Genomic DNA, 69,906 nt, shown 5'->3' with positions numbered 1-69,906 from the left:
GAGGGAGAGAAAGAGAGATGTAGACAGAGAGAGAGAGGAGAGACATGGATGCAGACCAGTGGTGTAAGGCGGTCACAACAGGCTCCAGTGGAAGCACATTCGAAGGGCCCTAGTGTACGCTAGCCACACACACACACACACACACACACACACACACACACACACACACACACATACATACACACAGGTGCGTGCATGCGCGTGTTTTTTCCCCCTCCAAAATTCATGACTGGCCACTTAAAAGTGGGCAACGAAGTGCAGTTGTCCAGCAGGCCGTAGTCTGGCCAGCCCTGCTTAAGTGAATCAAATGTCAGCCTTCTGTTGAAACACACTGCAGCAGCGCCTACCTTCAGATTGTGCCTAAATGTGTCGCTTATTTACAACTGCAAGTGTGTACCGACATGTAGAGTGCATCCTAGCCCAGGGGTGTCGACAGTGGGCGACAGGGTCATTTGTCCCAGGGGTTAAGTTAGGGTTAGCTTAACTAAGCCTATAAGGTTTAGTTAGTAAGCTTTAACCGCTTATTGAGCAGCAGTCATCTTTACAGGATGCGCAGGACGCATGTGCTGTAGGGGAGAGTGGGGTGAGTTGTGCCAGTTTCTACTTGAGGTGTCTTTAAAGTGAGGGCATGACAGTAATGCCTCCAACTAGAATATGTAAATATATTTAAGGATGTTGTGCACCACTGGGAACACTCGCTTTGGATCTTAAATAAACTGTTAAAAAAAAAGTCCTTAAAAAAAAAAAGTGGTCTCTTGGCACAACTTGCCCCCGGTGCGGGGTAAGTTGTGCCTTTGGAGAGAATACGTTGGGGTAAATTGTGCCATTGATTACTGAAGTAAAACAGAACATTTTCATCTCATATACTGTAATGCTATATCAAAGCAAGACAAAATCGACACCATACTGTACTATAACAGGGTTAAACAAGGCTAAACAGTAGCAGCAGTTGATCTTAAGTAGACCTACATATTTAACATTTTCAGAAATAAAAATTATGTTCAAAATGAACAAAAAAAACTATCACAGAGCCAGGCTACACTTGCCAATACTGCAATATTCTTCAAGAAGGTATTTAAACATTTAAGAACAAAATGAAATTAAAATGCACTAAATCAACTGCAACTGCACTGGCAAAACTTAACCCAGGCCTTTTGGCACAAATCACCCCATCCCCACCATTTTAACAAACTTGTATCATATAGCTGGTTTGGAGCTAACATCATGCTAACAGTATAGCCTCATATTGTAGCTTACTAAAACACTAACACACGTGTGAAATGTTTTCAAGCTTGTCTATAATTGTTCAGACACAACAATCAATAAACCTTGATCATAAAAAATTTACTTTGAGAGCCAAAAAACAGTTTTTTGAACTTAAATGTGCTTAGCTCTTGTGCCATCTGCCTCCCTTCTTTGCAGAGTGAGTAAAATGGTTGCCGCTTCAAAAATGTGTGGTCACATGACCAATTTCTTCTATGGTTTTCTAGATACAAGGGGTGGCACAACTTCCCCCCTGGCACAACTCACCCCACTCAGCGCAAACAAGGAAGTAAGTTTGTTTATTGTTAGTTTGTTTATTCTTTGTTTAGGTCTCAGTGTGTGGATTTACTACGAAAATAATAAATAAATACGTTTAACATAACTTTGGATTATTATTTCATCACGTGGTGAGTACACCAGTCACAACATGTAGGCCTACATGAGTTTGAGTTGTGTTTATTTGCACAGAAACCAGATAAAAACACAATAATGACAACTTGTACAGTATGGAAAATAATATACAGTGCAGGAAGAGGCCAAAAGAGCCGAAGGCCGCGTGGCACCCGTGCCCCAGCAACACCTCCTCCAGCAGGCGAGAAGCCACGTCACGGGTCAGAACACCAGCGGCCTGGAGCAACAGGCGGAAGCAGTCCAGGTGGTTGAGTTCAGCACTGATGTAGAGAGGAGACCTCTTGAGGGTGTGATCGCTGTCTATGTCAACAGGGACAGCAGCACAGAACCTGATGAGTTCCTGCAGTATGTCCAGCCTTCCATGCCAGGCAGCCCAGCAGACCGGGGTGTATAAGCCATGTATGCTTCTGTTGGGGTCGGCCCCGGCTTCCAGGAGGATCCGGACACAGTCCAGGTAGAGAGGCATGTAGTCTACATCACCAGTTAGCTCTACCTGCCTGGGCTCCCTGGGTGATCAGGTAGTCCACACAGGCAGCATGACCCCTCCAGGCTGCGAGCTCCAGAGGGGTCCATCCATCCACCCACTCAACCCAATCACCCGCTCACACTAAACGAACAGTGCCCGTCCTCATTGATCCGCTTTCTGAAGCGGTCTTCCTGCAGCAGGCTGCTCAGTTTGTCCAGGTTTCCTGCCCAGGCGGCATCATGGAGCTGCCTGTCACCATGACCTGCTCAAACAGCCATTCCTTCAAAATCTGTAGACTTGTACACTGTGTCTAAGACAGAAGGCATTATGAAGGGACTGAATGTGGGTTGGACATTATGACATAACATTATTACGTGACATTGTAGCATAACATTATGGCTGATGACATCACTCACTGATGACATCACAATTGCATAGGTTGAGTCGATGTCATGTCACTGGGGTAGCTGGCTGGGGGCGTGGCCAGGGTGGGGTAAATCCCCCCGTTCTCCCCATTCAGCATAGTTAGCATGTAGCTGCTAGCCCAGCCCAGGCAGACACGATCAAGGATTTAACCACCGCAGTAAACGCACATCTGAACAGACGTCTATGTACCGGCTCTAGAATCCCCAATCCTGTAGTGTAGAGCCGCAGCACCGTCCTTTGGTGAGTCAGCCCATTGAGATATGTTTTTCTTTACTCTACCCGCACGCCAGCTGTAGTAACATTTTGTGGGCGTTCCCACACAGACAGACTGTATCTATTGCTCAAGTGACATCACTGAGGACATCACTCACTGAAGACATCACAATTGCTCGAGTGACATCATCTGTGATTTATTTGCGACATCATCGGCCACATCTGATTTAGACTCCATGTCTTGTTTTGGATGTGCGACAAGAGAGAGACAGACAACCCCACATCGTTTTTGTCTGTCCTGTATTAAAACAAAAGTAACTAGCCTGTTTTGAAAATGTAAGGAGTAGAAAGTACAGAAATATCTGTTAAAATGTAGGGAATAAAAGTAAAAAGTTGTCAAAATAAATACTCAGTAAAGTACAGATACCTCACAATCCTACTTAAGTACAGTAACAAAGTATTTGTACTTAGTTACTTCCCATCTCTGTTTATCAATCAGGTATTCTCACTGAAATGGAGATCTCTCTCTTTCAAGAGAGACCTGAGAACAAAAAACAAACAACAAAATGACAAAGAAAATGCACAACACAATGATTAGTCAGTAACATACAGACACACTCTAAAATGCAGTTAAAAAAATAATACAACCATATAAGCTAAGAAATATATAAAGTAACATTTAATGAGTGGAATAATGAGTTATGAAATATCTACATATTATGTATATAAAACATATCGGAATGAAAACTCATTTGTGATATGCTTATTATATGATGAGATATGATATGAGATTAAAGTACTGTAGTAATCAGCAAAGAAAGGCAACATAAATAATAATAGAGAAATATGTTAGCCTATATGTAAAGATATTCATTTGACAATTTCAATATTAAGTAGATGAATGAAAGTGTGCAGTGTATCAGGAGTCAGGACCTACAGTACCATGTATGTCTCCCTCTAGTGGCCATAAGTGGAACTAGCTAGGATGCTTCTTTTAAATCTAATTTCTGTTAAAGAAAGAAGTTAAGGCCAAACTGCGCTGAGCTGACAGATTTGTTTTATTTATTTATTTATTTTTTGCTCGAATGTCTCAGCTTTGTTCTTACATACATAATACATACACATACATACATACATACATACATACATACATACATACATACATACATACATTATGTCAAGACTTTTGGGACATTTAGTATAATTATTGATCTGCTGCAGCCACTTTTCCCCTGATAACAGAGACAAATGCTATTTAAATTGTGTGGTCAAGGCTTTCTGGACCTAAATTCATTTGATTTATATCTCGGGGATTCTTTAAGGCGTTAATTGTGGGTGAGTGCGGCTGCTGTAGGTGCTCTTTAATGTTGTGCAGCAGCGGCTCATTTGTGATCAGACCGTTGACAGGAGCGCACAGACCGTTGGTATGTATAAGCTGCTAGTTGTAAAATAGCCTGCTGTCAATGGTTCAATCATAAATAACTTTGTGTGTCACGTTTACCACATTATCCCGATGTGCTTTAGTTAAATTTATAATTTGGGGATTATAAACGTTCAGTCTAATGTGAGATTAACGTAGCGCCCTCAGCTAGTTCTCGGCTAGCTGAGTAGCATTCTCAGTCCAATATTAGCCGAGACATTAGCGTCAATTAAAATGCTTCGTCGGCTGACGGAAATGATAGCGTGGTGAACGTTGACTGTAACTCCATAATCCGTTGCTGTTTGATCCGCTGCATTAACGTGTCATGTTGAATGTCATGGTGTTGTGTCTTGCCGGCAACATGTTTAGTGGCTAGACACGGACTGTTTGGTAAGATCGCATGCCGGCTAGGTACTGCTTTGCGCATGCGCCTAGGGCGCTAAGCTTTCTGGGAAGTGGAGTCACTGTAGTTATTTGGGGTCTGCTGTGTACAATCTATGGCTGTGGTATGTGTTGGACTACATTACTGGTATATGTACAATGTTGCTTGTGTATATTTAGAGAATATATTACTTACATTTATGTGGGTTTAAAGAGATGTAGAATGATAATTAATAATGGAAGAAATAATTGACAATCTTAAGGAAATCTATGTTCTGTGTATTGAAAAATGAAGACAGCTCTTAGGAGTTGCAGTTTATTGAACATACATACATGTAACATTTGCTTCTTTGTATCTGATTATTTCAGGTTTATGACCTGTGGTCATTTTGGAACTAAAAATAAACAAACCAAAAGACAAACACGAGTCATATCTTCAAGTGTGCTGCCTGCCAAGCTTATTCGGAGGGCTAAACTTTGAAAGATCCGAACAGTCATAAACCAAGGCCCCGGTTCTGGAGAAAACTAGGCCGGACAACCCTGAAGGAAGGACAAATAAAGAATAATAATTAAAGGACTGTTTTAACCAATCTGACTGTGAGCTAACAGCCCATCCATAAACGCTGTCTGCTCATCTGCTAACCTGCTAGCCGAGGAATAAAGAAGCTAAAGCCAAGAAAAAGGGACAGTCTACAAACCCAATAGAGGAAAACGACTATTGAGCCCAGGTGGCATTGAAAGCTGAAACCATCGGTAAACGCAAGACAAAGTAGCAAGATGGCAACAACAAAGGATGAGCTGGAGAAGCTTAAGCAGAAGCGTTCAGCAGTCCAGACATCGTTCACCAGAAAAGCCAACCATCTCGCCTCCAGGGCTAACGCACTTGGAGAAAGTGAAATGAGAGACGATTGGATGAACTTTAAAATGGAGCACACCAGAGTCAGAGATGCTGGCTTTGAGTATGCCACGGCCCTGAGAGAAGCAGATGATGAACAGGCAGAAGAGAATGCGGAGCATATCGATCAGAAAACAGCGGATTGCGACTGCAAGTTTGATGAGACTGAACAGATCATCCAAAAGAGCTTCTGGACCAGGTTCGCTGAGGAGGCAATTAGCACCCTCGGAGATGAGGCTGAATCAGCCATGGACCAGGCTGAGAAAACTGACTACCGGCAGATGACCGGGAAGCAGCGCGAGCTGATGAATAGGAGCCTGGAACGGGAGGTCTTCGAGCTTGACAGAGGGTTAACTGCGTGGTTAAACTTGATTCCTAGACCCAAGATAACGGAGTCAAGAGACCGGATTAGGAAGCTGAGGAAACGACGAGAGAAACTGTGGGATGAGTGGTCGTGGCAAGGCAGTGCTCAAGGCTGGGATGGTGGCAAAGAGGAGGAGACTGATGAACCAGTAGAGCAAAACCAAGATGAACAGCAGAGCAAAACTGGTGAGGAGGCAGAGCCTGTTCAACCTGACTCTGACCTGTTCGACCCTGGGAGCTTACAACCCCCCTTAGGCGGCGTCCAGCCTAGTTTGCCCAGCGTGCCCCCCAATCTCAGCTATGGTGTACTTCCAAATGCCGCAAGCACGCCACGTGGGACCTTCAACGCACTGCAAGGTGGTTCCGGCATGAACTCCGGGACCTACAATGTCAGGCCCCTGATCAGTCTGGAGCGGGCACGCCTGCCCATATTTTCCGGTGACATGAGGGAGTACTACCGGTGGAAAGCTGAGTGGGAAGACCTGCAGCGGCTGGGAAACCCACACGGATTGGAGAATGTGAAGAAATTCCACCTTCTAGGCAGCCTAGATGACAAAGTCAAGAGGGACTTCGTGCTATCCAGCTGTGGATCTGCAGACGACGTATTCAGGCTCCTGGACAATAAGTACGGAAACAAGCCAAGGATAGTGCTGCTAATCTCGAAGGAAGTGCAAGGACTTCCCCCCGTGAAGGGAAACCACCCTAGAAAGACAATCGAACTGATTCAGGCTGTGGAGAGAGCACTTCGTGATCTCCAAGTCCTGGGTGAGGAAGATGCTGTGAAAAATCGGGTGGTTGCACAGTCAATTGAGAGTAAGCTTCCTGACTCCCTAAAAGAAAAGTGGCTCACATACAAGAATGAACCTGCAAGCGGCTTTTCATCGCGCAACCACTTTGATTGTCTATTGCAGTACCTAAAAAAGCAAGAAGACATTCTTGAGGAGTTAGATCAGCTGCAGCTGCAGCCCAGCCAAGCGGACAAACCAGAGAGGTGGAAGGAAAAGAAGGCGTTCACCAGAGCCACATCGGGGAACACTCAAAAGAACTCTCAACCGAATTCATGCATCGCGTGTGGAGACGAGATGCACGCGGGCAGACTGTTTGCCTGCAAAGTCTTCAAGAAACTCAACCTGTCGAGTAAAAAGGCTCAGCTGAAGAAAGCAGGAGCATGCTTCAAGTGCTTGCGCCACCATGGCGAAGATGGCAGTTGCACCCAAAGATTTCTCTGCTCAAAGGAAGACTGTCGGAAAGGAGGGTCCTCAGACCACAACTACTTGCTCTGTCCGAAGCCACCGGTCAAGAAGAAGGATAAAACGAGCGGAGAGCAGAGCGATCCAAAAGTGGAGAAAAGAGGACTTGGACTGACCGACAAACAGGAGGACCTCCTTGCCAAACTCTCTCCAGAGCTGAAGGCAGAGTTCAAGGAAGCTTTCTCAAATAAAGTTTCAACAACAGTGTGCACCAGCACTGGAAATGAGCCGAAAGAGTACCCGGTCGTAATGATGCTACTGGAAGTGACGACAAACTCAGGCCAGCTAATCGGCGCTTTGATTGACCTTGCGTCAGATACAAATTACATCTCGAATGAAGCCGCCGAGCGTCTCAAGCTGAATGGTGAGAACATCAAGATGATTGTCCAAGGAGTTGGAGGGATGGAGAAGACAGTTGCTACTAGAAGGTATACCCTGAGGCTGAGGGTAAAGACCCCCAAGGGCACAGTAATGGAGCACAAACTCCTCTGTTACGGCTTGGAAAGCATCGCAAAGGTGAACCAAGCAGTCACACCACAGCAACTACTGAAGTTCTTCCCTGATGTTGCAGCCAAGGAGTTGGTCCGCCCCGAGATGATTGACCTGCTAATTAGTCACAGGGAAGGTCGCCTGGTCCCACAGCCAACCAAAGTTGTGGGAGACCTCGTCCTCTGGGACGGTCCCCTGGGTAAGACTGTCGGCGGAACTCATCCTGACCTCTTCGAAGTGGTAGACCTTGCAGTGCATAGGTCCGAAACTCACTTTGCGAGGTCAATGAGAACAACTTCAAAAGCGTACAGAGAGATCCTTGTGGACCCAGCAGGACCTAGCGAAGCTCAGGTGAGAAATGGAGAAACAATCACCCGGAGTACTGCGACTACTAACAAAGAAGTCTTCGAGTGGTTCAAGTGGGACAGTGTCGGCGCGGCCTGTGATCCTCAATGTGGTGGCTGCAAGTGCGGTAGGTGCCCTCCTGGAGGCAAAGAAATGACCCTAGGAGAAGAAAGGGACCTAGAAAAAATAAAAGAATGCCTCACCTACGTGCAATCAGACAAGCACAGCGAAACCCCTCACTGGGACGCAGCTTACCCATGGAAAGGAGACCCTGCGACGCTGCCAGACAATCGACGTGCAGTGGAGGCAACCTTCCTAAACACGGAGAAACGTCTCGAGAGGGAGCCAGAGTGGAAGGCTGCGTACAGAGAACAAATCCACGAAATGGTCTCAAGGGGAGCTGCTGCTAAACTCACTAAAGAGGAGATCGACGGTTGGAAGGGACCGAAGTGGTACATCAGTCATCTAGTTGCACCAAATCCTCACTCAACTACTACCCCTGTAAGAATTGTTTGGAATAGTAGCCAAGAGTTCCGGGGAGTAAGTCTGAACGACCTCCTGCACAAGGGTCCCGACGTACTCAATCAGATCAGAGGAGTCCTTTTGAGGTTCAGGAGTGGGTTGTACGCTGCTTTAGGCGATGTGAGGAAAATGTACAACTCCGTTTGGCTGAAAGACAAAGAAGTCCAGCTTCACCGCTTCCTCTGGAGGGACAACCCAGAGGATGAGATTGAAGTCTTCGTAGTCGTCAGGGTCAACATCGGCGATAAGCCTGCGGGCTGCATTGCTCAGGTCGCCATGAGGGAAACAGCAAACCTGCCCCAGTTCACTGCCATGGTTGAAGAGCGCCGGGTTCTGATAGAAGACAGCTATGTCGACGACATCTTGACATCTCACGATGACCTCGAGACACTGGAAAGCATCACCGAAGGGGTGGAAAAAATCTTAGAAGCTGGGGGCTTCTTCCTGAAGCCATGGGTCTTGTCTGGCCACAGTGGGAGGTCAAGAGCCACAGCCAGCTCCAGTACCAGTGAGACTGTTACGCCTGCACCCAAAACTCTGGTGTTACCCAACCAAATGCGGGACGAAGAGAGCAAGGCACTGGGAGTTGGCTATGAACCAGAGACCGACAAACTTCGTGTGTTGACGTCCATCAACTTCTCGAAGAAGCGAGGAAAAATGAGGACAGGACTGGACTTGCGCGAAGAGGAAGTGAGAAGCAACACTCCAAACCCCTTGACGCGTCGAGTACTGCTAAGCCAGGTTGCTGCATTCTACGACCCCAGTGGTCTAGCCACGCCTGCTAAGCAAAAAGGGGTGATGCTTGTGAGGGAATCCTACCAAGAAGCGGGGAAAGACAACCCGACCAAAGATACTTGGGATGACCCTCTCTCGCCAAAACTCCGGGAGGCATCCATAAGACTTTTCGAGGAGTATGTGAGACTTGGCCAGATCAGGTTCGAGAGAAGCCTCACGCCACCAGGAGCCATAGGCCGCCCAGTGGGAGTCTCGTTTTCAGATGGGAGTGAGGCTTCCTACGGCGCCGTGCTCTACCTCCGGTGGGAGACGCAGAACGGGGTCGTTGTGAGGTTGGTTGAGTCAAAGGCCAAACTTACTCCCCTTGACCAAAAAGGGGACGTGATTAAGGCAGAGTTGTGCGGCGCGGTCTTCGCAAGCCGACTGAAAAGGTACTTTGAGAAGCACTGCCGCATCGAGGTTGCGCACTGGATCCACTTCGTAGACAGCCAAACGATCCTGGGAGCAATCCAGAAGGATAGCTACGGCTATCAGACTTTCTTTGCAAACCGTATCGGAGAAATCCAGAAGGCTGGTCCAATAGAAGACTGGAGGTGGGTTGAGGGCAACCTCAACATATCAGACATCATTACAAGGGGAGCATCGCCTGAGGAGCTCGATGAAGAGTCGGAGTGGCAAAGAGGCCCTGGGTTCCTAAGATTGCCGGAAGGTGAGTGGCCGGTGAAGATGGCTAGCGACATCGTGACCACCGTTGCTGATGACGTGAAGAGGCTCAAGAGAAAAGCTTTCTCAGCTGCGGTCACCAGGGCTCAGTCGCAGAAAACATCTGGCCCCAGCAAAACTGACGTTGGCCTGGGCTTGGGAGACTCCACGGATGAAGAGGGTCGTCCCGCGCCGCAGCCACCGCCAAAAGGTCAGGGTCCAACTCCAGCAGCAGAGAGGCCAACCAGGAAACCCTGGGGTGGAGATCTAGTGCGCCTTGTCGAGACCAAGCGGTTCAGTACCTTGGCGAAACTGTGTGGGGCTGTCGCCTGGACTCGACGAGCTGCGGAATCCTGGCTGAATAGACAACAGCAAGGCGCGGGTCCAGCAAAGTGGGAGGCAAAGGGCTCTAAGCTGTCGGCAGAAGAAAGAACAACGGCCTTCCAAGACCTGGCCCTTGCGGCCCAAGACGGCGCAGAATTTCACAACACGACTTTGGACCGCCTGGTCGTAACCAAGGATGACAAAACAGGACTATTGCTGTGTGGCGGTAGAGTCCAATCTTGGAACGAAGACGGTACGGCTGTACCGTTGATCCCTTTCCAGTCGTGGCTGGGGACGTTGCTGGCAAGAGAAGCTCATGAGTCAAATCATGAAGGCGTTGCTGCCACATTGCTGCGCACAAGGAAAAAGGCCTGGGTGGTGCAAGGTCGGAGGATAGCCAAGAAAGTGATCAACGAGTGCATCACTTGCAAGAAGCAAAGAGCCAGACTGTGCCAGCAAGTGATGAGCGATCTTCCTCAGGAACGGACTAGCAGAGCAAACCCATTCGAATACACCACACTGGACCTCTGTGGCCCCTTCGAGGTGAGGGACGCTGTTAAGAAAAGGGTCAAGCAAAAGGTCTGGGGAGTAGTGTATTGCTGCATGGCTTCCAGAGCCGTCCACGCTGACCTCGTCGATGACCAGTCTTCTGAAAGCTTTCTTCAGGCCTACTCTCGATTCACTGCTCTGAGAGGGCATCCGAAGAAGCTATGGTCTGACAGAGGCTCAAACTTCGTGGGTGCTAGGCCTGCACTGAGAGAGCTACACAGACACCTGGCCTGTTTGCAGAAGGCATCGGTTGAGAACGTGGCTGCCAGGAATGGCACCGAGTGGCAGTGGGACTTCCATCCTGCGGACGCGCCCCACAGGAACGGAGCAGCCGAGGCAGCGGTTAAGCTCATTAAGAGAGCTCTTAACAGCCTCGGCGGAACAACCGGCTGCTACACCTGGGGGGAGTTCCAGACCCTTCTTTACTCGGCAGCTAACTTGACCAACGAGCGACCCATCGACGCCAAGGCACAGGAGCAAGAGGACGCAGTGGAGTACTTGACTCCAAACTCCCTTATCCTGGGGCGCACCGGACCGGGAGGAGACATGCACGGAATCGACGTGGAAACCCACTCGTGGCACAGGCTGAGGGCTGTCCAGGCTGGAGTGGACAGGTTCTGGTCAAAGTGGAGTGAGCTGGCCGGCCCAAACTTGTTCATACGGCACAAGTGGCACCGAGCGGGGAGGAGCGTCGAGGTTGGAGATGTGGTCTGGATCGCAGACCAAAATGCTCTGAGAGGGCAGTTCCGGCTCGGCCGGGTCATCGCTACATATCCCGACAAGAAAGGGGTGGTCCGGGATGCGGACGTTACAACCTGTGTGGGTCTTCCCGCCCCCCTTGTGTCCAGGGCCCAGAGAAAAGACTCTGACTTGCCCGCGACCATCGTCCTTCGCAGGGATGTGCGGAGGCTGGTAGTCTTGATTCCAGTTGAGGACCAACTGGAGTAAGATAAGTCCTCGCTAGGGGGACCCAAGAGACTCTGAGTGAACTCTGAATGCCTAGTTTAACCTTGAAGGACACTTTCATTTCGAAAGGCGCTTTAGTTTCCATTTTGAATACTTATAAATGCAGGACTTTTAAGTTTGTGATACCTACTGAGAGACTCAAGTGTTAATTGTGGCCTCCTTGGATCTTTGATCAGTCGGCAAGTGGGAGGTGTCAAGACTTTTGGGACATTTAGTATAATTATTGATCTGCTGCAGCCACTTTTCCCCTGATAACAGAGACAAATGCTATTTAAATTGTGTGGTCAAGGCTTTCTGGACCTAAATTCATTTGATTTATATCTCGGGGATTCTTTAAGGCGTTAATTGTGGGTGAGTGCGGCTGCTGTAGGTGCTCTTTAATGTTGTGCAGCAGCGGCTCATTTGTGATCAGACCGTTGACAGGAGCGCACAGACCGTTGGTATGTATAAGCTGCTAGTTGTAAAATAGCCTGCTGTCAATGGTTCAATCATAAATAACTTTGTGTGTCACGTTTACCACATTATCCCGATGTGCTTTAGTTAAATTTATAATTTGGGGATTATAAACGTTCAGTCTAATGTGAGATTAACGTAGCGCCCTCAGCTAGTTCTCGGCTAGCTGAGTAGCATTCTCAGTCCAATATTAGCCGAGACATTAGCGTCAATTAAAATGCTTCGTCGGCTGACGGAAATGATAGCGTGGTGAACGTTGACTGTAACTCCATAATCCGTTGCTGTTTGATCCGCTGCATTAACGTGTCATGTTGAATGTCATGGTGTTGTGTCTTGCCGGCAACATGTTTAGTGGCTAGACACGGACTGTTTGGTAAGATCGCATGCCGGCTAGGTACTGCTTTGCGCATGCGCCTAGGGCGCTAAGCTTTCTGGGAAGTGGAGTCACTGTAGTTATTTGGGGTCTGCTGTGTACAATCTATGGCTGTGGTATGTGTTGGACTACATTACTGGTATATGTACAATGTTGCTTGTGTATATTTAGAGAATATATTACTTACATTTATGTGGGTTTAAAGAGATGTAGAATGATAATTAATAATGGAAGAAATAATTGACAATCTTAAGGAAATCTATGTTCTGTGTATTGAAAAATGAAGACAGCTCTTAGGAGTTGCAGTTTATTGAACATACATACATGTAACATTTGCTTCTTTGTATCTGATTATTTCAGGTTTATGACCTGTGGTCATTTTGGAACTAAAAATAAACAAACCAAAAGACAAACACGAGTCATATCTTCAAGTGTGCTGCCTGCCAAGCTTATTCGGAGGGCTAAACTTTGAAAGATCCGAACACATTACATTACATTACATACATACATACATACATACATACATACATACATACATACATACATATTATGTATGTATAGACAAACCTCAGCCGCCGGGCTTGCTCCCTCCCAAAATCACATCATCAGTGATGTCTTCATAAAGGCAGACTAATGAAAATCCTATTCAAGATTCAAGATTTTTATTGTCACTCCATGGTACAAGTATCACGTGTGAAATTCTTGTGCTGTGGACTCCGTTTACGACATAGTACAAATATGACAAGGCATATGCGTGCAAAACCAATAAGCAACAAGGCAATAAGCAATAGGCAATAAGCAATAGGCAACAATAAGCAGTACTAAGCAGCAATAGGCAATAAGGCAGTATAGCGAGACAGTGGCATATTCATTGCACATAGGTGCACATGTCATGTGCATACGTTAGACGTGTTCAGACATTTTAAATTCGACGTATTTGACATACAGGTGCAAATAGCATGTACCTTATTAAACATACAATTAAACATTAGACATACATAATGGTAGCATCTACAGTGTGGTACAGTACAGCTACTACACTATTTGTGTATGTTAAGGAGTCTCGTGGCCTGCTTTCAGGAATGAGAACTTTCATCGTTCTCATTCATTCTCTCTCTCTCTCACCCCCCCCCCCCCCCCCCACACACACACACACACACACAAACACTTCCAAACCTCCCTCCCTCTCACTCACACACACACACACACACACACACACACACACACACACACACACACACACACACACACACACACACACACACACACACACACACACACACACACACACACACACACACACACACACACACTTCCAAACCTCACTCTCACTCACACACCCACCCACACGCTTTCGAGTTATTGTCCGAGCTGCAGATGCACAGAAATGATTTAAATGCTGAGACAGGAAAAAAATAAAAACTTAAAATCAAGAGGGTTTGTGATCCACTGGGGAGCTCTGGTGACCCCTAGTGGGGGTTGCGACTTCCAGGTTGGGAACCACTGGGGTATTCACCTAACTCTGTAATGTTACTTATGCTCTGTAATGTTACTTATGCTGGATAGAGTCATATTTAATCTGTATTATTTGTTATTTCTGCTTGTTTTCAGATCTGCCAGTGACACCTGGACTGCCCGTCACAGCCTCTCCACCTGCCTCTCATACAAAGTCCATCAAGACAGGAGGGCTTCTGTATGTCTTGGACCAGCAGGTGGACAGAGACTATGAAGGAAGTCATAGACAGCCTCCTATTAATCCATCAAGGATCAAATGATTTCCTGCAGCAGGTGGACAGAGGGCACACGTGCTCCACACCGCCCTGTCCCACCTGGAGGGGAAGGACACCTACGTAAGAATGCTGTTCGTGGACTACAGCTCAGCATTCAACACCATAGTACCCTCCAGGCTGGTACGCAAGCTCAAGGACCTGGGACTTAAAGGAGAATTTCGGTTTTTTTGAACCTGGATCCCTCTCCTGGCATTAATTATGATTTGGCCACTCACCAGGCGATCTCCGCGGCGTTTCTGGCCGTCCTAGCGTTGTTTTGACATCAGTAGCGTCCAAGTCAGTTGTAAAATGGAGCTGACTTGGGGCCAAGTGTGAGCCTGTCCTTCCTGCATCTAAATAGCTATTTTTATTCCCGTTTTCGCCAAATATTGTCATAATCTGATCCCTCAAGAACCACCACACTGATATTTCGCCAAAGGCTGTTTCCTGGAGTCACACAGGGATCAAATTACCTGAAACGTGATCTCGGTCACCAAGTCTCGTGAAGTCCCGCGATACTTTCCTGCCGACTGGCCAAGTACAGGAGGACGCTTTGCGGTGGTGGTTTTAGCGCAACCTATGTGGGGTTTGGCGTAACCTATGTGGGATTCGAAATAACGAAGGTTATGCCAAACCCCACATAGGTTGCGCTAAAACCACCACCGCAAAGCGTCCTCCTGTACTTGGCCAGTCGGCAGGAAAGTATCGCGGGTCAAAACAACGCTAGGACGGCCAGAAACACCGCGGAGATCGCCTGGTGAGTGGCCAAATCATAATTAATGCCAGGAGATGGATCCAGGTTAAAAAAAAACGAAATTCTCCTTTAACACAGCAATGTGCGACTGGATCCTGGATTTCCTGACAGACCGCCGCCAGGTGGTGAGGGTGGGCAACCTCACCTCCTCCCCACTGACCATCAGCATAGGAGCGCCCCAGGGGTGCGTCTCCAGCCCCTTCTGGTACGACCTCTACACCCACGACTGCGTGGCGACTCAAGCTTCTAACACCATGGTGAAGTTTGCAGACGACACAGCAGTCGTGGGGCTGATCTCGGGGAGCGACGAGACGGCCTACAGAGAGGAGGTGAGGGCCCTGGAACAATGGTGCCAGGACAACCACCTCTCTCTGAACGTCTCCAAGACCAAGGAGATCATTGTGGACTACAGGAGGGGGGGGCACACCCCCCCCAATCGCCATCAACGGCACAGTGGTGGAAAGGGTGGACAGCTTCAAGTACCTGGGAGTCAACATCCACCAGGACCTGACCTGGGCCGGTCACACCGCCACTGTTGTCAAAAAGGCCCAACAGCGACTACACGGACTCAAGCGCCTGAAGAAATTTGGGCTAAGGAAAGAAATCCTTAGGGACTTCTACAGAGGCACCATTGAAAGCCTGCTGACTGGCTGCTTCACCACCTGGTATGGGAACTGTACCACCATGGGCCGCAGGGCGCTACGGAGGGTGAGGCGCGCGGCCCAGCACGTAACAGGATGTGAGTTGCCAGAACTGCATGAACTGTATAACCAGCGGTGCCTCAGGAGGTCCCTGAAGATCATCAAAGACACAAACCATCCCCACAACAGCCTGTTCTCCCTGTTACCCTCAGGGAGGAGATACAGGGTTCCAAAAGCACGCACAAATCGCTTGAGGAACAGTTTCTTCCCGCAGGCCACGAGACTCCTTAACATACACAAATAGCGTAGTAGCCGTACCGTACCGTACTGCAGCTGCTACCATTACGTATGTCTAACGTTTAATTGTATGTCTAATAAGGTACATGCTATTTGCACCTGTATGATAAGGTACATGCTATTTGCACCTGTATGACAAATACGTTGAATTTAAAATGTTTAAACACGTCTAATGTATGCACATGACATGTGCACCTAGGTGCAGTGAATAGGCCACTGTCTCGGACTTGTCTTATCACTATACTGCCTTATTGCTTATTGTTACTTATTGCTATTGCTTATTGCCTATTGCCTTATTGCTTGTTGTTCTTGCACTCATATGCCTTGCTATATTTGTACTATGTTGTAAACGGAGTCCACAGCACAAGAATTTCACACGTGATACTTGTACCATGGAGTGACAATAAAAATCTTGAATCTTGAATCTTGAATCTATGCTGACTTGATGCAGGCTGCTTCCTGTCATCCCAATAGCTTGAGATTTAAAGTGAGCTATTACAACAAACAAACTTTGTGAAGGGAGTTGACTCATAGTCATGTAGACATCACAGTCTCAATAAACATATGCACCAATGCCTCATGCTTGTTTTGTTGACAAATTTGACCAAATTAACTAAAACTGAAACTGCATATTTTAATTTTAGTTTGTTTCATACATACACAATATAATTTCAGTTAGTTTTTTCTAATGTCTAGTTTTGTTTTGTTTTGATGTCAGTTAACTACCCCCCCCCCGCCCCCCCCCCCCCCACACACACACACACATAGTTTGAGGTTTTAGTTTAAGTGAACTATAATAACCTTGTTGCCTCCTACAGTATTTATATGACTTCACTGACAGAGATCCAAAACAGTCCAAGACCGCCAATCACAGTTTCATGAAGCATGACATCATCCATATCAACACGGTCAACCCCGCCCTTTCAGTTAGCTTAAGAGTTCTCCTCGATCCTTAGTCAAAGTTGTTCTCAGCAGCTTTGTGAGTAGGTTAGAGGAAAGCTAGGAACTTTTAGTGATATTTAGCAGTCCCCCTAGTGGTAAGATGAAATACTTTGTCAATATGGGCCCAGGGGCATAATGGTTAATGGATGGTAAACACAAGTAATTTACCCACCACTTTGAAATGATGCAGTTTACTCACCTATTTTCAGATCAACTGTATAACTCAATGGGGTGATCACAACAAGGTGGATACTCACGTTGTATAGTTTACCCACCTCTGTAGGCTTTTTACCACTACACACCTGTCTCAGTTATAATCTCATTTATTTCACATTTTCTCAAGCAGTACACTTCCTGGAATTAATATAGAAGAAATACTTGATTGATTCTTGGAATGAAAAACTTTATTGATCTTTACAAACATTCACTTTGGCTACACATCACATGCTATTACCTGCTAAAAGACACTGGTTCAATCTTTCTATGCATTAACAGTAGTCACTTCATCCACTCAATCAATTTGTGAAACCAGCATGTCAGATACTGTGGAGGAAAACAATGTGCATTACATTTGTGGTTCACTTTTCTTAACAAAGTTACAAAGTGTCAGGAACCAAATCAACATATTAACAACTATTCCGCCACAGTCAAGACGTTGTGCTGGCTCCATTAAGACCCATGCAGTGAAGAGAAACAGCACAGCAACAATACAAATAGCCAGAGATGGAAAAGTACACACATTCTTTACTTAAGTAGAAGTACAGTTACTTGTGTCAAAAAAAAAAAAAGTAAAAAAAAGTACTGATTCAACTTGTTTACTCAAGTCCAAAAAGAAAGTACAGGCTCTGAAATGTAGCCTATTCAAAGTATAAAAGTAAGAAGTATTTTGACAAGCTGTTTCTGCAAAGCTCGGCTACCTGAACCTCACATCATATTAATATAATCCTGAGACTATTTGAATATCCCCTCCAAACACATGTGAAGATGTAGGCAGTGTTGGGGAAGCTACTTTGAAAGCATAGCTTAGGAAGCTACCAACTACTTCACCATGGACATAGTTGAAACTACAGCAAAGCTACCCTGGCAGAAATGTAGTTTAGGAAACTACAAGCTATAAAGTAGTTCAAACTACTTTGTAAAAAAACAACATTAAATTGACAATGTAGCCTATACATGTGTGCTATATGCAATAAAATATAACAACCTACAAAAAAGCATAATTCCAGCAGAAATGTGCCTCTCAATTCAGCTATTGCAATAGTTGACACCCAATACATCCAAAGTTATGTTTTTGTTGTAAACAAATGTGGGTTCTTCTGGGTTTTGTTTTATCAGACAAATATTAAATATACAATAAAGACTTGACTAGGATCACTTAAGGTTATAGGGTAAGAATCTCGGGGCAAGCCAATCAGAGGCAGTGTAGGCTCGGGGTGTGTATCTTGTCAAGAAATACAGTAATGTTATAGGATCCTGGCTGACTTCACGGTCTAGGTGCCTTCAAAGCGATCAGGACGAAAGAAAAAGGGGCAGTCCTGTCAAAGGGGGTTCTGGTTCATCAGTAATGGTAAAATAAAATAAATGTATAGGCTATACATTCCTTTCATTTTATTGCTCAAATTTATAGTTGGTAGTTTGAGTAGTTAAACTACACAAAAATGACCAAAAAGCAGTTTAATTAGGCTATTTGACTGACTCACTACGCAAATATAAATGTAGTTGAACTACCAGCAAGCTACTGCAAAATGTAGTTAAACTATTTAGTTCCCCTACACTGGATGTAGGCCTATAAAAAAAACTTTACTTTGATTCATAATTTGTGTCTGATATAATTGTCCACAAAAAAGTTCAATTAGGCGATAATTTAAAAATAAATGCTTAAAATAACATCTACTCCGTCTCCCTCATTACATTGCATCGTTGATGATGATGATGTGACATGATGTTACAGGTTTAGCCTGTTATTTTCACTTTGGCAGTTTATATAATTCAATCACACATCAAATGTGTTTTACTTTGAAAGTCATAACAGGAAGTGGTGTTGTTCACGTTGGTTAGCTTAACCAAAGAACATGACTTCAGCACGCAGCAGCAGCCTCCGCCATTTTGGCCCCTAAGGAGACTAGTGAAACCTGCCTGGCTGTCTATGGTAAAAACAGCATCCAGTAGGCTAAAAACCACCCGCCTACAAATGCCATATAGCTTATTTTTCAACTTTAAATTCTCCTTCCCGGTCAAAATGCATTGTGCTGCTGCTGCTGTCGTTTTAGAGGCCAAGATGGCGGCGGCGCCTCTAGCGGCTGTTTCTAATAATGCAACACAGCTCTGTGCAACACACTCTTAACTTCCACCCTCTTTGGCTTGATACAGAAGGGGGACGCACGCGGATGTTTTTGGCACTAGCGGGAAAGCTGGGAGAGCGCGAGACAGAGTGAGTGAGACAAACAAACGTTACATGTTTTTGTCTGTTGTGCTTTAAAACTGAAGTAACGAGCCTGCTTTGAAAATGTGAGTAGAAAGTAGATATGTGTTAAAATGTAGGGAGGAAAAGTCAAATGTCAGAAAAATAAATACTCTACAGTCACCTGGGAACATGTGGGATGTCAGGACAGTCAGTCATATCTGACTTAAAAAGATTAGATTTGTCTTCTATTCCAGCTCTTGTAAATAAAATGGACAGACTTAAATACTATAGACCAATTATACGCCTACGTCACAATGACAACAAAGCGAGCTGCGCGCGCAACGTGTAGGCAGAAAACCCTCAGCCCAGCATTCACAGACAGCGAAAAAGCCCCGCTGTCAGGACTGCTCTATGCCCATCTGCAACACACAGTTATATTTTAGTTTTAAAATGCAGTTCTCGGCTTACTACCACAGCTTATCGCCTAGTGATAAGCAATGTTTGCATCGAAATTAACGTTGTTTAATGGGATATGTCTTACAGACCCATACGCACTGGCGCTGTCAATTGGCCAAGCCTAGTCATACATATCGTGCATTCCTTTATAACTGGGGATAGCGTAGATAATTATTCTGTAACTTGCAAAGATATATTGTTATGTTGATAATGCACACAACTCAATAATGACATTATGTAACGTTACTTGGTCGTTAACTAACCGAGCGATGTGGCTGAGCAGCCTACAGTTTCAGGCAGCTTACCTGATTATGAAGAGCACTGCAAAGTCGGGCATTTTTAACGATTTCCTCTTTCGGCTTGCAACCAAAGACACCTACGGTTAGCATTAAAAGCAAGGACTAAAGTTTTACCGAATCCCGTCAACTCATACTGCTTTTATGCTAACCGTAGGTGTCTTTGGTTGCAAGCCGAAAGAGGAAATCGTTAAAAATGCCCGACTTTGCAGTGCTCGCTCATTTCATATCAGGTAAACTGTAGTAGGCTGCTAGTAGCTAACAGCCACATCGCTCGGTTAGTTAACAACCAAGTAACGTTAAATAATGTCATTATTGAGTTGAACTGATTGGAACGAGGACATCATTAAAAATGCCCAACTTTGTAGTGCTCTTCATAATCAGGTAAGCTGCCTGTAGCTGTAGGCTGCTCAGCCACATCGCTCGGTTAGTTAACGACCAAGTAACGTTACATAATGTCATTATTGAGTTGTGTGCATTATGAACATAACAATATATCTTTGCAAGTTACAGAATAATTATCTACGCTATCCCCAGTTATAAAGGAATGCACGATATGTATGACTAGGCTTGGCCAATTGACAGCGCCAGTGCGTATGGGTCTGTAAGACATATCCCATTAAACAACGTTAATTTCGATGCATAACATTGCTTATCACTAGGCGATAAGCTGTGGTAGTAAGCCGAGAACTGCATTTTAAAACTAAAATATAACTGTGTGTTGCAGATGGGCATAGAGCAGTCCTGACAGCGGGGCTTTTTTACTGTCTGTGAATGCTGGGCTGAGGGTTTTCTGCCTACACGTTGCGCGCGCAGCTCAATGTTGACAAGCTGTATAAGGGGTCTATAGTCTAATTATTTAATACCATCTGCTCTGCTTAGAACACTGCAGCTCAAACTAAGGACTTTAAAGCCTGTACTGTATTATTATCATCACTCCTTTATCTATTAGAATACAGTATCAGCATTGATTACTTGACATTATTATATGAGAGCTGTGTGTGTGATCCTGTACAGAGTGAAGCATCATGTCAGCAGCTGTCACAGTGTGTTTCTCTCTCACTCTATCTGACACAGAGACAAACCAGACCAGACACTAAACCCAGGGTATAGAGGTTCAGTGAATGATGTTTGGAAAGTGTACAGGTGCGTCAGTGTGTCAGAGGAAACTGTGTAGAAGGACAGAGAGCCAGCATGCCAGTCGAGAAACACTGCGACTCTGTTAGAGCGAGAGGAGGAGGGGAGAGGTATGTTTGTGGAGCTGTTATTGTGCATGGCAGTGTAAAAATCATCAGTGCAGTCCAGAATCCAGGACTTTTCATTACTTCCAAGCACACAGTCAGCAGGGTCTCCTCTCCTGCTGATTCCTCTGTAAGTCACTCCTATAGAAACCCCTCCTTCCCTCTCCATCTCCCAGTAACAGCGATCAGTGAGACCATCTCTACACAGCAGCTGAGGAGGCAGGGTGTCAAATCTCTCTGGGTGATCAGGATATGGCTGCTCCTCCTCCACCCATGTCACCTTTCTGTTGTCTTCAGACAGGAGGAGGCGTCTGTCTGCTGTGTTTGTGTCCAGTGTGAGCTCACAGGCATCTGGTGAGACAACAAGACTCAATACAGCAGCAGCTTATCATCTAATACACCTGCTGTGTTTATTATTTTATTAATGATGTCACTGTTAATTATTCAACAGTTTACTGTTTGTTAATACTTTATATTCATTTATTGATATAAATTACAAGACAAGACAACAAACCTCTGATGTGTCTTACATGAGCAATGAGCATGAAAATATGATGAAAAGAGACGAATGATAACAGGGATTTAAACACACACACACGCACACACACAGACACGCACACACACAGGCACACACACGCACGCACGCACACACACACACACACACACACACACACACACACACACACACACACACACAGCACAGGAAACTTGCTGACCAATGCATGTGTTGTAAATCATCACACGTGATTCTACTCAGCCAATCAAATGTGTGAGTGGGGGCTGCCTGTCTGCACTGTGAGAGACACACACAGGAGGAGAGATGAGGATGAGGCTGCAGTCAGAGGAATATGTAAGCATACACATAATTAAAAAGAGAAATATTTAACAGCACCAACATCTTATCCTAATGATTGTCGACCATCCAAAGGAAAACTCTAAAGCAGAATAATGTGATGAAATCATGTGAAATATGTGAGCCAGAGAGGAGTTATTTCACATGGTGTGCTCTAAAAAGAGGACAGTACAGCAGACAGTGAAAACACTGTTTTTAATCCAGACTGGACAGACTCTTACATGTTGATTCTTCCCACGGAGTCCAGTTCAAAACCACTGTCTCATTGTTAATCGTGATGCGAATTTGAAGCGCCATTCTGAGATGAAGCACACACACACACGCACGCACACACACGCACATACACATGCTCACACGCACGCACGCACGCACGCACACACACACACACCTACACACCTACACACGCACATACACACACACGCACAGTGTTGGGCAAGTTACTTTCAAAATGTAATATACTACATATTACTAGTTACTTTCATTTGAAAGTAATAAGTTACTTTACAATATTACCGTCTGTGTAGAGTAACTCATTACTTATTACACTACTTTTGCATTACTTTGACCAAAACAACAGCAGCAGCAGAATGACATCGCCGCCCCGGAACCATCCCGAAAAATAATTTCAACCGCCTTGAAGTCAGTGTAAACCATCCAAAATTCTAAATGTTATTATTTTCCTTTGTTATTGTCATCTATAGTGGTTATTTGCATAAAAACACAGTTTGATTAGGAAATTATTGTATCGTTTATAAATATGTGCTTTGATTAAAAAAAAAAAAACTCAATTTGTAACTTGAGTTACTTGACAAAGTAACTGGTATAATATTACTGAAATCCTATAAGTAATAAGTTATATTACTGAGTTACTGCTAAAAGTAATATATTACATGTAATATGTTACTTTTGTAATGAGTTACCCCCAACACTGCACACGCACACGCACGCACGCACACACACACACACACACACACACACACACACACACACACACACACACACACACACACACACCTTATCCTAATGATTGTCGACCATCCAAAGGAAAACTCTGAAGCAGAATAATGTGATGAAAGAATCATGTAGTAAACTGAGCTAAAGCATCAATATGACAGCTTCATGTGGCTTCATGAGCTGAAAGTCAGGTGGAATGACATTAAATCAGGTGGAATAATAATAATAAGGTGCAATGAAATGAAAGAAGTGGACTTGGTCAGAAGACTTTGTCCATTCAATGATTTGTTCTGTCTTTCTAATCAAATCATGATGACTTTAGGCCAGCAGCAAGCCAAGGAAGTGATAAAAGCCGTAGTTCCTCGAATGGCCACTTGAGGCTGGCTACAAAAGAGTTGTTTCCGTTCAGCCCCATGTTAAAATGCCCGTCTTTACAACAGGATTAAACATGTTTACAGCCTGCCTCTATAGCTAATTTCACCTTCCATGACAACTGTACGAAGGGTGAATTTTTATATAACTCACCTGTTTACAGTCAAATAGACGATAAAAGACGATGTTTTGGGTGTGATTGACAGGTCACCTGTCCAGTGATCGTGCAGCTTGCCGATCACGGGCCAATAGGAGGCAGAGCTGCAGCTCTGGGAAACCCCCTGTTCTCAAGCCGTCTCACGCAAGGTTTCAGAACCCCAAGATGGCGACGGCCACACCTCCATACTCTAGGCTTCAAAAACCAATGGATGACGTGATGCTGACTCTGTCCATATCTTTAGACGGTCTATGCTTTTAGCCCCAGACTACAGGTCACACTGTAAGAGCTGCCCAAACATCTAGCTCTCCTGTGTGTGTGTGTGTGTGTGTGTGTGTGTGTGTGTTTGTGTGTGTACATGCATGCATGTGTGTGTGTGTGTGTGTGTGTGTGTGTGTGTGTGCATGTGCGTGCATGTGCGTACGTGTGTGTGTGTGTGTGTGCGTGTGCGTGTGTGTGTGTGTGTGTGTGTTGTTGAGACAGCTCATGCAGATGTCTCGTGGTGGTTTGAGCTGTGGGCCTCTATGTTCCTATAGGGGCTCTCCACCAGCTGCTCAGTGGATCACATGTTTCTGCTGTTTGCTCAAAGAGTTTAAACACAAGACAACCACTCAGCGCTACTTTGGTTGCCAGGCAACAAACAACGTGTTACAGTAGCAAATGTCCCCCTCCTTCAGAAGGCCGGTCAGTTCACCATTGGTTCCACATACATACATTGACTCTGGACATCCTATTCTATCCGATAATAAAATTGCCTAGGTGGACGGGTGGACGGTGTCTGTCTGTCTGTCACATTTTGTGTCACGAAAGTGACTTTGGGCTTGGGCGTAAGGTCCGGAATGCGCTTAGGGGGAGTGCCCGAATTTTGTTTAATTCGACATAGCACCACCTACTAGTGTGTGTGTGTGTGTGTGTGTATGTGTGTGTGTGTGTGTGTGTGTGTGTGTGTGTGTGTGTGTGTGTGTGTGCGCGTGTGTGCGCGTGCGTTTGTATTTATGCGCGCTTCGTCTCGGAGTGGCGTCAGTCAAGGGATACAGCTTTTATCACTTCCTTTACTTGGCTTGCTGCTGGCCTAAAGTCATGATTTGATTAGAAAGACAGAGAACAAATCATTGAATGGACTTCTCATAGCAAAGTCTTCTGACCAAGTCCACTTCTTTCATTTCATTGCACCTGACTTTCAGCTCATGAAGCCACATGAAGCTGTCATATTTAATGCTTTAGCTCAGTTTCATCTATCAATCTGGGAACCCAGAGTCTATTTTTATTGGAAAAATAGACTCTGGGACAGCCCCACCTTTTCCCCAGCTTCCTGTACAGTGCACCTCTCCTGCCCCCGTCACTTCCTTTTCCGCGTCCGTGCTCCACTGTTTACAGTCTAAATAACTTGCACCACGACTTTACAGTAATTTTCCACTGTTGTTGTGAGACGAGTTGACGTCTTCTATGCAGTTTTAACATTATTAGTGAATAGCCTAAATGGACGCGGAAAAGGAAAGCGGAAATGACGGAAAAGCCACCGTCACTTCCTTTTCCGCGTCCATTTCAGCACTGATGTAAAATGATCATTTAGTGGATCGATCCTACCGTTAAGTACACACATTCTAGAGTCTCTTAGAAATTCTAAGAGCGCTTCTCTGTGTTTATTAACATAATCATTAATTGCAACTGACCTGGGGATAGAATCAATAGTAGGGATAAAATCTCCCATATTTCCAATTCTAGCGTTCACATCCCCACCAATATAAATGGCATCTACTTCAGAAAACTGACATATCAAACTTAATAACTGGCACAAAAAAGCTGAGGCATCTCTTCCCCAGCGGGGATTTTCAGGTGGAAGGTAGCAATAAAACATGATAAAGCTATATCCTGATAACTTATGTTGAAATAATAGGCTTATAATCCCATCAGCTTTTTCAATTATTTCAATCTTATATTCTTGAAATAAACTGGATCTAACTAACATCCCTACTCCTCATGATGCTCTAGGTGCTTTAATATGCATTTTCCTATTGAAACCAAACCATACATACCCATCCAACTCAGAGTCAATAACATTTTCCCATTGAAGATGAGTCTCATTTAAAGAAACAATATCTGCATTTAATGACTGTAAAATGGATATTCTGAGGTCACAGTTTACTAGTGTCCATCTATTTATATTCCAATGTAAAAAAGAAATATGTTCATGTAGCCTATCTGTGTGAGTGTGGAAAACTTCATGCATTCGCTTCCTTCTCTTCATTACGGCTTAAACTGGAATTATGCTTCCCGCATTGGCGAGCACCACGAGTGTCCGTGCGGAAAAGTGATGTCAAATCAGCCGACACGCCCTTCCGCAAGGCTCCTGTGTGGACGGTTTTCGCCTGGCCGTGCACACCCCGCGGCTGGGCAGACAAAGTGGAGTTTTCAAGACTTGCGCTCACTTTCCCGAGCAGAAACTGCACAGAGTATAAAAGCTCTAAAAGCATATTCCCAGTTTAAAAGGCTCATTATCAGGATGTCGTCTAGCAGGTCCCCTGTGATCGTCACGGCGCTTGCTGTGGTCCTCTCTCCCGTTTCGCTCGTGCTGGCTCCCACGGCCGCCCTGTCAGCCCCGTCTCGTCTCTAGTAGGCCTATATGTCCCGCCCTTTATGAGCCAGTCACTTCCCGTAATAAATAAATCTTTCCCGGCTGGGATTTCTCAAAGCAGTGTTTTAAAGTTCATTTCAATCAGCTGGTCAGTGTGCGATTTAGTAGAACGTACTTTTCCATATCCAGGGTGATTCTTCAGCTTGTATTTTTGGCGGAGAATGCAATTATTTTCTTCTCTAGATGCCAGAGCATGTGAGTGGTGTGGAGCGGAGTGTGGAGCGAGCGGGGAGCGGAGCGGGGGGATTTTGGCTTGAGCGGTGAGCGGGGACCAGAGTGGTACCGGAGCGAAAGTTGGAGCGGCACCCATCACCCGCTCAGTACCGCTCCAGTTTCGATCACAACATGTTCGAAACAGAATGCATCGGTGCGTGGCCATGTGCACGCACACTATTTTCTTGTCAGCTGCGGCAAGACGAGAAGGAAGAGAAACGAACATGCAGCCGACTCTGCTGAGCTCATGTTATTTGTAGTGAGCAATTTCTTCTTTTGAGTGGAGCGAAGCGGTGAGTGCGAGCGGGTGAAATCTGTATGGAGCGGGGAGCGGTCTGGAGCGGAGCGGTCTGGAGCGGCCTTGAGCGCTGGAGGGGGTGGACGGGGTCGCTCCAGGAGTGAGGAGCAGTAATTATCACCGCCCGCTCCGCTCACATGCTCTGCTAGATGCACATACAATTTTCACCAGCCCTGGCTGCCCTCCTCTCCCATCTAGTCGAATCGCATCGCCAATTTCGGCCTGAATACCGAGGCCTTCTGCAAGAAGTGATTGGGCTTCTTCACGTATTCTCTCCATTTTCCACTGACAATCCAGCTACAGTTATTGAGACATCAGGGTCAAATCTTACTTTAGGTGGAGCAGCTGCTGCACCCTGTCAGTTTATCTTCTCCTCTTACTTTAGGTGGAGCAGCTGCTTCACCCTGTGAGTTTATCTTCTCCTCTTACTTTAGGTGGGGCAGCTGCTGCACCCTGTGAGTTTATCTTCTCCTCCAAAACTTGCATTCAGGATTGCAGCCGGCCAACTTCGATATCAAGTGTATTTTTAACATTACGGCAGTGTTGCTCTATAAGAGAGTGTGTGGGCTTTGTCTCGGAGTGGCACTTCAAATTCGCATCACGCTTAACAATGAGACATGGTTTTGAACTGCCCTCCGTGGGAAGAATCAACATGTAAGAGTCTGTCCAGTCTTGATTAACACGTTCACTGCCAATGACGAGATATCTCGTCTTACAAAATCCAACGGTTGACTGCCAATGACGAGATATCTCGTCTTAAAAAAAAAAAAAAAAAATTTGACGGTGGGACGTGGATCAACGGCCCCCACGTCTCCTATAAAATTATTGGAGCCACCGAACGTGTACAACCCATTCCACCGACCCACTAAGTGGCGACAGTGCTCTCCTGACTAGAGGAAGGCAAGCAAAAAGCAGTGTGAGGAAGCCATTCTCATGAAAATGGATTGGCGAAAACGCTTTTGTTTTCGCGCTGATTGCTGGCGGTGCGGGATTGCAAATTTGCATAATAGATTACGGGTGGAACACACTTTGAAACACGCAGCATAAATATGACCAGAATCGCAAAAGCTTCATCAAAGCTCTCAACCGAAACTCCAAGAAACGAGCGAGCCCATCCAGACTTGCACAGCGGCCGCCAGCAGACAGGCACAGTAGCAGCAAAGCAGTGAGCCTGGTGACGCGAGGTTACAGCAGCAGCAGAAAAGAGCTTGTGACACGGCCGCTGCAGCCAAGAAGACACACACGGAGGGAGGAGTTTGAAGGAGAGGGGTGTTTCCTGCTGTTATGGAGGAAATTACTGTTCAAAACTATTGTTTAGATGTCTGACGTCTTACTGATGCCAAAAATGAATGGTTAAAGTGACTGTTCTATCGAATTTCACAAAAAGCCATTTATCTCAGAATAAATTTTCAGACGCTGAAACCATGCTGTATTCAACTGCTAATGCTTACATAACTACTAACTCTACAAACTAACTCTTTTAGACAGAGAAAGCACACATTCTATTAGTTCTTTTGAGATATTGTGTGTTCACAAAATCCTAACAGAAAAGAATCCTCGGCTCTTGAAAGATGAGCCAGAATCCTCAAAAAAAAAACTTGGCAGAAGCTAACTACAGTATTGAAAAACGGCTGGCAGTGAATGTGTTAAAAACAGTGTTTTCACTGTCTGCTGTACTGTCCTCTTTTTAGATCACACCATGTGACATAACTCCTCTCTTTTTAGATCACACCATGTGACATAACTCCTCTCTTTTTAGATCACACCATGTGACATAACTCCTCTCTTTTTAGATCACACCATGTGACATAACTCCTCTCTTTTTAGAGCATACCATGTGACATAACTCCTCTCTTTTTAGAGCACACCATGTGACATAACTCCTCTCTTTTTAGAGCACACCATGTGACATAACTCCTCTCTTTTTAGAGCACACCATGTGACATAACTCCTCTCTTTTTAGAGCACACCATGTGACATAACTCCTCTCTTTTTAGATCACACCATGTGACATAACTCCTCTCTTTTTAGAGCACACCATGTGACATAACTCCTCTCTTTTTAGAGCACACCATGTGACATAACTCCTCTCTTTTTAGAGCACACCATGCTAAATAACTCCTCTCTTTTTAGAGCACACCATGTGACATAACTCCTCTCTTTTTAGAGCATGCACCATGTGACACAACTCCTCTCTTTTTAGAGCACACCATGTGACATAACTCCTCCCTTTTTAGATCACACCATGTGACATAACTCCTCTCTTTTTAGAGCACATAATGTGACATAACTCCTCTCTTTTTAGATCACACCATGTGACATAACTCCTCTCTTTTTAGAGCACACCATGTGACATAACTCCTCTCTTTTTAGAGCATGCACCATGTGACACAACTCCTCTCTTTTTAGAGCACACCATGTGACATAACTCCTCTCTTTTTAGATCACACCATGTGACATAACTCCTCTCTTTTTAGAGCACACCATGTGACATAACTCCTCTCTTTTTAGAGCACACCATGTGACATAACTCCTCTTTTTAGAGCACACCATGTGACATAACTCCTCTCTTTTTAGAGCACACCATGTGACATAACTCCTCTCTTTTTAGATCACACCATGTGACATAACTCCTCTCTTTTTAGAGCACACCATGTGACATAACTCCTCTCTTTTTAGAGGACACCATGTGACATAACTCCTCTCTTTTTAGAGCACACCATGTGACATAACTCCTCTCTTTTTAGAGCACACCATGTGACATAACTCCTCTCTTTTTAGATCACACCATGTGACATAACTCCTCTCTTTTTAGAGCACACCATGTGACATGACTCCTCTCTTTTTAGAGCATGCACCATGTGACACAACTCCTCTCTTTTTAGAGCACACCATGTGACATAACTCCTCCCTTTTTAAAGCACACTATGTGACATAACTCCTCTCTGGCTCACATATTCTCTGACTGCAGCCTCATCCTCATCTCTCCCCCTGTGTGTGTGTGTGTGTGTGTGTGTGTGTGTGTATGTGTGTGTGTGTGTGTGTGTCACTCGCTGTGCAGACAGGCAGCCCCCACTCACACATTTGATTGGCTGAGTAGAATCACGTGTGATGATTTACAACGCATGCATTGGTCAGCGAGTTTCCTGTGCTGATAAACAAGTACCATAATGGCTATAAAGCGGTAGCTTACAGTTTCAAATAGAAACGCTCTGTGAAAATTTAATAATTCTCAATTATTTCTAGGTTATATGGCTGGGTCCAGATAGGATTGCTTCTGTGTCCGGATCCGGACCGGAGTCCGCAGTTTTGGCCCATTTCCACCGCTGGTATTAGGTCGCTTTCACATATAAGCTGATTAGTCCGCTTTCACAGCGCCAGAGTTCGTTTCCTCGGATAGTGCGCTTCGTTTGGGGTGGTGTGAAAGCGCAAACGAACTCTGAGGCGGAACAAACAAACGAACTCTGGTCCGCTCGTAAACGTGGGTCTCGGTTCGCTTCCAAGTGAACCCTCGTGCGGTTTGTTTGTTGTGTGAAAGCAAACCGGACTAAACACAAGAGCGCCAGTGCATCTGATGCACTCATGCAGTGCATCATGAGTAGAAGACGGTAGAAGGGAGCAAAAACAAACACTGTGGCGTGCACACGTGTACAGTACCTGCACGTCCTGACGTACGTCATCATAACAACACATCGTTTCTCAACAGCTAGCTTGCCTATCTCCTTCGATACCTAGGCTACTCGTCTCATCTGCAGGAAAAAATGTTCAACAGCTTGCTGCCTCATCTGCTGCTCATATTGGGCACATTCTTTTCAAATATTTATTTGATAGTAACACCAAAGTAAAACCAGAAATCCCAATATCGCAGGTGGTGTTGCTCCATGTTTTGTGTTTTGCGGATTCACTTGTGTTGTTCAGTCAACCCTCAGCCAGGCAAGAAGCCTGCTGAAGAGAGGAGAGATTTCCCTTCTCTATTCTGTCGAATAGACGAGTGAGTGTTCGACCGCGTGACATTGTTCAGAAAGTTTTGTGCGCTTGACAAATTGCTGTGTGAAAGCGAACCAGACCAAATGAAAATTGCAACAATGTTGCAACTTCACCCCCCCAAATCGCACCGAGTCCACCAGCTTATATGTGAAAGCGACCAGTGTGGCCCCGCCCAGCTCGTCTCACTTGTTTGTCTCATTCCACAGATCAAAGACCTGTACAGGCCGGGTTGAGTCGGGGTTGAGTCGTGCTAGTTTTGGTCCCTGCTTTGTTGAGGTTCCAACTGGTACCATACAGTGACGTGAAAACACTGCAGATGTGATTGGTCAGGCAGAATCGTGTCTACTGTGTCTGGATACTTTCTGTCAATGCTGGATAACAGTGGGACTTTACCTTCTCTTCTGTTATTTCCATCAGTCTTTTGTGTTGCTGCCTTCGGCTCTGGTGAAATAAAATCGATCTCCTTGCTCAGCCTTAACATGACGGTGGTTTTCAATTGACCTATTGCTATGCCCCAGCCCCCGTCCTCAGACGGACAAACACAGGGCAGGCTGAGTAGAATGGAAGCCGTCACTGTTAAAGTTATATCCCAAGACGCTCTTCACAACTTTTTGAGCCCTGATATCGTCTAGAAGCCATCAGAAAGTACTTCACTATGCCATGGTAGTAGCCTACAACATTTAAAGCTATCGATAAAAAGAAATGCGATACGTGCATTCCTGGAAACGGCTTTAGCGAATCTTTAATCAAACGTTTTAACGGAGGAAGACAGCAGGCGGGGATAACAGACAACTCACATCCAGAATTGACTGATTATATAGCCTATATGCCGAATTGAAGAGCGGTGCCTGGTAATCTATTTCATGTACCTCTGTATAATCAAGAAACGTTAAATAATGTTGATGTTTTTCACAGCGAGACAACGGCACGGACGCATGGGTGTAGCAGATCAGCAGAGGCATAGCTTCCAGCTTTTAACATCATGTTTTCCTCCTGGATCTTTTCTCTTTAGACTACGTCACATTTATTTGGAGAACGGGATTAATTCCCTCGTTTTAGGGTTTGACTGGTGTCTGGCGATGTTTTAATCACATCAATCAATGTGCCTCCTCTTAGTCTCGCTGGCCAGCCTCTACTCTCTACCTCTTCACCAACTCCACGCGCATAACGTAATGACTGGAAACTCGCATAATTCAGCATTTTATTTTGCCGACTTTCTGAATACCATGATGATTTTACGATACCTTTTGGATCATGGAAGCCAAATGAGGGAGAAGACTCGTCATCTCGCTGTCACCACGATTACAGATTTAACGTCCAAAACAGTAGAATTGTGGATGTGAGTGGATCTATGTTTACTAGTTTAATATTATCAATTGCCTGGCCTCCCAGGATACCTCGTGATGTTGCATTTACCCCCATGCACATCGTTTGACCATTTTTTCAACTTATAAATGTATAAAACCAGAGGAAACTCGTGTTTTCTAGTGCTTCTCTATGGAGCTCTAAGCTGAGAATGTCCGAGTGTATTGTAGAGCTGCACGCGTTGTGATTGGCTCGTCTGCATTTGGGGCGTGGCTTAGCGATAGGTCAATTGTTTTGAGAGAGAAAAAGTCTGCTGCTCGGGAAGCCCTTTGTAGTTATATGCTAGGTCGGCTCTGCTAGGCCGGAGGTGGGGGTTTAGCGAAGCCGCGGTCTTGCCTGGTGAGTGGCCACTGGGGTAGTGGCTTCCCTTCTCGTCGTAGTGTAACCCCCGTCCCCCGCGCAGTGCATGCATGTAAATAACAACAAATTGATATCCATTCTCCTGGACGATGGTCACATTTGCCCATGTCGGTCATTTAGAGGCAACAGTATTTCATAACCAGTTTATAAGTTCTGTGTATGGATTTAATTTTAACGTTATATGTTAGCCTACATGGGCGGAGGGCAGATATGCGGTCGCTATGACGACCAGGTGTGGGCGGAGGCGAGTAAACTTGCTATGGAAACTATATCAAATAGAGCCGAGTAAGGCCAGGTAGAGTAGAGCTGTACTGTGCTCTTATATGTGGTGGAAATGAGCCATTTGAGGATCGTCAGGTTAGGTTATGGTTAGTGTGACGGTCCGCTACCTATGTTACAGCCCGCTACCCTCTCTCACGTAGATATGGCGGTATTAGTTATGATATGATGTAAATAGTCTTTGCTATGTTTGGCTGTCATTGATGAGGAGGGGGTTGGCTCAGGAAGTGAGGTTATGGGAAGGGATATAACGTACCCGGAAGCCGCGATCGGGAGCTTTTTCAAGTGTCCAGACTGAAGAAGGGAGACGGGCTCCTGCGGGCGCATCCCCATTTTCGTTTCCTTTATATCAGTGTTATTATGTTATCCTTAATGTCATGTGTAGCGTCTTTATGAATAGGATGGTGTCTCGAGTCTGAACACCATCCACACCTCCTCGGCTGAGCTGTCGGGAGAAGGCCGACGCCACACCGGGGTCCAAGGGTGGCAATCCCCAGGTGAGCTGTACCCCAGCCTCTTAATGACAGCCATGTCTTTCCATGTTGTGGGATTCGGTGATGTATGTTGCCCCTACACCATACAGTGACGTGAAAACACTGCAGATGACTGATTGGTCAGGCAGAATCGTGTCTACTGTGTCTGGATACTTTCTGTCAATGCTGGATAACAGTGGGACTTTACCTTCTCTTCTGTTATTTCCATCAGTCTTTTGTGTTGCTGCCTTCGGCTCTGGTGAAATAAAATCGATCTCCTTGCTCAGCCTTAACATGACGGTGGTTTTCAATTGACCTATTGCTAAGCCCCACCCCCCGTCCTCAGACGGACAAACACAGGGCAGGCTGAGTAGAATGGAAGCCGTCACTGTTAAAGTTATATCCCAAGACGCTCTTCACAACTTTTTGAGCCCTGATATCGTCTAGAAGCCATCAGAAAGTACTTCACTATGCCATGGTAGTAGCCTACAACATTTAAAGCTATCGATAAAAAGAAATGCGATACGTGCATTCCTGGAAACGGCTTTAGCGAATCTTTAATCAAACGTTTTAACGGAGGAAGACAGCAGGCGGGGATAACAGACAACTCACATCCAGAATTGACTGATTATATAGCCTATATGCCGAATTGAAGAGCGGTGCCTGGTAATCTATTTCATGTACCTCTGTATAATCAAGAAACGTTAAATAATGTTGATGTTTTTCACAGCGAGACAACGGCACGGACGCATGGGTGTAGCAGATCAGCAGAGGCATAGCTTCCAGCTTTTAACATCATGTTTTCCTCCTGGATCTTTTCTCTTTAGACTACGTCACATTTATTTGGAGAACGGGATTAATTCCCTCGTTTTAGGGTTTGACTGGTGTCTGGCGATGTTTTAATCACATCAATCAATGTGCCTCCTCTTAGTCTCGCTGGCCAGCCTCTCCTCTCTACCTCTTCACCAACTCCACGCGCATAACGTAATGACTGGAAACTCGCATAATTCAGCATTTTATTTTGCCGACTTTCTGAATACCATGATGATTTTACGATACCTTTTGGATCATGGAAGCCAAATGAGGGAGAAGACTCGTCATCTCGCTGTCACCACGATTACAGATTTAACGTCCAAAACAGTAGAATTGTGGATGTGAGTGGATCTATGTTTACTAGTTTAATATTATCAATTTGCCTGGCCTCCCAGGATACCTCGTGATGTTGCATTTACCCCCATGCACATCGTTTGACCATTTTTTCAACTTATAAATGTATAAAACCAGAGGAAACTCGTGTTTTCTAGTGCTTCTCTATGGAGCTCTAAGCTGAGAATGTCCGAGTGTATTGTAGAGCTGCACGCGTTGTGATTGGCTCGTCTGCATTTGGGGCGTGGCTTAGCGATAGGTCAATTGTTTTGAGAGAGAAAAAGTCTGCTGCTCGGGAAGCCCTTTGTAGTTATATGCTAGGTCGGCTCTGCTAGGCCGGAGGTGGGGGTTTAGCGAAGCCGCGGTCTTGCCTGGTGAGTGGCCACTGGGGTAGTGGCTTCCCTTCTCCTCGTAGTGTAACCCCCGTCCCCCGCGCAGTGCATGCATGTAAATAACAACAAATTGATATCCATTCTCCTGGACGATGGTCACATTTGCCCATGTCGGTCATTTAGAGGCAACAGTATTTCATAACCAGTTTATAAGTTCTGTGTATGGATTTAATTTTAACGTTATATGTTAGCCTACATGGGCGGAGGGCAGATATGCGGTCGCTATGACGACCAGGTGTGGGCGGAGGCGAGTAAACTTGCTATGGAAACTATATCAAATAGAGCCGAGTAAGGCCAGGTAGAGTAGAGCTGTACTGTGCTCTTATATGTGGTGGAAATGAGCCATTTGAGGATCGTCAGGTTAGGTTATGGTTAGTGTGACGGTCCGCTACCTATGTTACAGCCCGCTACCCTCTCTCACGTAGATATGGCGGTATTAGTTATGATATGATGTAAATAGTCTTTGCTATGTTTGGCTGTCATTGATGAGGAGGGGGTTGGCTCAGGAAGTGAGGTTATGGGAAGGGATATAACGTACCCGGAAGCCGCGATCGGGAGCTTTTTCAAGTGTCCAGACTGAAGAAGGGAGACGGGCTCCTGCGGGCGCATCCCCATTTTCGTTTCCTTTATATCAGTGTTATTATGTTATCCTTAATGTCATGTGTAGCGTCTTTATGAATAGGATGGTGTCTCGAGTCTGAACACCATCCACACCTCCTCGGCTGAGCTGTCGGGAGAAGGCCGACGCCACACCGGGGTCCAAGCGTGCCAGTCCCCAGGTGAGCTGTACCCCAGCCTCTTAATGACAGCCATGTCTTTCCATGTTGTGGGATTCGGTGATGTATGTTGCCCCTAGACCGAACTTGTTAGAATTGGGTTGCCGAGTCCGCGACATTTGGGGGCTCGTCCGCGGCTTGAGCTAATGTTAGCCGCGGCCCGTTGCTAACGTACTATGCTAATGCTAACGGATACAGCTATTGGCTAACGTTATTTACTTTTGGGTGTACGTGCACTGTCGAGGCTTCGTGAGAAGTTGGATAAAGTCCCGCCGTATGTCCGACGCTTATGTTATTATGTTATGTTCGGTTATGGGACGTTTCTAAATTTGGCGATTAGTGCATGTAGGCTTGCGCCTGTCTTATTCGGTTCAAACATTAACGCGACTTCAGTAATCCTGCTCACCGCTGAACGTTCCGCTCTGGGATCCGAGCAGAGGGAACTCAGTGCAAATGTAATAAAACAATTTGATAAACTGAGTGATGCTATCATTCAAGAAAATAAATTTAGTTCTGCTGTTGGGACCTGTATGCTAGTATGATAGTCAGTGTATAGGTGCTAGTGGATCAAGTTATAAATTGATCTGCTAACAGAGAGCTAGCTTCGGAGCTTTATGATTAGTGAGGTGAAGGCTGGGTTGAATTCGGCCCGCTAGAAGTTCACACTGCCAGGCCTTAGGCTATAGCATATAGGAGTGTGAAGTTCAAAAACGGATTAGCTGTGGCGCTGGATCCTGACTAATCGCAAAACTCTAGAAAATTAAATAGCGACAGGGTGAGCTAGTTTTAGCTAAAATTGTAAGTGTGTGACTGCTGCCTTTAATATGGAGGATGTACGTAGGATGACAAAGGAGCAGTTCAACAAGCTGAAGCTGGAGGAGTTGAAAGTAGTGGCTGAACAGGAGGGAGTCATCTTGGAAGAAGGACTGAATAGGAACGAAATTCGCTTGCGGATAATTGCAGACCTAGAGTTAAAGGATATTTGGGATGAGGTGAAGCAGCAGAAAATCGCAAGAGAAAAGGAGGAGCGTGACGAGGCCCGACAACGGGAAAGGGAGGAGCGAGAAGACACTCGACGGCGTGTCGAGCGAGAAGAAGAACGAGCCTTTCAAAGAGAAAAGGAAGAGAGGGACCGTGGTGAGGCCGATAAAGACAGAGAGTTACAGAGAGAGAAGGAGGCCCAGGACAGGTTGCTTCAGAAAGAGCTAGCCACGATGGATAGGAAAAAGGTTTTGGATGTGGAGCATCAGGCTGCACAGAGATTTGATATTGGTAGGGCTCGGAGCTTTATGCCACAGTTTGATGAGGCGGCGGCTGATGTGTTTTTCGAGGTGTTCGAGAAAGTGGCGAAGGAGCTTCACTGGCCGGATGATAAGTGGCCACTGTTGATACAGAGTGTTCTTGTGGGCAAAGCCCAGAGGGCCGTAGCCGCTCTCGACACACGCGCAGGGCTGGAATATCCAGCATTGAGGAAGGCCATGCTGGAGGCCTATGGTAGCGTTCCGGAAGCATATCGCCGCCAATTTCGTGAACTGAGACGGCAGAAGGAGGAGTCCTATCTGGACCTGTGGCGGAAGCAGGAAATTCTATTCGATCGGTGGGTTAACTCATGTCAGGCCCTTAGTATCCAGCAGCTGAGGGATTTAATGCTCCTGGAACAGTTCAAACTCAGTGTTCCCAGAGAGCTGGAGGTCTATCTGAACGAGCGTGAGTTAGTGAGCCCACGACATGCGGCCGAGCTGGCTGATGGCTATAAAGTAGCTCACGCTGGGAGGCCGAGTGGACATATCGGGAGAAAGCGGCCCCCTGAAGAGCCATTTGAGGGAAGTTACATGCAGAGGAGGCCAGGGGAGAGTAATGTGCGGTATTCTCCGATGGGAGAGAGGGGCCCTCCATTTCCCCCATATAATGTACGGCAGCCCAGATCAGGTGGCTTATCTCCAACCTTTGGACGGCGTTCTGCTGACCGGATGGAGATTCGATGTTACCACTGTGATAAAGTAGGTCACAAGAAGGACCAGTGCCCGAACTGGAAACCAGTGGGGCTTGTGGACCTGAGGCAGGATCGGTCGAGAGACCTTCGGGGCTATGAGGGTTTTATCTCGCACGAGACCTTAGCAAAGTCAGAAGAGCACCATATGAGGGGTGGCTCCGAAGTACCGATTACGATACTTAGGGACACTGGAGCCACGCAGACGTTGCTCCGAAAGGGCGTGATGGAGCTGTCAGAGTCCACTTTCACGGGGCAGTTCGCTATTGTGCAAGGTGTGTGTGGTGGTTCGGAGAGGGTGCCCCTCCATTGCGTGTATTTGGACTCCAAGATCATGCATGGATATGTGACTGTGGCAGAGCTACAAGCTTTTCCCTTTGGCACTATTGATTTGGTCCTGGGCAATGATTCGGCCGGGACGAGAGTTTTCCCTGACCCCTGCGACCTACCTCCTGTGGGTTCCCTAGAAAGAGAACAGCTCGAGGGACAATACCCGGAGCTGTTCCCAGTGGCCGTGGTCACCCGAGCTCAGGCCAAGGTGAAGGCTACCGTGGGCGTGGAGCTGGATGCTCTGCCCGAGGACGGAGAAATCGGGATAGACAAGTTGTTTGCAGAATCTGAGGGAAACGCGGCGGTGGCTGTTGAAGATCGAGATGGTAAGGCAGAAGCCAGTGAGTTGCCCCCAGCTCCGGCGGGACCCGAGGCGTTACTCCTTAACCGTCAGACCCTGGCGGGAGAGCAGGAGGGGGATCCGTCCCTGGGTCATGCGTGGGAAGTGGCGACCAGTGCTAGGGAAGCGGATGAGTGTGCCACTGGGTATTTTGTAAAAGAAGGCATCCTTTTTCGGAAGTGGAGGCCTTCGAGATGGCCTGCGGATATAGAGGGGGGCATGTTGGAGCAGGTAGTGCTGCCTTCGCAGTATCGACAGGAAGTGATGCGCCTAGCTCACGACTCTGTGCTTGGTGGTCATTTAGCGGCCGGGAAAACCGGTGAGAGGATCAAACGCCATTTTTTCTGGCCAGGTATAGGGGGGGATGTCCGCCGATTCTGTCGGGCGTGCCCTACATGCCAGGTAGTTGGGAAGCAGGGGAGGCTCCCACCTGTGGTGCCCTTGCAGCCGTTACCGATACAAACGGAGCCGTTCGCACACATTATGATAGACTGTGTGGGGCCGCTACCAAAGTCGAAGCGAGGGAATGAGTACTTGCTGACCATCATAGATGTAGCCACCCGGTATCCGGAAGCTATTCCCCTACGGAGTATACGGGCCAAGGTGATCATTGAGCACCTCCAGAGGTTCTTCGCGTGGGCTGGGGTGCCGCGCACCATCCAGTCAGATAGAGGAACCAATTTTACTTCATCACTGTTTAAACAAATAATGACGGAGTGGGGCATCACACCCAAGTACTCTTCCGCCTACCATCCTCAGTCGCAGGGAGCTATAGAGCGATTTCACAGTACCCTCAAAGACATGATACGAACATTTGTGGAGGCGCAGAAGAGGGAGTGGGATGAGGCCATCCCATTTCTCCTGTTTGCCATTCGCGAGGCTCCTTCTGAGTCTTTGGGGTTCAGTCCATTCGAGCTTATCTTCGGCCATGAGGTGAGGGGTCCGTTAGGTATGTTTAAAGAGATGGCTGTGGAACCGACGGAGCCTGGTGATGTGTTGCAGTACGTCTCAACTTTCCGTGCCCGACTAAAATCAGCGTGCGATGTGGCCGGGAGGAACCTGGCCGGGGCAAAGGCCCGGATGAAGGCCGGTTATGATAGGAAGGCCCTGAGGCGATCTTTTGACGCAGGGGATATGGTTTTGCTGGCTGTTCCCGAGCCGCGGGATCCCTTAGGACCTGGCTTTATGGGCCCATATCGTGTGTTGCGGAAGGTTGGGGAGCTGTCCTATGTCCTGAGTACACCGGAGAGGCGGAGGAAGACCAGGCTCTGTCACATAAACCTCCTGAAGGAATATGTAGAGCGGGAGGTTGTGGTCGGTTGTGTGGTGGTGCAGTCAGATGAGGGGGGCGACGGGGATGACCCGGAGATGTCTGAACCTCCCCCCGAGGTTATTAGTGCTCGGCTGTACAATAGACCCTTCTCACGGGGGCCATTTTGTGTCGAGAAGCCAGGGTAAACACAGGTGCAAGCAAAACACTAATGAGGGTTTCCAAATCCCAATCATGGAAGTTGGAAACCCTCATTAGTGTTTTGCTTGCACCTGTGTTTACCCTGGCTTCTCGACACAAAATGGCCCCCGTGAGAAGGGTCTATTCCCAGGCTCGAGCTGAGCTGGAGGGAGCTTTGGGTCACCTGACAGGAGTGCAGCGGCGGGATGTTCTGGAACTAATAGATTCTCACCCATGTCTGAGTAGTGATGTCCCGGTGAAGGACCAATCGGGCGGTGCATGATGTTGACGTGGGTGGAACGGGACCCATTAAGCAGCATCCGTACCGGTACCCCCCGAGGAAGAAGCAGGTGATACAGGCTGAGATTGACTACATGTTGGAGATCGGAGTTATTGAGCCGGCCGACAGCGCCTGGAGCTCGCCGGTGGTGCTGGTGGCACAGGAGGAGAGGGCGGATCGCTTTTGTGTCGACTATAGAAAGTTAAATCAGGTGACTAAGGCGGACGCCTATCCTATCCCCCTGTTAGAGGACTGTATCGACCAGGTGGGCCAGGCGAGGTATGTGACCAAGATTGACCTCCTCAAGGGGTACTTCCAGGTGCCGCTGACGAGGCGAGCAAGTGAAGCTTCAACATTTGCGACTCACGATGGTCTGTATCGCTTTCTGGTCATGCCGTTTGGGATGAAGAACGCCCCCGCAACGTTTCAGCGTTTGATGAATACGATCACTAGGGGGCTGGGGAACACCGTGACGTATATCAATGACGTGGTAACGTTTAGCATGACCTGGGAGGAGCATGTTCGCCAAGTGAGGGAGCTGTTTGAGCATCTGGCTGAAGCCGGTCTGGTGGTTAATTTAAAGAAATGTGAGTTTGGGAAGCTATCTGGGATACCAGGTTGGGTGTGGTACCGTGCTACCTCGGGAGGCAAAGGTGAAAGCCATCTTGGAATTTCCTGTTCCCCAGACCCGGTCGCAGCTCCGGCGGTTTCTTGGGATGTGTGGATTTTACAGCCGGTTCGTGAACCAGTATGCCCACATCACAGAGCCTTTGACCAACCTCTTAGGTGAGAAGGTGCGTTGGGTTTGGGGAATAAAATGTCAGGATGCGATTAAGCAGATCAAGGGGATCTTGGCCAGCTCGCCGATACTTAAAGCGCCGGATTTCCACCAGTCGTTCAGTCTGGCAGTGGATGCTTCAGATGTGGGAATAGGGGCCGTGTTGCTCCAGATGGAGGAAGGGGTGGAGAAGCCGGTTGCCTATTTTTCCAAGAAGCTTAAGAAGCATCAACGGGCGTACTCAACGATTGAGAAAGAGGCTTTGGCCTTGGTGTTGGCCGTTCAACATTTTGAGATTTATGTCGCTGGTAGTGAGCAGGTGTTGGTGTACTCCTACCATAATCCTTTAGTTTTCCTAGCGAGGTTCCGTACTGCTAATGCCCGAGTGTTTCGTTGGAGTCTGACTTTGCAGCCGTACAACTTGGTGGTTAAGCACATTTCTGGCAAAGACAATAAGATTGCGGATGCCCTGTCTCGAGGGTGAAGGAAACTGTACTAAGAGTTGGACACTGTTAATTAAATGTGATTCTTCCCCATCTAGGGGAAGGTGGGGGGGAATCATTCGAGTTTAAAATATCTTGAGGATATAGTTTTCCTCTAGAGGATGATTGAATAATCATGTATAGGTACAAAATGTCTATGTAAATTTCTTCAAGGTTACGAGTTAAGAAAGCGGGAGAGAAAAACAACAAAAATAGAAGCGTAAACTCGGAAACCGTTTTTAGAAGTGCTCATTGATAAGTGTTGTGACGCATTGTTTTTTTTTGTCTTTTCTCTTTTTCTAAGGGAGGGGGTATGTGACGGTCCGCTACCTATGTTACAGCCCGCTACCCTCTCTCACGTAGATATGGCGGTATTAGTTATGATATGATGTAAATAGTCTTTGCTATGTTTGGCTGTCATTGATGAGGAGGGGGTGGGCTCAGGAAGTGAGGTTATGGGAAGGGATATAACGTACCCGGAAGCCGCGATCGGGAGCTTTTTCAAGTGTCCAGACTGAAGAAGGGAGACAGGCTCCTGCGGGCGCATCCCCATTTTCGTTTCCTTTATATCAGTGTTATCTATGTTATCCTTAATGTCGTGTGTAGCGTCTTTATGAATAGGATGGTGTCTCGAGTCTGAACACCATCCACACCTCCTCGGCTGAGCTGTCGGGAGAAGGCCGACGCCACACCGGGGTCCAAGGGTGGCAATCCCCAGGTGAGCTGTACCCCAGCCTCTTAATGACAGCCATGTCTTTCCATGTTGTGGGATTCGGTGATGTATGTTGCCCCTAGACCGAGCTTGTTAGAATTGGGTTGCCGAGTCCGCGACATTAGGCATAGCAGCACCTGGTGGAGATCTGCACTCTTTCAGTATTTTTGTTAGTATAATGTGTTACTTTGTTTTAATGAATCAAACTAAATTCATACTTACATTTCCTCAGACCTGGTTTCAACCACTGCACTGCATCATGGTCCACTCTGGAGGAATAAACAAAGTCAGATGAGCAGAATCGCTTTGATGATGGAAATGTTAAAGAGAGAATGAAACATTTGATCATGTGACTACCTCATTTGCATTTTACCTTGCATTTAAGACAGGACAATGTGCTGCGGTGGGGGGGGGGGGGGGGGGGGGGTGGCCAAGATGACAGAGTGATAAGAAATAATTTGAATACGTCATACCGAATCATATTGAATGTGTGGGAAATCACACTGAACTACACCAAAGTTCTAGCTGCAGCTGGTCTAAATTCCATTACTGTGGTGATGCAACCGCCTGCACGGGCATCTCGCATGCGCACCCATGACAGGCAGTTACCATGCTGTACATTTAAACGTACGCTACACTGCTGCTCAGTGCTCAAGCACTCATACCGGTAGGTCTCTCCTTTTAACAACTTTCTCATTTGGTTAGGCTACACGCTTGTCAGATCTGCAGGCTACACAATGTTACTTTGCTCCCCTCTGTCTCTCTCTCTCTCTCTCTCGATCCTCTCTCTCCACGTCTCCTCCAGTCCGAGTACATGCGGACTCCAGAAACTATAAACAGTAGCGTACTAGCCTACTGCAGCCTGGGCTGCTGTGGTGTCCACAGCAGCCCACGTAGTCTAACGTAATGTTACACCATCACTTCACCATCACCCCGGTCCGTCCCAGGTCCTTTCTGTGTGGAGTTTGCATGTTCTCCCCGTGTCCGTGTGGGTTTTCTCCGGGTGCTCCGGTTTCCTCCCACCATCAAGAAAGACATGTATGTTAGGGTTAATACTCCTGTCAGTGCCCCTGACCAAGGTACTGGCAAAAGAACTGGAGTTGGTCCCCGGGCACTGCACAGTGGCTGCCCACTGCTCCTAGTTCTAGGAAGGTTCCTAGTAGAGGATGGGTCAAATGCAGAGGATGAATTTCCCCAAGGGGATAAATAAAGGATAACTTAACTTAACTTAACTTAACTTAACTTAAAGGGGGACTAACCCCCCAGATATGTATCAGAACAGTGATTTGAAAATACCTATGGAAAAAACCAAGAAATTACATTATGCTCTTGTCTATACTGAAGCGATCCGCTCCCGGGACCGTTACGTGAGGAAGAGAGGAGGCGATACTTCGGTAGGTACAGGTTGTTTATTCACAGTCAGTTAACTCCACAACTCTTGCGGTTGTCCCGCTCTAGCTAGCTACCGGCTTCCTAGCTCATCACACAGTGTCTGTCAGGCATGCGCAGTTAGACAGACGGGAAGTTCCGGAGTCCCGCAGTTATTATCGTTCCCCCCAGAAACCACACCCCACATCAGTTCCTACCTAAAACCCAGGGTCGCCACAATACTAAACTCTTTGGCTGTGTTCAAGTCAAGATTTTTTTTCGGAAATCGACGCCATTACAGTTTGCCTACCGCCTCAAAAATAATTTATTTGAGAGGGGCAATATCTTTATAAATATCAACAACTAGCCAACGCTGGTGGCATGTATGGAAAGAGTGTTGCTCAAAATGGTTGAAAGTTATATCAATTTGGTAATTCAGTGGCGAACTAGAAATTTAATTATTTTTTTCCATGTATGTGTATGTGGGCGTCTTATCGATAAGAGCAAAGTGAGGCGAGGCTCGTTTACCGCAGCACACCGCACAATAGGAGAAACCTCCCGCTCTGGGGTAACACAATGCGTGATTTCTCCACGTCATTCCCTCGTCCAACTTGACATGAAAGTCCCTTTTTAATTTTAGTTTGGGGGCTTTTCGTGATTCTTGTTAAAAGTTGTGCAAAAGTTTTCCTCTCAGCAGAGCTCAGCAGAGCACTGTAGGCTGCTCCCTCTTCCCTGGAAAAGTCACCAGGCACGCTGCTGATGTGTGCTTTGCGCTGCTTGTAAGTAACCCAATTTAGAGTGCAGTGGACTAATCATGCACGTCCTTGTTTTGACCTGTTTTAAGCACACTTTAATTTCCGGATTTTATTAGAAAGACTTTTATTTTGAAGGCGATAATGTTATTTCCTAGTTCCTGCCTAGTCTCTACAACAGTTATGCTGCCTTCCAGACACCTGGGACGTGGGTGTTTCCCAGTGGAAAAGTCCCACCCCCCACCTTCAAAGCATTCCAGAGCACAAAGGCAAAACGCAACCAAGAAACATGGCGGACCGCGACAAACTTTTTTTGGTTTAGCAAATAGCAAGACAGCTTAACAACGAGTAGAGCACCATCCTTACATATTTAACACTTTGAGTGCCACGGCCCTTGGGCAAAAGGTTGCTTGCTGTGCCACATAGGCCGCAATGCATTTTAAAACAGTCATATAATTTCTTTAATAATTACTATGTAAACACTGAACACGCACAAATAACGATGAGACTCTCTTCTATCACCTGCAAAAAAAAGTTTATTGATCCCATTTTCCGTTCTTTAGTTATGAGCCGGAGAAGATAGCTTGATTGAAGCAAAAACAGCCCTTTTTTTCTACGAGCTGAGATAATGAGCCTTTTGTGAAATTAAACATTTCAAGCACATCACTGACTCTGAAGCTAATTTTCTGATGTCTGGGTCTGTCTGGGTGAAGTGTATGCTGCTCTGCGTGACCCACCTCCCCCCCTCCTCCCCCCCCCCCCCCCCCCCCCCCCCCCCGTTGTGGGAGGAGTGTCTCTCTGCTCTGCTCGGCTGTTTGCTTTGCGTGTGCTCAGCACTGAAAAAGTCCGCTAGATCCAGCTTTTTTACAGCCGCGTGTACCAGCTCCTATGCTTCCAGTTGAGAATAATAAAAAATCCACGGCTGATCATGCGAATGGGCTGTTGCAGCGGACACCGAGGTGCTCAATTGTGATAGCAGATTGGCTGCTGCAGGGGCACAGCTAAACGTTATGCTTCAATGAAGCAGCTGCATACGGACGGATGCGATGCGATTTCCTTTTCCCCAACGACTTCTTCTGTGTTTTACTCCACGTTCTCTCATCTGGAGAGCGCTGTCGCCACCTAAGGGTTCTGTAAAATAGGTTAGACACATTCAATAGCTCTCATATTGTAAGAGGCGATGTAAGAAGCTGAGATGGACACCCCCCCGTCAAAAAAACAATTTCGAGTTATTGACGCCATTTGGCGTCGCTGGCACTCTACGGTAAATTTCTAATGACGCCATATGGCGTCGCTGGCACTCAATGTGTTAAATGAAAATGAGGAGCAGCAATGACACATAATGTAACAGACTCTATTATACATTTTATTAAGGCACTTAATACTTTGGACTACATACTCCATGTTGCGGCCATTGTTGTGTGACGTCAGACAACTGGTTCCCAGCCTAGTGGGGGTAGATTTTTTTCTCCCAGTTTTCAAGTGGGAGCTCCCACTTTGAGTGCCGTTCCAGCGCACTTTTCCTAATAGGAGGCCAGAAAATCTGAAGGTCCCAGTTGTCTGGAAGGCAGCACTAGTCACGGTGAAATGAAGGCACATGTCCTGCTTTGAGTAATTTGTTTTAGCACCCCCCGAAGAGGCACAAGGTTAGTATTTGCTGTAATACTGTGATGTTAATGGATGGTATGTGTCTTATGTAACATTATTTTTTGAAAGTTGAAATCTTAGTTAGTTCGTTTTTGTATTTGAATTAGTGTTAGCTTTATGTAGCTACTGTTGAGCTAATACTAAGCTACTGTTAGGCTAATGCTGTTCTGAAATGGTATTGTAAGATTATTAGGCTGATATATTTCTTGTTTGTGTTTTTGCAACCAGCTCTTACGTTGGTTATGGGATAAAGCATTAAATCTCTTAATCACCAGTCAAGTGTTGGACCATCTTTCGGTGGGATATGCTACAGTAAGAGCTTCACCTTCACCTGCTACAACACGCTGCCCATGGAATCCATGATAAAACGGCACGGCACACAGAGCAGTGAGTTGCAGCACCTAGTGTGATGGTCAAAGAAGACGGTAAGGAATATAACTATGCTCAAAATGGACGAAATAAATGAACAGATACATAAGCTACAAACGGAAATACAAGAAAGTAAAGTATTACTACAAGAGGATAAAGAAGGCATGTCAAGGCAGGAATTAAAGGACATAATAGAATGTAAAGAAAAACAACTGGCTGAGCTTCAACACAAAATGGAGGAAGTTGATGCAACATTACGTCGTTCAGAACGTGATAGCAAGCCCACAGAGAAAATGCTCTTCTACCAAAAGGAGGAACTGATTAAAAAGGAAAAAAGACTGCTTAGCCTGTACGATCAATGGAAATTGCAAATCAGAACATCCAAAGAAAATTTAAAGAAAGACATATCAGAATCGGAATTGGCTAAAATGGCAGACATCATTGAAAAGGGAAAGGAAGACATAACGGGAGCTTACAATGAAATAAGAGAGCGTGCCACACCATCCACCGAACTGAGACGCAAAGTCGATGCATGTGAGGCTGTAACTAAAGACATTTTGAAAATCATCTATGACCGCTTAACACAATTAGATGGCGATTTTGATGCAGATGATGAAAGGCACCGCCTCCGTCAGCTACATGCCCCGGCCTATGCTTACTCCATATATGGTACTGCTTCTCTACCAAGCCAGTCAGCCAGTCACAACTCTGAAACAACGGTCATGGCTGCAAAAAGGGCTGAAGCAGCCGCAGAGCTCGCTGCAAAGGAGGCTCAATATAAAATAATGGAAGTAGAAAGAAAACAAAAGGAAAAAATAAGAATAATGGAAGAACAACATAGGAAGGAATTGGATATACAGAAGTCTGAATTAGAGCGTCTACAAGCAGAAAGGGACGTGGAGGCTGCTCGTGCCAGACTGCAGATCTTTGACAGAGAAATCAGACAGGAAACTGATGGTCAGCCCATACAGCAAAACAATAGACAGATCACTTCCAACCCCTCTGTATACCATCAAAACCCTCACCCTGTCACACCAGTGCCTCCTACTGACATGTCCTCTGGCCCAAGCGATTCAAGACAGCATAGCCATAAACAGACTCCCAATGCCAATGCCCACAGTGTTTAGTGGAGAGCCGATCCTGTACATTGAATGGAGGGCTACATTTATGTCACTCATAGATCGAAAGGGCATTTCCTCAGCTGATAAAATGTATTACTTAAAGAAATACATAAGTGGCCCTGCTCACAAATGCCTTGAAGGCACATTTTATCGAAATGATGATGAGGCATACAGAGATGCATGGAATAAGCTCAACCAACGCTACGGTCAGCCATTTGTCATCCAACGAGCTTTCAGGGACAAGCTGTCAAGATGGCCGAGAATACAGCCCAAAGATGCTGAAGGGTTAAGAACATTCTCAGACTTCCTAAATGCTTGCCTACAAGCCATGCCTCATGTGAAGGGTCTAGAAATCTTAAATGACTGAGAAGAAAACCAAAAGCTAATACAGAAAGTTCCTGATTGGTTAGCATCGCGTTGGAATCGTCACGTTACAATGGCCCTCATGGAGCGTGGAGAGTTTCCCATCTTTGAGGATTTCACCCACTTTGTGTCCATAGAAGCAGAGATAGCATGCAACCCAGTCACTTCCCTACATGCCCTTCACTCATCTAACTCCTCCCATGACAAAAGAAACATAAAGGAAACAAAGGGAAACAAAGTCAATGTCTTCAACACTCAAACTGCCATAGACGGTGACAAATCAATATCAAGCATCGGAAAATCAAGGCCCCCCTGCATGTGGTGCAAAGATGCCAAGCATCAACTCCCCAAGTGTCAAGATTTCATGTTAAAGTCCCTTGAGGATAGACGAACATTCGTGAAAGACAATAAGCTGTGTTACGGATGTGTGAAGCCAGGTCACAGCGCCAAGGAATGTCGTCACCGCCACACCTGTGATGTATGCAAGGGAAGGCACCCTACCTGTCTCCATGATGAGAACTACAGAAGGTATGGAGACAGAGCAAGGCCGATATCCATCATGAACACAGTTTCAAATACTATGAATGAAACCACGGCAGCCACAGTACTCAACGTCACCAGAGGAGGTCAGTCATGCAGCACTTCTATGATCGTCCCTGTGTGGGTGTCTCATGCTACAAACCCATCCAGGGAACAGCTTGTATATGCATTGTTAGACACTCAAAGTGACAGCACATTCATCGACAATGATGTACGCGGTGGATTACAAGCAGACGCCCACCCTGTGCAACTGAAACTAACCACTATGCTCGGAGAGAGCATGTTCATGAAGAGTGAAAGGGTATGTGGACTCCGTGTGAGAGGCTACAATTCATGCGTTCACATCGACCTTCCTCCTTCATACACAAAGGATTGCATCCCTGTGAACCGTGATCATATACCCACTCACGAAACAGCAAAACAATGGCCTCACTTAACAGCAATCACAGATAAGATGCCACCTCTCCTTAGCTGTGATGTAGGACTCCTAATTGGCTACAACTGTCCCAGAGCACTAACACCCAGACAGGTATTGACAGGAAAAGACAATGAGCCCTTTGCCATCCTCACAGATGTGGGGTGGAGCATTGTTGGCTGCTCAACACCATGCTTTGATGAAACCGAATCCAGCCTGTGTCACAGAGTCACTGTAAAGGAACTTCCTCCAGTAACGCCATTGGATGTAATAAGCGCCCTGGAGTCAGACTTTAAGGACACGAAAGGAGATGACAAGACTGTCTCACAAGAGGATCTCGTTTTTCTGGGCAAACTCAAAAGTGGCATAAGGAAAAATGACCAGGGACATTATGAGATGCCTCTGCCCTTTTAGCAACGGCCAGTCTTACCTGATAACAAAAAACTCGCTGAAATCAGGCTCAGTCATTTACGTCGGAAGTTTGATAAGGATGATAAATATAAGAAGGACTACACAACATACATGAAAGAAATCATGGAGAGAGGCGATATCGAAGAAATACAAAAAGAAGGAATTCACGGTGAACGATGGTATATTCCCCATCATGGCATCTACCACCCTAAAAAGCCTGGGAAACTGCGTGTTGTGTTCGACTGCTCTGCAAAGTACGGCGGCACAAGCCTCAACGAACACCTTCTTCCAGGGCCAGACATGATGAATAACCTAACAGGCGTCCTCATACGGTTCAGACAGCATCCCATCGCTCTCATGTGTGACATAGAGAAAATGTTTCACCAGTTCCATGTCCAGGAGGATGACCGCAACTTCCTTCGCTTCCTCTGGTGGAAGGATGGAGATACTAGCACACAACCTCAGGAATACCGAATGAAGGTACATCTTTTCGGTGCAGCGTCATCTCCTGGCTGTGCGAACTATGGCCTGAAATATCTAGCCAAGGAAAACAGTAACTCACATCCAGTAGGATCCCAGTTTGTCACAAGGGACTTTTATGTGGATGATGGAGTAACCAGTACAGACACTGTGGAAAAGGCCATTCAGTTGGCACACGAGGCAAGAGAGATATGCGCCAAAGGTGGTCTCCGTCTTCACAAATTTGTGTCGAACAACCAAGCTGTCCTACAGAGCATACCTTCAACAGAGTGTGCTATAGACGCCAAGACAATGGACTTGACCTCCAATGACACACTGGAGCGAGCATTAGGGATTCAATGGAGTATAGAGGGGGATAGCTTCAGGTTTAACAACACCTTGAAAGACCAACCGATGACACGTAGAGGCATATTGTCTACCGTCGCCTCCATATACGACCCTCTCGGCTTCCTCGCACCGTATGTCCTCACTGGGAAGAGGATCTTACAGGAAATGTGCCACCAAGGTACAGGCTGGGATGACCCCCTGCCAGAGATGCTGAAGCCACGGTGGGAGAGCTGGCGACATGACTTTGCCAACCTAGAGAAGATAAACATAGCTCGATGTTACGTACCTGCCGATTTTGGAGAAGTCATAGAAAAGGAGTTGCATCACTTTTCGGATGCGAGCACCAGCGGATACGGTCAATGCTCTTATCTGAGAGTCAAGAACCAAAGAGGAGAGATTCACTGCTCCCTAGTGATAGGGAAGGCCCGAGTCTCTCCCACAAAGTTGACTACAATACCAAGACTTGAATTAACCGCAGCAGTGGTTTCAGTCGCCATCAGCAATATGCTCAGAGAAGAGCTTGGTCTTGTTGATGAGAAAGAGTACTTCTGGACAGACTCAAAGGTAGTCTTAGGCTACATAAATAACGATGCACGGCGCTTTCATACATTTGTCGCCAACCGGGTCCAGAAGATCCGCCATAGCACAAGCCCCCATCAATGGCTCTACGTCCCCACAGATGAGAATCCGGCGGATGGTGCATCTCGTGGAAAGACTGTAAATGAGCTGATGACATCCAACTGGTTCACTGGTCCCATGTTCCTGTGGGAAAAAGAAATACCCACTCCAAAGGATGTAGTACCAGACCTATCCATAGGAGATCCAGAAGTCAAAAAGGCACAGACGCTGCAAACGAACACCGCAGAACCAATGAGTCTTGCCGACCGTCTGTTCAAGTTCTCATCATGGTCCCGAGCCATCAGAGCTGTGGCGCGCCTACTGCGACGTGCTAAGAAAATCAAATCACATGCTCTTTCTACAGTGAGCGAACGGGAAAGTGCTGAACGTGTCATAATCCAAGATTTGCAAAGGCAAGCCTATGAGAAAGAAATCAATCTGTTAAACAAAGGAAGGCAACTACAGCATTGCAACAAACTGCACCACCTTGATGTGTTTCTAGACACAGATGGTATCCTCAAGGTGGGAGGAAGACTTCGGCACTCATCTCTCGCTGATTCATTCAAGCACCCAATTGTCATCCCCAAAGAGCATCATGCAACGAAGGTGATCATAGCTCACAACCACGAAAAGACAAAACATCAGGGAAAAGGCTTCACCACGAACGAAATCAGAGCCAATGGATATTGGATCCCTGGAATGAGCCGAGCAGTTGCTTCATACATCCGTCAGTGTGTGACTTGTCGTAGATTCCGGAGACTTCCAGAGGGCCAAAGAATGGGTGACCTACCTGTGGAACGTGTAGAGCCCTCCCCGCCCTTCACATATTGCGGTATGGACTGCTTCGGTCCTTTTGTCACTACGGAGGGAAGGAAACAGCATAAACGATACGGCCTGCTCTTTACCTGCTTTTGCTCACAGGCCGTCCACATTGAGATGTTAGAGGATATGTCCACAGATGCCTTCATCAACGGCTTACGATGCTTCATTGCTGTTCGAGGTGCAGTCCGTCAAATCCAGTGCGACCAAGGCACCAACTTTGTTGGTGCAAAGAATGAGTTCAAAGCAGCTCTACAAGAGCTTGACACACAGTGTGACTTTGTCATGAATGCGCCCCACTCCAGTCATGCAGGTGGCGTGTGGGAGCACCAGATAAAGACTGTCAGGAGTGTTCTGAGCTCAACTCTGTCACTTTCCCAGGGCAGGCTCAACGATGCTTCACTACGGACTCTACTCTACGAAGCCATGGCCATAGTTAACAGTCGACCCCTCACAGTGGATAACTTAAACAGTCCTGACAGCCTGGAACCACTCACCCCCAATCATCTGATCAACATGAAATCCAGCACAGCACTGCCTCCACCTGGCACGTTTCCTAGAGAGGACTTGTACAGAGCCAAAAGATGGCGCCGCGTACAGTTTTTGGCAGAGCAGTTCTGGAGTCGGTGGAAACGGGAGTATCTGCACAACATCACCGCAAGGCAGCGTTGGTACTCGCCAAAGAGAAATCTGCTCGTAGGTGATATAGTGATGGACACAGATGAACTCTCACCCAGAGGTGAATGGAGACTTGCAAAGGTCTTAGAGACTGTCAGTGGTAAAGATGGACTTGTAAGGAGAGTGAAAATCTCAGTAGGAGATAAGAGACTGAACAAGAAGGGCGAGCGCCTTGGTAAACTTTCCATATTGGAGCGCCCAGTGCAGAAGTTAATTCTGTTGTTAGAGGCTTCTTAAATACATGCCCGTAATAAGACCAAGCTATTGTTTTTCCTAAGGTGAAAATGATTCAGTTTGTCATTTAAAATTAAACACTCATAATTTTGGTGGGAGTGTAAGTAACCCAATTTAGAGTGCAGTGGACTAATCATGCACGTCCTTGTTTTGACCTGTTTTAAGCACACTTTAATTTCCGGATTTTATTAGAAAGACTTTTATTTTGAAGGCGATAATGTTATTTCCTAGTTCCTGCCTAGTCTCTACAACAGTTAGTCACGGTGAAATGAAGGCACATGTCCTGCTTTGAGTAATTTGTTTTAGCACCCCCCGAAGAGGCACAAGGTTAGTATTTGCTGTAATACTGTGATGTTAATGGATGGTATGTGTCTATAACATTATTTTTTGAAAGTTGAAATCTTAGTTAGTTCGTTTTTGTATTTGAATTAGTGTTAGCTTTATGTAGCTAGTGTTGAGCTAATACTAAGCTACTGTTAGGCTAATGCTGTTCTGAAATGGTATTGTAAGATTATTAGGCTGATATATTTCTTGTTTGTGTTTTTGCAACCAGCTCTTACGTTGGTTATGGGATAAAGCATTAAATCTCTTAACTCATTCTCTGCCAGGGTCATTTCGGTCTGTGTGCTCCCAGTGCCAGGATTTTGAGCATATTTCCTGATCTTCCAGGACCCACAGAATATTATGTGCTAGGAATAAAATTACACAACATATCTCACAATAAAGCAGAGACTCTCTTCTTACCCCTTGTAAAAAACTGAAACTCTACCATGTTTCCTTGTTTAGTTACAAGCAGTGGAAGTTAGCTTGTTTTCACTAAAAATGCCCTCCTTGGAACAGAAAATAGGAGAAAAAGAGGTTTTTAGTGAAGGACACCGTTTCAAGCAGAACTCTCTTTTGAGCCTTTTATTTTTTGCCTCAGTGACACATCAGACACATTATACAGTATTTGTTTTCCCAAATAAATAAATAAAAAATAAAAAATAAGAGAATGTATTTGAGGGAGCTGTGTCGGTCCATCCCGCCCAGTGAGCGGCTACAGAGAGAGAGAGAGAGAGAGTCTGGCCCCTGGGGTTTCTTGACAGATGAGGCTTGGCCGCAGTATTTATCAAAGTATGATAAATATGTGCACAAAATCAAATAAATAATTTACTTTTACAGTTGCCATGTGGATTTTTAGCTTAGCTTGATAAAAGCATAAACAAATGGAACGAACCCTTATGTGGTCACACTCACACACTCTCTCTCTCTCTCTCTCTCTCTCACACACACACACACACACACACACACACACACACACACACACACAGGAATAACGAGTGCTGTAACGTTACCTGCTGTCACGTTACCTCTCATAACTAACGTTAGCACAGAAGATCACACAATAGCTACGTTAGTGCTGTAAACTTTGAAATGTTTATGTGACACATGTTTCGCCTTGGTTGCTGGGGACGGGTGTGTGACGCGGTTTGACGCGTTTGACGTATCCATGTGATTCCCCCTCCCTTGAGTGTGACTGTGACAGAGCTCTCCCTTGAGAGGGAGAGCTGGCAAGAGGAAACGTGAAGCGAGTCATGCCGGCGGCATAAGTTATAAACAATGCGTGAAAATTATACTCGAATGTTGTGTGTGTGATCATTTCATCTCAAACGCGATACAAAAAATAGGCTACTTTTTACCATCGTCATCGCTCTCTGCAAGTGGCACCCATTTCTCCTCCTCCGATTCATCTGTGTCAGACGGATCAGAACGCTGTGAAGGGGAGCCTTCGTTCGCCCTGGCGCTCCGTCGTGGAGCAACAACAAAAACGCCGGCGTCTTCCTCGCCATCGTCGCCATCCAAGAACTCTGGGTCGGACTCTGTTTCGACCACAGGCTCCACCCATAAATACTAAACTAGCGGGTTCCTTTTATCAGTTTGACCTGAAACAATGTCACAGGCTGGGAAAGTGTCTGATGTAATGTAAACAGCCAAAACATGAAAGTACGTCCGAGTACGTCTTTGGCACAGAACGCCATTGTTAAAAGTACGTCCGGGTACGTCTTTGGCAGAGAATGAGTTAATCACCAGTCAAGTGTTGGACCATCTTTCGGTGGGATATGCTACACTGCTGGTGTGTGTGAGATTCTGGCATCGTCTGACGTAAATAGATCAATCAAATGTTTTCCAGTTATTCCTAGGCTGCAAACTTGTTTTAACACATTGAGTGCCAAGGACGTCTGTGGACGTCCTAAAAAAAAGTAACGAGGAGTGCCAAGGACGTCTGTGGACGTCCTAAAATCATAATTCATATTATTCCATAATTCTGCTGTTTAAGGTCGTACCCAGCCAGTGAGCATGAATCCCTTCAAGGGATCACACGGCGCCACCTTAAACATCGACACGGGAGCTGCACCACCCACCTCAGATCCTTTACTTTGTGCAGGAGAAAGCAGGGAAAGACGTGATCAAAGGGGAAACCGATGCATGCTGCAGCCAGAGCCGTATAGATTGCTCTGTCTGCAGCTGAAAGTTGGCTGCATCCGCGCCCACAACTGAGCTCTTCTGCTTCTATCTATCTGTCTGCATATAGTTTCTCCACACGATTCCCTGCCAGAAAGCCAGCACCCGAAGCCGAACGGCCAAACCTTTTCGTTCAGTCGCGTTTGGCATTTCCTTGTTGCACTGGGATCCGGGCAAAAACGGAGTCAGAAAACAGACTCTGTGCGTGTGGGGAGGAGCCCGCAGCTCAGAGGTGGAGAGGGGGGGGGGGCACGCAGGCTGCACAGAACCACACCACGCCACCACATCAGAAAACACCAGCCAGAGTCAGTGAATGTGCTCGAAATTAGAGTGCAAAAAGTATTCATAAAAGTGACTATATCTTGAAAAGTAAAAAAAAACAGCAGAAAACCCTTGAAAGTGCTCTTGTTTCAGAGGCTGTCATTTCATAATGGAACTGTCTAGAAACAAAATTTCTTCTTTGGAAGAAGCATGAGTGTCCAATGTTTCATTAAAGTCCAGCCCTGTCAATATAGCCCTAATAGAAAAAATTCTATAGCTGTTTTCAACTGAATGGAAGTGAATCTGGCACAGGCTCCAGACAATTTTACTGAAGCGCTGTGGCACTCAATGTGTTAACATGCCAATCGGAGTGTTTTCTGACAAGAATAAAGTAACGTTAACGCTCTGATTACGTGATTCTTGTTAAAAGTTACAGCACCTCTGATTTTTCCTCTCAGGGCGCAGGCAACGCAGGGCAGAGCTCTTCTCATCCTCAGTCAGCCCATTCAGTCTGTCTAAACACAATACCGATATAATCTCAGTAGGAGGGATGCAGGGAAATATATTATATTAGCCGATGTGTTTAGAGCAGCGTTGTCACGTCGTAGTATAGCGTTATATTTTACATGTGCGCTAAACTGCCATGAGATTTGTTTGCGGAAATGTCAGACAGTGCTCTCTCGGCCAGAGGCAGAGAGAGCACAGTTTGCTGCTGCTGCGCGCGCCCCCGGAGCTTGGGGGCTCGTGCATGAGGATAAGGCCTGACTGGAGACAGTGCTTCCAACTCGGACTGATAATATAAACATCATCATTCGGGCTTATCCAGGTAAGCTATTAATAAAGTAATGACACATTCAGCGGGAAACTAACTATAATTAAGACATGTGCCAACTTCGACGACGTTTGGTTCAGTATTTTAAGAGCAAACTTCCTGAAAAGTTGCTGTTTTGGAGATTTATAAAAGGTTGGGAATGATTTTACAGCAACACAATGCAATGTCCTTCCTTTTATGATTATAGTGGCGTTTATTGATAGTATTGTGTTACATAGGAGTTGGTAGGAAAATAACAGGCGATTGTAATAAATTAACAGGTCAAGTGACATCATGGGAATAGGCTTGGAGTTGTGAGGAGCCGAAAGGGTACAGGGGGAGTAGTGGAGTAACTATCTTGAAATCCCATAGTCTTTGGGGACACTGTGACGTCAGTTTGTTCCTAATCTCCCATTCATTTGAGAAAAAAAAGCAGTGTTCCACCCTTAGAGGGCGCTTATGCCAGATATGCTGCTGAAAAATGATAGAAATGGTCAAATGGCAACAGTTTGGTGTCAAATGTGGAAATTTTGACCAGAATTCTTCACACATCACCCCCGAAGTCATATATATTGGTTAAAAGCTGAAAAAAAGTGTTTTGGGGTTAGTTACACTTTAACTTAACTTAACTTAACTTAACTTGGGAGTATTATGCCTAGTAGGAAGGGCATGTGCTTATTCAGCTCACACACGTCACAGAATTGACCTATAGGAGAATCATCTTGTCATTCTGCGCACAGAATGCTCTAACGAGACTGGCCTTGGAACCTGCTCTCATTGGGGATATTAGTCAGGATAAATGTACCTGCTGCTATCCTAATTATTAATTTTCCTCTAGATTTTTTCTGCTCCCTCAACCCTAAAGTTCAAACTTCGCCTATGGTCTGGCATAACAACGAGTTCATCTTTATCCTATATTCTTCAAGATTTTAAAACTTCTTTATCCTTTTTTCAAATATCTTCTTTTAACACATTCACTGCCAGCCGTTTTTTTTTTTACTGTAGGTAGCTTCTGCCAAAGGTTTTTTTTGAGGATTCTGGCTCATCTTTCAAGAGCCGAGGATTCTTTTCTGCTAAGATTTTGTGAACACAAAATATCTCAAAAGAACTAATAGAATGTGTGCTTTCTCTGTCTAAAAGAGTTAGTTTGTAGAGTTAGTAGTTATGTAGGCATTAGCACTTGAATACAGCATGGTTTCAGCGTCTGAAAATTTAAGCTGAGAAAAATGGCTTTTTGTGAAATTCGATAGAACAGTCACACTAACCATTTATTTTTCGCATCAGTAAGACGTCAGACATCTAAACAATAGTTTTGAACAGTAATTTCCTCCATAACAGCAGGAAACCCCCCTCTCCTTCAAACTCCTCCCTCCGTGGGCGTTCTCCTCCGCCCTCCTTGGCTCTGCAGCGGGTCTGTCACAAGCGAGTTGCTGCTGCCTGGCTGCTGCCTGGCTGCCCCTCGTCGGGCGAGTCTGGATGAGCTCGCTTGTTTCTTGGGGTTTCGGTTGAGAGCTTTGATGAAGCTTTTGCGATTCTGGGCTTATTTATGCTGCGTGTTTCAAAGTGTGCACCCAGTCTATTTTTTGAACCCCCCACCGTTGTGCGCCACCGTTGTGCATCAGCGCGAAAGCGAAAGCGTTTTCGCCAATCCATTTGACAGTATGAGAATGGTTTCCTCGCGCTTTCCCCTGCAGTTTTGGCTCGGCTTTTTCTACTCTGGAGAGCACTGTCGCCACTTAGTGGGTCGGTGGAATGGGTTGTACACGTTTGGTGGCTCCCATATTTATATAGGAGATGTAAAAGCGTTAGATCCACGTCCCACCGTCAATTTTTTTTTTTTTTTTTTAAGACGAGATATCTCGTCAACGGCAGTCAACCGTTGGATTTTTTAAGACGAGATATCTCGTCAACGGCAGTGAACGTGTTAAAATTGTTAAAGATCTTTATCCACTCTGAAGGAATTTTAATCATTTTCTTTTAACACATCTTAATTATAACTAGCAGGATACCTGCCCTATGCAGTGTATCCAGTGTAAATGTTGCAGTCTCTGCATGTTCAACCCCTACTGTGTCTAGGGATGTCACGATACCAAAATTATGAGTTCGATACCGATACCTGCCTAAGTATCCCGATACCGATACTCAAACGATACCACGGCACAAACCTAAAACATCAGGAAAAATTGTGGAATGTAATAATAATAATGTTACATTTTTCAGTTTGATATCATTGTCATTTTAAGTCTAATTGACTACATTTTAAATTGGACTAAATAGAAAAGGAGAAATGTGCTCAGTAGAGTGCAGAACTCTGCCATGGTGTATTGATTCATTTCATTTTGTGTTCAGTCTACTTTGGTGCACATCAAATGTAATGTGCTCAGTGCTGTATGTGGGCTAATCATCCTGGGCTTGAGCTTCATCAACATTAAGTGCCAGATTTACAGTTCAGGTCATTTATGTTTATTATTTGCATGCACAATAAATAGGCTATTGAAATATAGGCTATATGTGGCAGTGGTTTATTGTGTTGTGTAATTTTTCATACATGTAGGTGTGTTTTTGACAATTAATTACTATAACATTAATAGTTGGATTATTGTAAATATTACTACGGGGGATTGCTGCATGCCATGTAAGGGCTTTATTGACACTCTATGGCCTTGATTTAATTATTTAGTACATATTTGAGTCAGGGCCATGGTGTTAATGGGGCTTTTGCATTGAGTTTATGATCTCTTTGATAGTTACGTTATATACACCGTCGTGACTACCTGTCTGTGCTCATAACCAGGGCCATAACCAGGGTTCCGAAATAGGGGAGGTCCAGCAAGGGGAGGCGCATTCGGTGGCGCCCGCAAGGGCACCGGCGGAAAAAATTTGAGGTTTTTTTTCCCCCTTTTTTAGCCATATTTAGAGTAATATATCATTTTAAATCAACATTAGGATTATACTGTTGTGATGTCATTATTCAGTATATTCTCTTTCATGTCACCACCTGCTCAGCTCTCCTGTCAACATAATTGTAACTAACAAACACAAACTGTTTTAGCCAAATTCATATCAAAATGACACCTACAAACACAGGTACACAACCCAAGCCGTACACAACACACAAAGTCATCATCGATAATAAAAAAAACATACAGAGGGACATTTATTTATTCCTGATAGGAACGATTGAAAAATAAAATAAAATATATTATGTTGTTTTTAACTTTACACCACCTCTTTTTGTTACTTATTGGGTCATGAAATTGAAACCATGCATATAGCCACCTGTATACCTGACTTCGGGAGCTTGGCAATTGGCATCATGCATGATTAGCCAGTAGCATCCCAACGTGTCACACAGGTAACATTACTTAAGAGACAGACTAGACACTTACTTTCTTGGTTGTTGCTAAAAAATCTGTCAGTGTCACTCACTGTCTGTCGTTCACTCGCTCACTGTCTCGCAGCTCGCTCACCTTCAATTATCTCGCCAGGCAGACAGACAGTCATCACTCACCACCATGCTGCTGCTCTCTCGGAATCAAGTTACCGCGGACGCGGCGTCAGATGACTTCCTGCCTGACCTGCCTTTCGTTTCAAAATAAAAGCGATCCCGTGTTTTTCATGCTTTTCCATGCAGATTGTTTTATTAAAAAAAAAAAAAAAAATTCCCCTCTGAAATATTAGGGGAGGTCCGGACCTCCCCGTCCTCATAGCTAGTTACGGCCATGCTCATAACCTATAGGCAGCACAAATGCATTGCCTTAATTGCCTCGTCAAAACTCCAATGGTGAAATAAGTTCGCTTGTCACACAATAAATCACACTCGTTTGACTTAAGAGGGCATGTTGTATCCTTCACATTCGCTAACCAGTCTTTGAACTGAAATATTTGAAGAAGTTGGGATCCGTGTCTGAGAGAAATAGCCTGGCTGGTTCGATGTTTATCCGTTCACCTGCATCGCGTTGAAGCACTTTTTACAGACTGGCTTCGTTTGATGTGTCCGGGCTTGCCTTCGCTGTCGGCAACGTAAGCAAAATACTTCCACAATTCGCTTCGTGCATCTGCTTTCTCTACAAGATTTGTACTCTCAGTCAGAAGAAGCCACAGCCATTTTCGCTCTGTCACTCTGTCAGGGGGAGGCTGCAGAGAGTGAAAAGTGAAATTTGAGCCGTGAGAGGGGAGAGGGGAGAGGGGAGGGGGCGGGGCCGAGCCGGGAGCACGCTCACACGCACAGACAGAGACGAGCTGGGCTGCTGCACAGACACAGGTCTCCTCCGCTAACAAACACCATGGTCGCACACTGACGCAACCCATGACATGTTTTAAAGTATCGGTACTAATCGGTGGTATAGTATCCTTTTTAACGGCAGGGTATCGCGGTACGATTCTAATACCGGTATACCGTGCATCCCTAACTGTGTCTGCAGCCAGGATGGCCAGCACGGACAAACAGTTCCCCAGCCCCATCAATGGGGACTGGCTGAGCATGTGCACACATGTGCCCCAGTTAAACGAGGAACTAATTATCATTGGAGGGAACCCTCTTGCTATTTCTTCTCCCTATTCACTTTATTCAGAAGGCTTCAGAGACTAACAGGAAGTGTAAATAAAATCGGAGGTTCAGATTGTATTTACACTTCCTGTGACTCATAGACCTGTGACACATAATGTGAGTTAAACTAGGTTTGACAAGGTGAGTCAGACTAGTTTGGGAAGGTAAAACAGCTGGCCTTTTGAACAGGAAGTCGTGATACAATGGGTCAAGTGGGCGGGGCTGCATAAGGTGAATAGATTTACTTCGAAAATGGCCGTTTCACAACATGTACATGTGAGTGTTTCTGGCGCTGTTAGAATGTGTATTTTGGGAGACTGAATGGCGGTACCATAGACTGCCATTGTAGTGCTATCTAACTAATGTTAGCAGTGAGGACTAAGGAGTGAAACACACTTTCTAATGCACGCACAGTGAAGTGAAGATGTTGGCGTATCCCTTTAACGTTAGCCATGGCTTTTCACTCAGCAAGAAGAACAACAGAAAACAAACTTTCTTGGCAAGGATCATTGAATGGATTTTTTCTCAACAATGGCTTACCTTTATAATGTTATCTTTTATTGTAGTACATCTTAGTAATACACAAAGCTCTGTGTAGGTGTCTATTTTTGTTGTTTTATGTCTTTAATATTCCTCCTCTTCTCAGTGTGACAGAGAAAATGTGTGTGACTCTCAGCCTTCTAGCAGATTTTGCCTGTCCATACCTGAGAGAGTCCAGTCTCCAGTGTGGATCATCCAGTCCAGCAGAGAGCAGCTCTCCTGAGGCTCCTGGATGATTGTAGCTCAGGTCCAGCTCTCTCAGATGGGAGGGGTTGGAGCTCAGAGCTGAGGCCAGAGAAGCACAGCCTTCCTCTGTGAGCAGACAGCCTGACAGCCTACACACACACACACACACACACACACACACACACACACACACACACACACACACACAGATAAGTACATATATGATATGGTAATTGGAGCTTTTATACTCTGTGCAGGTTTCTGCTCGCTGGAGGTGAGCAGAAGTGGAAAGTTTTTCAAAAGTGGAGTTTTCAAGACCCCCGCTGGGGTCTTGAAGGCGCTGACAGGGTTCTGCGCACCCTTGACTTGGAGCCTTGCCACCGACTAGCGGCGACAGCGAGACTGTGCATACTCGAACGTAACTCTGCGCGTTGGCTGCGGTACACGTCCAAAACACTAGGTGGCTTGTGGTACACTTATGTCATTATGACGTTATCGTGTCGTTTACCAAGAACTTGCAATCATGTCGGTGGGGGGACATTTTATTGTCCCTCCATTTCAAAACTCATTCCGGTGAGCCTGCAGAAGGCTTTGCTAGATGAGGGACAAGCACTGATATATCAGGTAATGGCATTTCCTCATTCCTCACAACAAGTACTTCAGCGGATATGTGCGCAGGTTTGGGCATTGCCCGTGCAGTCAGCGAAAGAAGCTGCTGTCACAGACATGACTGGCTTTTAAGGGGAGTGGACTGGACATGAGCTCACACGTGTGAATACTGTTTTGGGCATTAACGCCTATGGAGGTTTGCACCGAGATAACGCGAAGCACAGCCGGCCGACACGCGCACAATTAGGGCTTTGTGCATTGCAATTCCAGCGCAAAACTAGCGCTAATAGAAAATTACCGCCATTGCGACGATAGAGCCCAAAGACTCTGATTACAAGACAGACAGTTGTATAGTGTGAAAGGAACAGAGACGGACGACCCAACGAGGATCTTGTAGTCTGTATGAGCCATAAGGGCCTGGACACTTGCAGATCTTCCTCTTTCAACTTTCCAATAAGAGTTCTCCACGCACTTCACTGACATTATTGTGCTTATAAGCCAGAATTTAACCCTTGTACCCTGCTGCCGCGGAATCCTCAATTTAATCCTGGTCCATCTGATGGACCTTAACAAGAATACTGTACTAATTTATAAATATTAATTTAAATTTTTAAATTTTTGACTGTTTATAATTCATTGGTAACTTCTTCCCTAATACCTCATACCAACATTTCATACCTATTCGAATTTTAACCCCTCAAATGCCAGTGTACAGTAAGTACAGTAAAAAAAAAAAAAGTACATAAAAAAAAAAAAAGTTTTTTTTTTCCATTTCCATAAAGACAAACTGGCTTTGGGTCTGATATTATGGGCAAGTTGGGGTGTTTTACAAAAGTCACCACTGCAAGATGCCTAGTATCAAAGATTCGCAGGCATGATGTCACAATAGCTATGACATCACTAGCCTATGACATCATCAGTGATGTCATGAGATGATTTTTTGTCAATAATATGTCACTGATGATGTCACAGACATTGTGACATCATCAGTGGGTTTTTGTATTTTTTGTGATTTTTTGTAAAAATAGTATTTTTTCATATTTTGAGCCAAAAATCCAAAAAGCGCATGTTTTGGACTACCAGCCATTTTCCCCAAAAAACACAAACGAGCTTTAGTCCAGCATCTATCCTGGTCTAAAGGCTTCAAATCAGTAGTGTGGACTGTCAAATTCAGTTTTATAATATTTTCCCATCTTTGGCATAGGAATCAGTTTTTTTTACATTTCATGTAAACTGTATGGAATTGATTGCTATGCCAAAACTGGGGGAATATGGGAAAAAAAAGAAAGAAAGTAGAAACTACAATTTTAACCCCTTGAGTCAAGGTGAGATGTGTAACATCAAGGAAATAATGATTTTTTGAAAAATTAGCTGGAAGTCAAAAAAAAATGTTCTTTTTGTGCAAAATTAACATTGAAATCAATGGGACAACTATGCAATGGACTTTGAGACCATGTAACTCCCCCAAAATTTCTACCAACTCCAAGGTTAGATATTAAGGTCAAAGTTCAAGGTATTTGGTCCAGGATGCCCGCTGAAATAAATGAAATAAATTAATTTTGTAAAAATTTGCTGGGAGTACCAATAGAGTGGTTTCAATGGAAGTCAATGGGTCCATCAGATGGACCAGGAGTAAATTGAGGAGTATTTTTGAAAATAGGTCTTAGGATCGTATAAAAATTATAACTATGATTGATTTTTGTCAAATACCCCAAAAAAAATACCTAGCCTTAGTTTTAGACCATATACTCAAAAGATGTGGAAACGCCCCATACGCGAATGCAGGAAAAGTCCATCAGATGGACTAGGAGGGTACAAGGGTTAAACTGTAATCTCTTTAACAGTATCAGTAATACTAACCTGAGAATCTCCAGTCTACATTGTGGACTGCCCAGTCCCGCAGAGAGCAGCTTCACTCCTGAATCCTGCACATCGTTGTTACTCAGGTTCAGCTCTCTCAGAGTAGAACACTGGGAGCTAAGAACTGATGACAACTCCTGACAGCATTTCTCTGTCAGCTTGTTTTGATCCAACCTGACAAAATAGATGTTTATTAATTTGTTGTGTCAGAGGTCAAACATGGATGACTCTAACTCTTCCGACCCTTCTAATATCATTAAAGGAAGCAAATAGAAAATAATAATAAAACATAATACTTGGTATAATGCAGGTTTATATCGCACATGTCTTACCACAAATAAACCAGCATGCAATGTTCTAGTGACAATATATTGTTACACAAACCATCATACTCTGATCTTACCTGAGAGTCTCCAGTCTACAGTGTGGACTCTGCAGTCCAGCAGAGAGCAGCTTCACTCCGGAATCTTCCAGGATGTTGTTAGTCAGGTCCAGCTCTCTCAGACTAGAGGAGTGGGAGCTGAGAACTGAGGCCAGAGCTTCACAGCTTCTATTTGACAACCGACAACAACTCAGCCTGAAGGAGAAAAGAATACAGTAACAAACAAAACAAACAATAACATTGGAAGTATTGCTCTTTTGTATAAAATATCATTTTCACTATTTCTATCCAGTTACTCAGGCACTTACACAGATTTATTGGAGGTTTTGACCACTGGCAGCAGCCTCAGAAGAGCCTCCTCTGAAGCAGAGTATTTCTTCAGGTCAAACACATCCAGTTCTTCTTCTGATGACAGTAAGATGAAGACCAGAGCTGACCACTGAGCAGGGGAGAGGCTGGCTGTAGATAAACTTCCTGATCTCAGGTACTGTTGGATCTCCTGCACTAGAGAATGGTCATTCAGCTCATTCAGACAGTGGAACAGATTGATGCTTCTCTCTGGAGATGGATCTTCTCTGATTTTCTTCTTGATGTACTGGACTGTTTCCTGATTGGTCTGTGAGCTACTTCTTGGCTGTATCTGCAGGAGAGTCTGATTGGTCTCCAGTGAAAGTCCCAGGAGGAAACGGAGGAACAAGTCCATGTGTCCATTAGGACTTTTTAAGGCCTTGTCCACAGCATTCTGGTAGAGATGTTTTACATAAGATGTATCACTCAATATCAGGAAAGGTGTTAACTGTTTTTCACTCAGTAAATCATCACCAATGTGGATGAATGTCAGAAAGACATAAAGAGCAGCCACAAACTCCTGAATGCTCAGATGGACAAAGCAGAAGACCTTGTCCTGGTATAGCCCACACTCCTCTTTAAAGATCTGTGTGAACACTCCTGAGTACACTGAGGCTGCTGTCATATCAATGCCACACTCTGTCAGGTCGGCTTCATAGAAGATCAGGTTGCCCTTCTCCAGCTGCTCAAAAGCCAGTTTTCCCAAAGAGACCATCATGTTTATGGTCTCTGTATTCCAGAGTGGATCTGTAGCAGCTCTCCCACGATACTTGACATTCCCTTCTTTGGACTGAACCACCAGGAAGTGGATGTACATCTCAGTCAGAGTCTTGGGCAGGTTTCTTCTTTCATCTGTTCTCAACACATGGTCCAGAACTGTAGCAGTGATCCAGCAGAAGACAGGGATGTGGCACATGATGTGGAGGCTTCGTGAAGTCTTGATGTGGGAGATGATTCTGCTTGCCTGCTCTTCATCTTTAAATCTCTTCATGAAGTACTTGTCCTTCTGTTGGTCAGTGAAGCCTCTCACCTCTGTCACCATGTCAACACACTCAGGAGGGATCTGATTGGCTGCTGCAGGTCGTGTGGTCATCCAGATGCGAGCAAAGGGTAGCAGTCTCCCCTTGATGAGGTTTGTGAGCAGCACGTCCACTGAGGTTGACTCTGTGACATCAGTCAGGATCTTGTTGTTCTGGAAGTCTAGAGGAAGTCGACACTCATCCAGACCATCAAAGATGAACACAATAGGGATCTTGTCAAACCTGCAGATCCCTGCTTCTTTGGTCTCAGGAAAGAAGTGATGAAGAAGTTCCACCAAGCTCAACATTTTCTCTTTCAGCAGATTCAGCTCTCGGAAAGTGAATGGAAATATGAACTGTATATCTTGGTTGGCTTGGTCTTCAGCCCAGTCCAGAGTGAACTTCTGTGTTAAGACTGTTTTCCCAATGCCAGCCACTCCTTTCGTCATCAATGTTTTGAAAGGTTTATCTCTAAAGACATCTTCACATTTGATTGGCGCTTCTGGTCTTGCTGGTTTCCTGGATGCTGTTTCAATCTGTCTGACTTCATGTTCATCATTGACCTCTCCACTCCCTCCCTCTGTGAGGTAATGCTCTGTGTAGATCTGGTTCAGAACTGTTGGGTTTCCTGCTTTTGCAATGCCTTCAAACAAACACTGAAACCTCTCCTTCAGGTTAGATTTGTGTTTACGTTGGCAAATGGCAGCAGGACTTTCTGAATGAAATAACAAAATAACAGCAATGAGTGAATGTGATGATTTCCTGGTAAATGTTTATAAAACTGCAGCTCATGGCATCTATTCAGCTCAATAGACAAATAGATGCTGATTGTGTGTGGAGCTCAATGCACAATATCAATGTGTATATGTGTAATATCAAACTGTTGTGGTGTTGTTTTCTCTTTTTTCCTGTTTCTATTATCATGTGCAGCATGACACCACATCATTTGACCAGATTATTCATGGGCAATTTTGCTAATTTACCTTCCAATCTTGTTTAAGGCATGTCTGTATTTCAGGGCTGTAGTACTTGAGTCTCGAGACCGATTTTTTACGGTCTTGGTCTCGTCTCGGACTTGTAGTCAATATGACTCGGACTTGACTCAGTCTCGAGAGTGAATATGATTCACACTTGAAAGAGTAAGCAAAATACACTCTTAGGTGCAACTGCTGTATGTTATGAGCTTGTCCTCTAAAATTCTAATTTTGTTGAAATGCTTTTCAAAATCTGCATTCTATTTTAGGTAATAAAAAAAATGCTATTTTAGTCAATAAATACAATGGTAGCCTTGGCTAGCACATTGCTATGGTATTGGACTCGAAATGGACTTGTAGTTTGGACTAGAAATGGACTTGTAGTATTGTTGACAAAAATGTGTTTGTAAAAAAATTATAATTGTAAGTCGCTTTGGATAAAAGCGTCTGCCAAATGATATAATGTAATGTAATGTAGTTTTGCAGTCGTGGTCTCGACTCGGTCTCCACCCCCCCTTGGACTCGGTCTCGGCTCGGTCTTGACCCTCTCAATTCCCCCCCGGTCTTGGTCTTGAGTCAGACTCGATTCACCAATGACTCGATCTGGACTTGGACTTGACCAAGGTGGACTTGACTAACAGCCCTGCTGTATTTACAGCTGCAGAAAGAAAGTCAAACATGCACAAAGCTTCTTACTTCTCTGCAGACAGTCAGCCAGCTCCTCCTGCTTCATTCTCCTCAGGAAGAGCAGTGTGATGTCTAGAAAAGCCTCTCTGCTGCTCCTCCTCTGCTCTTCCTCCTCACCGTCCACCACCTCTTCATCCTCCCTCTGACTCTCTAAGCATTCTGGGGAATCTGCACTCAGAGCCCTCTGGAACGTCTTCAGCTCGTTCTTCACAAAGGTGACTATGTTCTCCTCAAGAAGCTGCAACAGAATAACATAAAAATCAAACTTTCATAATAAACCTGTGGAACACAAGATCAAAAGAATCGTGCATAGACTGAAAGCATGTTGGTCTAGAAACTCTAGTGTGGAGACTATGTTTGTTTTGCATTTCACTCGTTGGTGAAGTAAAAGGTGGTGTTGTTAATTTACACACCATAAATATGGAGTCCAGGTCTGTTTGATGCTCCTGGTCAGACTGCCCACTGGGAACCTCTGACATCTCCTGGTCAACTCTGGGGGGAGGGGGGGGGGGACATCAGATATTAGGTCAAGGGTCATAAGTTATATTATCACACACCAGCAAGCGAGCGCACGCGCACACCTATTTTAATTTCTTTATTTTAATTTATTTTTATGAAATTAAAATAAAGAAATAAGTTATATTATCACACACACCCGCAAGCTTGCGTGCATCTGCCCACACACGCACGCACGCACACACACACACACACACACACACACACACACACACACACACATGCACAGACACTTTAAATTTCATTCACAGCACAGGATTCAAATGTTTCAAGGTTCTACACTTACTAGTCCATACCCGGACATGTGACACAACTACGTGCAAACTTCCAGTGCAGCGCGACAACTACAACTTTAAAGACTTCTGGGAATGTGTGTGGTTAATTTTTTGTCAAAACAAATATTTCAGGAACCATGATTGAATTGGGTGTGAGCAAACTAGAAAGATGGTGGGGTGGTATCTGAGGGGGTGGTAGCCGAGGTCCGGTGTGAGATCTACTCGCCCTACCTAAGTGCTCGGGGTCCAGCGACTACAGATGACACCACAACTTCACGCATTATGATCGGCTGCAGTGGGCGGCCAAACAGTGGCTAGATATTTTTCTGCATTAGCACGCAACCTGATGATCTAACATTGATAATGTTAGATACATTTATAACATTAGAGAATAGCTTGACCACAATGGACTTTTTAGTTGCTATACTGTACTGTAGGTAACATTAGCTTACTTGCTAAAGGAACCAACTGCTAGCTAGCTAGCTGAGAGTGTGTACACGTCTCATGCAGTTACAAGATAGTGTTATTAGTAATTAATTAATTAATTACTTATTAAATTACTTATTAAATTAATTAGTTCATTCCGATTAATTAATTACAGAAAAATTTACGCGTTAAACATTTTTACGCATTTTAATCGCACTTTATTTTTGCACTCCAGAGACCACTGAATGTCTCTCAGTTGACGAATTCCAGGCATACCACTCATACCAATACACAATGTGCATTGAGTGACGTCAGACAACAAAACCCCACATGTAGGAAGTGCGCTGTAGGCTAACGACAAACAGGGAGAAGCCTCTACAAAGCCTCTAATTAATTCGATTTTTTTTAATAGAGTCCCACCACTAGTTATTAGCCACAGTTACCTAGCATAAAGTGTATTTTTAAGCTCTTACAACATTTATTTAAAAAGAGTAAGGCTCGTGTTCATGAGAAATTGTCCTGTACACTTGAATCCTGATGATAATGTTTGGATGATTCATATTCATATTCATTTGGATGATTAATATTTTTATGTGTCAACATCCCCAAATGTAAAACATCAGTAGCTTAGCTGTTAGTCAATCTAAAGCTGTCGGACATTTTGGGCATGTTAAGCCCATGTGCCCGACGTACAGCCAATCACAATGTGTGAAGCCGTGATGTCATCTGTAGTCGCGGGACCCCAAACATATCTGGCAGGGCGAGTAGATCTGGAACTCACACCAGCAGCAAGAGTAGGCAGAGCGATGTGCAATGGCGGTCTCACAGGCCAAGCAGGACCTGGAGGGAACTTTGGGATACAGAAGGATGCAGACTTTTTTTTCCAACATTGTATTTATTGTTTTCAATTAACACATTTAAACATCATACAAATTACAATACAAACATCCCATACATATCCCACCTCCCTCCCCTCCCCACAATAGCACAACAGAAAAACAAACAAACAAACAAAACCAAAAAACACACCGACATACAGACCATGATTCTCCTGGGGGTTGACTAATTTAACTTATGCTTTTTCAGTTACATCTTGACTCATGTACAGGTACATAGAATGTAATATAGAGGGCAAATGGAATAGACCCCTTATACAGCTGTCAACATTGGAGCTGCGCGCGCATCGTGTAGGCAAAAAGCCGTGAGCCCAGCATTGACAGACACAGAGAACTGTGTAAAAGCCCTGCTGTCAGGACTGCTCTGTGCTCATCTGCGACACAGTTAGATTTTAGTTTTAAAATGCAGTTCTCGGCTTACTACAACAGCTTATCGCCTAGTGATAAGCAATGTTATGCATCGAAATTAACGTTGGTTAATGGGATATGTCTTACAGACCCATACGCACTGGCGCTGTCAATTGGCCAAGCCTAGTGGCCAGCAATACATATTGTGCATTCCTTTATAACTGGGGATAGCGTAGATAATTATTCTGTAACTTGCAAAGATATACTGTTATGTTGATAATGCACACAACTCAATAATGACATTATGTAACGTTACTTGGTCGTTAACTAACCGAGCGATGTGGCTGAGCAGCATACAGCTACAGGCAGCTTACCTGATTATGAAATGAGCACTACAAAGTCGGGCATTTTTAATGATGTCCTCGTTCCAATCAGTTCAACTCAATAATGACATTATTTCACGTTACTTGGTTGTTAACTAACCGAGCGATGTGGCTGTTACTAGCAGCCTACAGCTACAGCTTACCTGATATGAAATGAGCGAGCACTGCAAAGTCGGGCATTTTTAACGATTTCCTCTTTCGGCTTGCAACCAAAGACACCTACG

The 69,906-nt window shown here is 45.3% G+C and overlaps 1 protein-coding gene across 1 annotated transcript; it reads right to left on the bottom strand.

The window, feature by feature from the left end:
* Positions 1-21,164: 21,164 nt before the first annotated feature.
* LOC310792267 (NLR family CARD domain-containing protein 3-like) lies at positions 21,165-67,324 on the bottom strand (the record flags this gene model as incomplete). Its single annotated transcript, XM_083653989.1, has 8 exons — positions 67,252-67,324; positions 66,966-67,076; positions 66,848-66,890; positions 64,119-65,892; positions 63,832-64,005; positions 63,429-63,602; positions 42,191-42,237; positions 21,165-21,697 (listed from the first exon to the last, which is right to left on the bottom strand). The coding sequence occupies exons 1-8, from the start codon at positions 67,315-67,317 to the stop codon at positions 21,165-21,167; spliced, it is 2,922 nt and encodes a 973-aa protein (XP_083510115.1). The 5' UTR covers positions 67,318-67,324.
* Positions 67,325-69,906: the final 2,582 nt, after the last annotated feature.

This window comes from Poromitra crassiceps (assembly GCF_964638095.1).
Source record: "Poromitra crassiceps genome assembly, chromosome: 17".
In the NCBI taxonomy this organism is placed as follows: domain Eukaryota; kingdom Metazoa; phylum Chordata; class Actinopteri; order Beryciformes; family Melamphaidae; genus Poromitra; species Poromitra crassiceps.
The sequence above is the reverse complement of the archived record's forward strand: the minus strand, read 5'-3'. Positions and strand labels throughout refer to the sequence as shown.